Genomic DNA, 60,948 nt, shown 5'->3' with positions numbered 1-60,948 from the left:
AGCTGCATACAGCAGCCCAGCACCTGTAGAGCAGGAGCTCACATGGCACATGAGTCAATCACTCTGGCCAGGCGACTCACAAGGCAACTCTAGGTGCCTTTCTATTTCCATGCTTTTAGTGACAGGATTGGGCCACAGTTCCCCACCTCATTAGAGATTACCAGCAGACTGTTCCTTTATTTTTAAAATTGTTTAGTGTAGCAGCTGCTAATTCCCGCCACCCTGGGATGCCTCACTCTGCCCTGAGAGCATGCCTGCCTGCCCACCCTCTGGATTCCACCACTCTGGCTGAGTCCAGTCCCAGCGCTGAGCCCCCACCCGCCATCACCAGCCCTATAACACCAATCAGACAGGCAGCTCCTGCCAGGTGCATGAGTGTGCCTAAGTGCTTCCAGTTCACTAGTGTATTCCCTCATTGTTGTATACAATCTGTTGTGGTTTCAGCAAACCTACCTAGTGCTCAGGGGTTGCCTGGGTGAGTGCTTAATTCACAGGAACCATTCAGAGACCTCAGTCACCTTGCACCAGACCTGCTTTAGCGCTACACCGGTGACACCTGCTGGCTGAACAATGCTACTACACCCAAAAACCATCCTGTGGGTGGTAATACAAGGAAGCCAGTATTTCATTCTAGGTAAGAGTACTTGATACTTTTACACCTTAAAACTGATTAATAAATAAACAAATTAATAAAATTTTCTTTACAAATTTTGTCTATTTCTCAAAACATGGCAGAAAATATTAGTTCACAAGGATTTATAAACTTTTTTGCCTGTATAATGAATGTCATTTTACAGGAAATACACAACCTTCCTGGGACATACTTGGTATACACCATTTTGGCATTTACCACAATAATTCACATAGCATTGAAAAACTGGTTTAATAATAATAACAAAGATGAGTCATTATTGGGACTGATACAGGATTTACGAGGTAGCAAAAAAGACTTGAATAAACAGATCCTTTCTCTGGAATCTGCTACCCAGGATTTACAAGGTAGCTATGAAGGCTTACATAAAAAGATTCTTTCTCTGGAATCTGTTAACCAGGATTTACAAGGTAGTAATAAAGACTTACATAACAGGTTCCTTAGTTTGGAATCTGCTAACTTACTACAAGAACTTCAGTCCATTAATAATAAATGTACAAACAGATTTGATTTTATTAGTAGCAAATATGAATACTTAATGGGTAGAACAATAGCTCTTCAGGGTGAGGTTGTTGCTACTCAGACACTTTATAAGGAAGAAAGTTTATCGTTAACTGATAAAAGAAGATCTATGGAATCATGTGTTCCAAAAGAACATAAAAGGTTGCATGATTCCATGAAATCTCTGGAATCTCTTACAACAAAGGAGGTTCATTTGTTGGAACAGACCCTAGATGCTTGTCTGTAAGCCCTAGAAGAAACTGTCAAAAAAGATGACAAGGGACCTAATAGGTAGAAGGGCAAAACCATACAGGTCATAACATCTCCAGATGGCTCTCATACAATGGCTTATCTGGTCATCCTCCATGAGAGGCCAGCAGATGATAGACATCCTGAGCCTAATGTGGAATATATGTTACAACCTATTCCTATGAGAGATTTAACAAATTAAGGAAGTGGTAGTCACCTATGGTATACACTCAACATATATAAAACAGATGTTAAATATGTGGTCTACCTCACATAGAATCATACCAGATGATTGGAATCAGTTAATCTCAGCTGTTCTAGAATATAGCCAGCAGCTACAATGGAAAGGCTGGTTGAGAGAGGAAACAAGGGTCCTAGAACAACAGGGTAAGGCCAGAGGTTTTGAGATCTCCCAAGATCAAATTCTTGGTGAGGGATGTTTTGCTGATAGGAGCCACTTATGATGAGCATACAATATCTCTTTGCCATACAGCAGATTTAAATGCTTGGGAAAAATTACAGAGCCAACTGAGTTATACACAAAGATATTCCAAGGACCACAAGAACATTTTACTGATTTTTTACAAAGGCTGACCACAGCTATAAAGAAGGCTGTGTCAGATAAGGATTAAGACAAGTATTAACTGAGTCCTTGGCATTTAACAATGCTAAAATAGAATGCAAAAGAATACTTATGCCATTAAAGGTCAATCAGCTCCTTTGGAAGAATGGATTCAGTATACTAATGGTGTTGGATCTCTTAACTATAGTAATGAGGCTTGGATAGGAGAGGCAATTCCCAGAGGTGGAAGAAGGCCCTGTGGTACCAAATGTTTTAACTGGGGTACACCAGGTCATATAAGTAGAAACTGTACATGAGGTGCTCCTAGAAGCAATACTCCTTCTAGAAATAACCCAAATGGGAGAGCCTAACCTTCTGGATTATGTAAAAGATGTGGCAAAGGTCAACATTGAACCAATGAGTGCAGATCAACAATAGATATACAAGGTAATGCTTTACTGGCAGGAAACGCCTCAGGGGGCCTCTTGCAGGCCCTCAAATCAAACGTGGTCCAAACATTTCCAGCCAATGTGGAGGACAATTTGATAACCCAATGTCTAATGTAAAGAATGATACTGTACTGGATTATAGAACAGCCCTGATAGATGAATCAAAAGTTCCAAAGAACACAGTAAAATGAGTATTTTGGCAGACTTCCATAAATGAAAAAAGACCAAAACTTAGAATTCGAATTAATGGCATTGTTCTGGAGGGCCTGGTAGACACAGGTGTGGATGTGAATTTAATTAGACCAAAATCATGACATTGGAATTGGCCTCTTCAAGAGGTAGATGTCCAATTTCTAGGGATTGGAACCCAATCTCAGGTAAAACAAAGTTCGAGATGGGTTGAGGGCATAAGGACAGAGAGGAAGGCTGAAGCCATATGTGGCAAATGTAGCAGTGAATCATTGGGGATGAGATCTGTTGCAGCAGTGGAATACCCAGATGAAAATTCCTCCAATCTCACAAAGGGAATACAGACCAATGCATGTTTCTAGGAATAATATTATAACATACTATAAAAAACAGCCACCAACCATTCAGGCTGTGCATAAACAGAGTACAACTGCTGTTGAACTCTCAGAAGTACCTACAGCCCTACCTTTAAAATGGCTAACTGATAAACTTGTTTGGGTTGGACAATAGCCTTTGACAAAAGAGAAGCTACAAACTTTCAAACAGCTGGTTCAAGAGCAGTTGAATGCTCAACACATTGAAGAATCTACCAGCCCTTGGAATTCTCCTGTATTTGTTATTAGAAAAAAGTCTGGCAATTGGAGAATGCTGATGGATCTGAGAGCCATTAATAATTCAGTCTATGGGCACTCTACAGACTGGGATGCCCTTGCCCTCTCTGCTACCCAAAGAATGGTCTATAATAGTTATTGACTTAAGACTATTTCTTTACCATACCTTTATAAGAAAATGATAGAGAAAAATTTGCCTCCACAGTATCTATAACAATTCCCAGCCAGTTAAGAGATATTAATGGAAGGTGCTCCCACAGGGAATGTTAAACAGCCCTACCCTGTACCAATATTTTGTGCAAAAGCCATTGGAGATAATTCATGTGAAATTTCTATAATCTATAATTTATCAGTATATGGATAATGTATTATTAGATGATCCAAAGTTAGGTACCTTAGAAAGCATGTTTGAAGAAGTAAAGAAAATTTTGCCTTGCTGGGGACTACAAATTGCTCCTGAAAAAATACAAAGAGGAGATTCTATTAATTACTTAGGATATAAGATAGAGCTACAAAAAATTAGACCCAAAAAGGTACAACCCAGGAGAGATCGATTGCAGACTCTTGATGTTTTTCAAAAATTGTTAGGAAGCATTTCCAACTTATAGGCTATCATTGGAATACCTAAAGATGGACTAAAAAATTTGGCTAATACTCTAAAAGGGGACAAGGAGTTAAATAGTCCAAGAGAATTATCAGCTGAAGCTGAGAAAGAATTGGCTCTAGTAGAAAAGACTATTCAAGAAGCACATGTGGATTGTGTGAATCCAGAACTTAAATGCATTCTGGTCATACTACCCTCCAGACATTCCCCCACAGAATTTTGATGCAGTGGGAAGATATTATATTAGAATTGATATTTCTACCATGTAAACCAAGGAAGAAGTTAAAGACTTAAATAGAAAAGTTCTCTGATTCGATTCAAAAAGGAAAATTAAGACTTTGCCAGTTGACAGGAATGGGCCCAGCAGAAATTGTAGTACCTTTAACTAATGAGGAAATTTCCTCACTATGGAAAGATAATGAATACTGGCAAAGAGTCTGCAGTAACTTTTTGAGAGAGATTAACAACCATTATCCCAAAAGCACAAGAATAGAATTCATAAAGAGAACTGAATGGGTCCTTCCTCACATTGTACAACAAAAGCCAATTTTCTGGAGTCTTTCCATTCTATACTGATGCAAATAAATCAGGGAAAGCAGGATACAAATCAGAAGACTTAAGTAAAGTGGTTCAAAGTCCATACAGCTCTGTACAAAAAGCAGAACTGTATGACATTCTTTTTGTTGTTGTTGTTTTTTGTTTTTTGAGACAGGGTTTCTATGTGTAGCTTTGTGCCTTTCCTGGAACTCGCTTTGTAGACCAGGCTGGGCTTGAACTCACAGAGATCCTCCTGGCTCTGCCTTCCAAGTGCTGGAATTGAAGGAGTGTGCCACCACCGTCTGGCCTGTATGTCATTCTTATGGTACTGACAGACTTCACAGAACACCTCAATATAGTCACTGACTCCCAAAACACAGAGAGAGTTGTTTTATACATTGAAACTGCTGACTTTATTCCTGATAATACAGAATTAACTTCATTTTTCATACACTTGCAGGAAATCATCATAAATAGGGAACATCATATATATATATATATATATATATATATATATATATATATATATATATATGTGTGTGTGTGTGTGTGTGTGTGTGTGTGTGTGTGTGTGTGTGTGTGACACATCAGATCTCATACAGGTCTGCCAGGAACTCTAGCACAAGTTAAGGATGAGATTGATCAGTTACTAATAGGTTATGTGCTAGAAGCCTAAGAATTTAATAAGAAACACCAATAGCAAAGGTTTGAAGAAGGTTTTCTCCATCACTTGGCAACATGACAAGGATATTGTAAAAAAATGTCCTACTTGTTCCTTCTATAACCAAACTCCATTACATGCAGGAAGCAATCCAAAAGGTATACAAAGAAATAAAATTTGGCAGATGGATGTGTTTCATTTTGCAGAACTTGGAAGATTAAAGTATGTAAACCATAACATTGATGCTTATTCAGAATTTCAGTGGGCAACTCCTATGAGTTCTGAAAAGACTGATTCTGTGATTACACACCTATTAGAAGTTATAGCCATCATGGGAATACCTGTACAAATTAAAACTGACAGTGCCCCAGCATATATCTCCAATAAAATAAGTCAGTTTTGCATATTATATAAAGCATATTGCAGATACCACACAATCCCACAGGCCAAGCAGTCAGAAAGATCTAATCCAACTTTAAAGAATATGCTGAACAAGCAAGAAAGAGATAACAATGACTCATAGAAATAGATTGCATAATGCTTTAGTAACCTTGAATTTTCTCAATGCTGATGAGAAAGAGATAACAGCTGCTGAGAGACATTGGACAACAGAAAAAACTCCTGAGCTAAACCAAGCAGTTTACTTCAAAGATGTGTTAACCTCACAATGGAAACCAGGATATGTTCTACAATGGGGAAGAGGTTTTGCTTTTGTTTCTGAAGGAGGAAAAAAAAGTTTTGGATACCAACAAAATTAATAAAAATTCAATTTGACAGGGAGAAACCCCTTGATGAGGAGAAGTAAAAGTTCATCCACTGATGTGACATCTCTACAAGCTATAAGAATGTATGAATTTCTAAATTGTCTTATTAAATAAAAAAAAAACATGTAGCCAAATATAGGGGTGAAAGTCTTAGAGAGATCAGGGAAATAGGGTAAGCCACCAGCCAACTTTACCTCACCAACTCTGCAGCTTCCCAATGCGAGTTACTTCCTGTCTACCCGTGTCTATATGCCTTGCTGTTCTGCCATTTGATTTGCTGTCTGTCCAGGTATATCACTTCCTCTTCCTGCCCAGCTCTGTCACTTTCTGACTGTCTGTACACACCTCCGTGGTTAACTAGTGTTGGAATTCAGTTGTGTGCCACCACACCTGGCTCTGTTTCCAGTGTGGCCTTGAACACACAGAGATCCTGCCTGCCAAGTGATAGGATTAAGGGTGTGTCCTACCACTGCCTGACTTCTTTGTTTACTTATAATGGCTGGCCTTTTTCCTCTGATCTCTAGGCAAGCTTTATTTATTAAAGCACAAATAAAATATCACCACAGCAGGGTTCTGCTTTTTGTCTTTACAGGATAATAGAAATACCCATCTTCAAGAAATCATAAGGCCTTGGATATCCAGACATCTACGCAGAAGGAAAGAATCTATTGGTACCAATATACCCAGGGTAATGTCTCACTTCCTCACATCTATATCTCTTTAATTCTAGAAAAGTTGTGGTTCTGATTCAATTATATATCAAGTTGACTTTGGAGTTGGAATTTGTCTCCCTCCTCTAAACCCAAGCATGTTGCTAAAAGAAAAAGTTAAAAGACTCTGTCTCATATCAGAAGAGCCATCTGGTGTGGGACAGAAGAATACCAATAAAAAGGGATCATGGTTATCAAGATTCTATTTCTTTCCATGCTTGTCCTTGCTTTCAGAGAATCCTTTCTTACATGTCATGTCATCTTTAAATCCAAACTTTCCATTTTGGTATTAAGTTTTCCACAGTGAAAATAAGTCTTCCCAATAGCAATCTCTGAAGTCTCCAGAAGGAAGATGGGGCCCCACAACAACAACTCTACCCAGTCCAGAATGATGCCATGGTACCCATGAACATCACTCAATGATCAACTTTGGACTGAAAACTCTTCCAGACAGTTCTAAGATGAGATGGTCCAGCATACTACACTTCTAGCCAGAATCTTAATCTTACCCATTTCTGAGACTGGCTGCAGACTCTATGGCTAGCCCTATTGAGACCTAACTATCTGAGCTTTCTTACAGAACCCAACAGAGATACCATCGCCCCCTAAACAGCAGGAAGCAATTCTAAGAAAATGATGCCCTTTTTCCCAAAGTTTTCATGTTTCTCAGGGTTATGGATAATGGTTATAGGCTTGGGGGTGGAAGAAAATATTGGACTCTATTCTTTTTTAGAAAAGAAAAGGGGGAATGGATAGGTACAGGATATTAAGGTAGATTATTGTATTTACTAGTACACTAATTCAGTAAAATTCAGCCTTAGATAATTTGCACTGATATGGATTCTTATATATTGATACAAATGTAAACTATTCTTATATTTTTATTTATGATAATTTGTATATTGATACAAATACAAAACTATATTTGTTGTATTGTACACATATTCCTACTCTTGTTTGAAATATTTCATATATTGATACAAGTGTAATATTATACTTGTCATACTGTATGTATGTTCTACCTCTGTTTAGGATATATTGATACATATTTAGGATTATTGTCATATTACATGTTGCACTATACATTCCTACCTCTGTTTAAGCTATTTTGTGTATTATCACACTCTTGAGGTCATTGTCCTTATATGGTACATCTGCTTACAGACTGTTTATCTTGTTAGTGTGAAGCCTTAGTCCTTAAATTATTTTAGTAGAGAAGACTTACTGAGATATAGTCATTCATGCTTGTCATTTTTATAGTTATGTTAGGTTATCCAAACTTACAGAAATATACATCAGATGGATAGGCAATCTTCAAACACTTCATAGACCTAGAGAATATGACATCTAAATGTTTTGATAACTTAGAATTCTGTTGACATGAGGCATGATTGCTCCTGGCAGCACCAATCTGATCCCGAGAGAATGTTGGGTTTCTGAGACATTCCTGTTTGGAAGTTTGTCTTCTTGGCACAAAATGGCCTACTGGGCAAAGAACTGCCCTTGCTGACTGCTGACAGTACGAATACTGTCCCTTCTGAATGATCAGGACACAAGGAAAAGTGACTATTGAACTCTGCCAAGACAGGGTAAGATAGTCTTTCAAAATACCTACTTCTGAAAATGATCTGTCAGATACTCTAGGCCTGTAGCCAGTTTGAATGCACCAATGATGCTGAGAAACTTTAGGTCAATATTCAGGCTGCCAGCTGTCTCTGTCCACTCTTGCAAGACTCCTGAAAGTTGCTAGCATCCTTCTCCCATATCTCAGGTATTATTATATTTCTTCTCAGGTCTTTGATGGAATTGAAGACTAACAGTTATAGTTAAAATCTTCTTGTATCTTAGCTAGAACGTATTAAGTATTAGATTCAGTTTCTTCAGGATAAGACATTTTTAGAATGATCTTTGTAATGTGCCATTTACCTATACTCTAGACTTCTCTGGATTTTAGTATGTGTCTTTTGTTTGATGTTATTCTTGTTGGTTGTAGTTCCATTTTGTTTATGTTATTACCCTTTGTTTTCCTGGAAAATACTTGATAATCATTCTTATTGTATATAGTTTGCATTAAGATTAGAACGTTCCTATTTAGACAAAAAGGGGAAATGTAGTTGTGTTTGCTCTGCCCATGGCCTTGGGCTATAGTGTCCAAAAGAGGTGGTGCTTTCTGTTATTGTAAGTGACCTCTTATAAGGAAAGGGAGAAGGGTCACATGCCCTTTCTCTCTGCTCCTCCCTGCGAGGTGGATTTGCTCCCAGTCAGATCAGAGGACGAGTTATGCTGTCTACTCCATTCTGTATTCTGAGTATGTTTTCTCAGTTTATATCTTAATAAATTCTGTTACCCGTTTAATAGACTCATGTGGATTGATCATAATACAGAGCCTTAAAGAATGTGGCTGGGGGTACCTCTACCTCCAGGAGTAACAAAGGAGTGCTGGACACTCAACAGTCACTTCCTCAGATTCAGGGAAACATTTACACTGACCCAAGGAGAAACTCACCCAATTGCTGTTGGTGGATGGGGTACCAAGAGATTGGTGAGCCTGGAGATGAGTCTGTTGCCGGTGGACTGGAGATGAGGGATGGGGTCCCAGTGCAGCTTAGACCATGAGGGGAAATGCAGGAACTAGGAGAGGCTATCCCAGGTTTCAGAACCAAATGTAAGCATTACGTCTCGGATGGAAAGGTATCCTGGCATTCGGGCACCAAGGAATACCACAAAGTCACAGCACACAACAAACTTCACATTAGAAATTTATTTGGAGGGAAAAACCCAGAGGGTGATTGCCTCTGCTCAGGTGAGAAACAGCAGAGAATGAGCAGAAGGTAGGACTTACATAGAGTTTCCTGGGGGTGGTGTGGGGTGGAGCTTTCCAGGGTTGGGATTGGTGGGATTTCATGTCCAGAGCTTGGGCTTTTTACTCTGTAGGACGGGGGCTGGGTGTAGCTGTTAGGACAGAGTGTTCTGTGGGTGGAACCTGGAAGTTGGTGGTCCTTGGGGGAGGGCCCTGGCCACTCTGCCTCAAGGGGCCTACACAGTCCATATACCCTAAGAAGCCTTGTGAAGACAGCCAGTGAAAAAACTACCACTTGTAAGGCAAGGAGTGAGGACACCAAAGCTCCCAACACCTACAGCTTGGACTTTTGAGCTAGGACTGTGAGAACACACTTGGGTAAGTCACTCAGTTCATGGAGCTCCACTATGCCTGTTCTGGGTGCCTTAGAGCATACCAGCACTAGGCTTTTCACAACCACAGAGTAAGGATGGGCCCTGGACCTAGAACATGACCTGTCTCTTTATCTGCTCTCTGAACAAACTGACCCATTAAGTTGCATGGAGCAGAGTGGTCCGTGTCTGTAATCCTCATGCTCAGGATGGTGACTTCCAGGCCAGCCTGGCTAGAGAAAAAGCAAGGGCCTCAGAAGAACAAAAACAATAAATATTTAAACACATTGGTTGAAATTCACTTAGAAAGTAAAAAAAAATTGAAATATTAATTTATTGAAATAATATAATAATTAGATGTTAACAATGCTTTTTAAGAATATAAGATTTAGGAGTGGTAGTTCCTATTTTTAGCAAAGCTTTATGTCTGCCTTAAAAGACAGCTACATTCTTATCTGCTTGTACATCACTGCTCAGGGCATGTTTGGTGGCAGCATAAAGAAAATTGAGCCTCAGAAGTACATATTTGGAAAAGGAAGACTGTTATGCAGTTAGTGGGCATTTATGTTCTCCCAGACCTTTGGCAAGTGGCAATTTCTTAAGGGTAGTGGGAATGTGAAACAAAAATCATTACTATTAAAATATTTTATACGGTGTGTGTTTAGGTGTGCATGTGTCACGGGCGCTTGAGTGGAGCCTGAAGGACACGTTTGTGGAGTTGGTTCTCTCCCTTATTATCACTAGGGTTCCAGGGGTCAAACTCAGGTCAGGCTGTGTGGCAAGTGCTTTTACCTGATGAGCCATCTGACTGGCCCCTCAACTGACCCCAGACCAGCGTGTCAGGGTTTTGGACAGGGTCTCAAGGGAGAGCACTGGGGATGACAAATAAAGAGATAATGAAAGAGGCAAGAGTGGGGTCAGGACTGCTGCAGGGGTTGATGACCCTGGCCAGTGAGTATATTAACAGCAGTTTTGTTTTTTCATACCCTCAAATGGGGAAGCAGAGGACAAGTCAGGATTACAGGGAGCTCAGAATACCTAAGTTCCCCTTCAGCAAGCTACATTCTGGGATGGCAGACAAAGCATTTCACATCTCAGTGTCTGGAACGTTTAACTGCATGCATATGGGAGCCATGTCAAGTGGCAGTTCCCAGACTGCAGCCCCTGGAGGCCCTGGTACCAGTCCATGCTGGCCTTGCCTGGTATGACCCACACATCTGGGCAGACTCCTCTCCAGTGTATCCCCAATGCTCAATGCCTTTCTTAGAAAGGAGTTATTGTATCCTTTTGTGTCTTATGTGTGGGTATGTGCATACTAGTACAGAGGTGCTCAAGTGGCCAGAGGCATTGGATCTCCTGGAGCTGGAGTTACAGGAGGTTGTGGTCCTATCATTGTGGCTGGGAACTGAACTTGGGTCCTCTGCAAGAGCAGTACATGTTCTTAACCACTGAGCCATCTCTCCAGCCCCCCTCAACGACCCTTTTAAATAGCTACAATAAACCTTTTTAAAGAGCTGTGATGGCTGATCTGGACTGTCCACTTGACAACTGAAACACAAACTATTGGGCATTCCTGGGAGGGACTTTCTCAGTCAGTATTTGAAGCAGAAAGGCCTAAATTCCAGCTGTGCCTTCCGATGGCAGCCTCAAGGGAGAAAGAAACTTTCCTTTTTGCCTGCTTCACCCACTCTGGCTGCTAAGTGCATTTGTTCTTTTGCTGGTTATTCCTTCACCGATATTAGAAGCAACTTCTTCAGAATTCCACTGTAAACCAGCAGCTCTCCAGGAGTCCTGCAGGCCTTCAGCATCAGACTCTGACTGCAGCTGAGACAGGCACTGGCAGACTGCAGCTCACATCCTGGAAGCCGGCGATGTGTTCTCATCCTGCCAGTTCTGTCCCTGCAGAGGACCCTGACCACAGGAGCAGCTTCAGGTGCGATGCAGAATGAAGTGGGAAGTGACGGTTTTTTAGCGGCACTCTTACCTTGAGAGGAAAAGTCACGAAACACAACAGAATCCACTAACAAGAGTTTTATTAAGACAAGGAGAAGGGGATAGATGTGATCAGGCCTGCTGAAAGGACACGTGAGGGAAGGAGAAGAGCAGGGTGGGGGGGACATGGAGCCTGCTTTTTAAGGACCACCCCGAGCATGTGCACACAGGGCATGTGATTACATGACCATGCAGTGCATGGGTTACATAGGCTATATGACCCAGAAATAACTAGGCGGAAGTGTCCCACTGGGGCATGCATGACCATGGGGGCATGGCTGGAATTCCTATCATCCCGGACTCTTTGTTTTTATAAAAGATGGTGGATGAGTGGGTATGGGCATCGTTTCTCCCCAAAACTGCTTCCAGCTGACTTGGTAGGCATTGGTTGGCTCTTGGGGGGCTAGGGAAGAGGGCTTCTGAGGTAGACAGGTGTCCTGGGATGGTGGGCTGTCGTCTGCTGCCCTGGAGTTGTCCATCTTTTCTTCCTTGGAACTCTTTGGCTGACAGGATACTGGTGAGACAGAAAAAGCTTAGGAAAAAAGGATCATTATTATTTTTATTTTCTTTGGAGTGTTCCCAGACCAGGAAAGTTTGGATTTGGCACTTATCTGAAGTAGATCCAAACTGTCCAGATGGATTTAAACTGGCTTCTGGAGCTTGGGAAAATTTTTGAACATTGAGAAAATTAGTGACCATTGTAGTGTTTAGTACTCTGCTTAATTTTTTTTTTTTTTTGGTTTTTCGAGACAGGGTTTCTCTGTGTAGCTTTGCGCCTTTCCTGGAACTCACTTGGTAGCCCAGGCTGGCCTCGAACTCACAGAGATCCGCCTGGCTCTGCCTCCCGAGTGCTGGGATTAAAGGCGTGCGCCACCACCGCCCGGCCCTCTGCTTAATTTTTACCCGAGATAAGCTTTATCAGAGACAGATTATTTAAGGCACCTGTTTCCTTTATTAGTTTAGCATTCAGGAGACACAGGTGATCAATTGCTGAGAGCATTTAACAGTCAGAGATTGTTATATTAGAGTCTGTTTTTGCAAAGACCAGACACCTTTGGGTCTGGGGGTTGTAAATACCTTTTGATTATTACTGTTTTTTTTCCTTACTGCCTGGATATGTCTGAGGTCCTTTTGCTGTGGTGGCCCTCTAACAATTAGCTGAGTGGTTAATTAGGAAAGGAAGAGCTTATGGGGTGATACCTCATTCCTCTGGAATTGATGACAAGGAAGTGAATCCTGGTGTCCTCTGTGTCACTCTGAATGAAGAGAGATTTTTCTGTGGAGGTGAGATAAAAGGTTTCAGATGAGACAGGTGGACCCATTGAGGAAAGACCTCATGTTTAGCAGCTGTGGGGGTTACAAGAATTACCTTGAAGGGTCCTTGCCATTTAGGGGGAAGGGGTGAAGGTTGCTGGCCTGGAGGGGAAAGAAGAACCTGATCCCCAATGTGGATTGGGGGTGGGCAAGGACTGTCACATGGCTGAGGTAAGGAATGGTCTTCGAAGTTCCACAGGATAGACCTTAGGTGACATAGCAGGGGAGTTAACAGGCTGTCTGGAATGGTTGAAGGGTTGGATAGAAGACCTGGTGTTAGAACTGGCCTTCCATACATTAGTTCAAATGGAGAAATTGAAAGAGGCTTTTTAGGAAGGGCCCTGAGCCTGAGAAGAGCTAATAAGAAGCAATAATCTTACCCAGTCGAGATGAAGTTCCTGTGACATCTTAGTAAGAATAGATTTTAAAGACTGGTTGGTGTGCTCCACCTTTCCTGAGGACTGAGGATAGTATGGGATATGAAAATGTCAAGGAATGTTAAGAACCTTAGCTGGTGTCTGGGAAACCTGGGAGGTGAACTCCGGGCCATTGTCAGACTGGAGAGAAGCAGGAATCCCAAACCAAGGAGTAATTTCTCAGAGAAGGAGATCTGCAACTGTCTGAGCCTGCTTATTAGAAGCAGGGTATGCCTCCACCCAATTTGAAAATGAGTCCACCATCATGAGGAGATATTTAATTTTCCTGATGGTGGCATATGGGTAAAATCGAGCTGCCAGTCAGTCCCTGGAAGGGAACCTCTGGCCTGGTGGGTGGGAAAAGGCTGACTCCTATACTTGGTATTGGGATCTGTTTTTTGGCAAATCTCACAAGAGGCAGTAATAGTTCTTAAGAACTCTAAATCCTCAGAGGTGAGCTGCAGGTGGGCTTTAACGAATTGAGACAGAGCAAGATTATTAGAATGAAAGAGCTGGTATAGATAAGAATTTGCACCAGGCAGTGGTGGCGCACGCCTTTAATCCCAGCACTTGGGAGGCAGAGGCAGGCAGGTCTCTGTGAGTTCGAGGCCAGCCTGGTCTCCAAAGTGATTTCCAGGAAAGGCACAAAGCTACACAGAGAAACCTTGTCTCGAAAAACCAAAAACCAAAAACCAAAAACCAAAACAAAAACAAAAAAACAAAAGAATTTGCCTAGTGTCAAGAGTTCCCTGTGAGGGGTGAGCTGCACTGTATGGATTCCCTGCAGTGGGTGGGGTGAGATTTGGCCCTGGAGCATCCTGACTGCCTGGTCAGCCCAGTTATTTCCCTTAGAGATGATGGAGCTATTGGTCTGATGAGACCGGCAGTGGACAATTCCTATAGCCTTGGGGAGGTAAGTGGGAAGCCTCCAGCATGGCCATTATTTGGCCTGAGTTAGATATGGATCCCCCTTTTGCTGTAAGAAGGCCATGCTCCCTCCAAATAGCAGCGTGGGACAGGAGGATATGAAAAACGTATTTGGAGTCTGTGTAAACATTTAGAGATTGTCCCCGTGCCAATTGGAAGGCACGGATGAGAGCTATCAGCTCAGCCTGTTGGTTGGTGGTGTGTGTGGGGATAATGCCTGTGCTTCTATTATCTCAGTATCTGACACTATGGCATAACCCACTTTACGGGTCCCTTCATATAAGAAGGAGCTGCCATCTGTGTACCAGGTATAAGTGGCCTGAGGCAATGTGCCCTCCTGTATGTGTGAAGGGTAAGGTAACAGTTCCTCCAAGATTTCAGTGCAGGAATGAGAAGGAGAATAGTTAGCATTAGGTTGAGGGAGGAGGCTTGAAATATTAAGGGGTGGACAGGTCTGGAAAGTAAGTGTGGCATTTTCTAGTAATGCCACCTGGAGAGAAATAACCTGGGAAGGAGGTAAAATTTGTAAGCCTTTATAAGTTAAGAGATGGGACATGTTGTGGTGAGAGAAGACAGTAACAGGTGACCCAAAAGTTAGCTTCTTTGATTCCTGAATAAGGAACTCAGCAGCTGCTAAAGCATGAATACAGGGTGCCCAGCCCTGACTGGTAAGGTCTAGCTTCTTTGACAGATAGGCTACAGGTGCAAAGGAGGGTCCCAGCTGATGCCCTAGAGTTCCCAGGGCAAATCCCTCTTTCTCTGCTACACAGAGGGAGAAGGGATGGGTTAGGTCTGAGAGATGAAGCACTGGAGCCTGGAGAAGAGCCTGTTGGAGCTTCTGGAAAGGTTTAATAATGGGGTGGAGAAGGGTCTCATGTGGGGAGCCCTGAGCTGCCTTGTATAAGGGGCGAGCAAAAAGAGAAAAAGGTGGAACCCAAGACTGTAGGAAGCCAGCTATTCCTAGGAAAGAGAGAATCTCCTGTTTAGTAGAAGGGACTGTAAGAGACTGGATTAGATGCTTTTTATCTACAGTAATAGCCTTGTGGGTTGGAGCAATGGTTAGACCCAAATAGGTGACCTGGGGAGTTGACAGCTGAACTTTAGAAGGAGATACCCTGTAACCTTGGCTGGATAAGAAATTTAGGAGAGCAGAGGTGTTAGTTTGACTAACCTGTAAGGATGGGCTACAGAGTAAAATATCATCTACATACTGTATTAGTTTAGAGCCAGGGAGAGACAGAGAAAGCAGGTCAGAGGCCAGAGCCTGACCAAAGAGGTCTGGACTGTCTCTGAATCCCTGTGGCAGAACAATCCAGGTCAGCTGTGTGGACCGGTGGGTGTCAGGGTCAGTCCAGGTGAAAGCAAAGATATTTTGAGACTGAGGACTGAGAGGAATAGAAAAGAAGGCGTCCTCGAGGTCTAGAACTGAGAAGTGAGAGATTTCTGAAGGGACCCATGGACAGGAGAGTATAAGGGTTAGGCACTACAGGATGGAGAGGGACCACTGCAGAGTTAATGAGCCGGAGGTCTTGAACCAGGTGGTAGGTTCCATTTTTAACTGCCAGTATGGGGGTGTTAAAAGGTGAAGAGGTTGGGCAGAGCAGCTTTTTCCTGAGAGGGTCAGAAATAATAGGCTTAAGTCCTCTTAGGCTCTGGAGTGAGAGAGGGTACTGAGCTGGTAGGGTCCTGTAACTGGATAGTAATAGGCTGATGGTGTCTAGCGATAGAAATGTTCTGGGTATCCCAGACTTTTGGGTCTACCTGAGAGGCTGGCAAGGGAAAGGAACTGTTAGAGTTAGTAGGGTGGGTGGCTAGGAGAAGAAGAAGAGGAGCTGCTGGCGAGTCTGGGGTGAGGAGAATGTGGGGAGCAAAAGAACTGGATGCTCCTACCTTAGCTAGAAAACCCCTTCCCATTAGAGGCACAGGGCAGGTTGGCACCACTAAGAATGTAAGAGGGATGCCTCTGAAAATACAATTAAGTGGTGGGGTCTGATGAGGTAGGTAAGGCTGTCCCCCCACCTCGACAATAGGGAGACAAGAAGTCGGGCCCCAATACTCCCTCAGGACAGAGTAGGTAGCTCCGGTGTCCAGAAGGAAGGAGATGGGTTGCCCAGATATTATTACTGCTACCCTGGGTTCCCTGTATGGGAGTGGCTGAGGTGGGACCCAGGCAGCATCAGTTGTCGCTGATAGCCAAGCCTAGGAAGTCAGCTGGAGGGTGGTCCTGATCTGGCATTCCCATGCTACTAGGTGCATTAGGACAGTCACCTGACTGCTGTGGAATGTTCTGTATGCTCTGAATGTGTTGCTCTGATTGGTTAATAAATAAAGTGCTGATTGGCCAGTAGCCAGGCAGGAAGTATAGGCAGGACAAAGAGAGAGGAGAAGGCTGGGAAGTGGAAGGCTGAGTTAGGAGATACTGCCAGCCACTGCTCTAATGAGAAGCAACATGTATGGTACCAGTAAGCCACAAGTCATGTGGCAACTTATAGATTAATAGAAATGGGTTAATTTATGATACAAGAACTAGATAGCAAGAAGCCTGAGCCATTAGGCCAAACAGTTTAAATAATATAAGCATCTGTGTGCTTATTTGGGTGTGAGGGGCTGCAGGTCTGAGCGGGACTGGAGAAAACTCCAACTACACCTGACCAGTGACCCTATTGGCAGCATTTTGGGCAAGGCCCTATCAGTGCCCCCCTGTGGGGCGGTGGTGCAAGCCTGGGCCCAATGGTTGTCTTTCCCGCACTTGAAACAGGGACCTGGCGGCTTCCGGGGAGCCAGTCAGACAGCATGTGCCAGCATCTGGCACATTCCTTTTTTGGGCTTTTTCATCTCTTCCATGGTACACCTTAAATGCCACCACCAACACTCTGCCTGTGGAGTCAGAGGGCCTTTCTCCAAGTGTTTAAGTTTTGCCCTTATGTTGGGGAAGCTCTGTGAGACAAAGTGGGTCATAAGGAGCTGCCTGCCCTCTGGGCTTTCAGGATCTAGGCTAGTATATTCAAGAAGGGCCTTAGTAAGCCGTTCTAAGAAATGAGATGGATTTTTGTCCTTTGAATTATCATTTTTAGTCTTTCATAGTTTACTGGTTTTAGAGAAGCCTGCCAGGAGGCAGGTAATAAACCTGAGTATTGTTTTTTAAATCTATTCAATGGTGTGTGTTCATCTGCACATGTATGCTGTCAGAAGTTAACTTTAGGATGTATCCTCCACTACTTTATATATATTTTTTGAGACAGGGTCTCTCACTGAACCTAGAGCCCACTTTTTTTGGGTGGCTGGCCAGCAGGCCCCAGGGGTCTTTCAGTGTCTCTGCTCCCCAGCACAGGGTTATGGGTGTGTACTGCCACTCCTTTCCCTTATGTGGGTGCTGGGAATCCAAACTCGGCCCTGGTGCTCACACAAAGACCAGTGTACCCACTGAGCATCTCCCAGTTCAGTCAATGATTTTGGTTAGAGGTTTTAGTTCATTTATATTTATTTACTAAACATATTCAAAGTTGATCATCCTTACTCTTTTGTATTTTTGTTTTTTGAGACAGGGTTTCTGTGTAGCCTTGGATGTCTTAGAACTTGCTCTGTAGGCCATGTTGGCCTCAAACTCATGGATCTGCCTGCCTTTGTCTCCTGAATACTGGCATTAGAAGCGCATGCTACCACCACCCTGCTATCGTCCCTACTCTTAACACCTGAAATGCTTCAAAATCAGAAACTCCTGAACATTGAACTGATGACATGAGGAAATTTCCATACCTGACTCCGTGATGTTCAGTCAAAATGAAGGCACACTAAGAATACCACACAAGCTACCTTTCGGCTAGTGTTTAAGGCATACGCATACACACACACACACACACACACACACACACACACACACACACACAAATGATTAGACAGGTTCTATCCTTAAGATACCTCATTTGCTTATGTAAATATCCCAATGTCCAGAATCTGAGACACATTTGCTCTCTAGCATCTCAGGTTAGAGATACTGAACCTGGACATACAGGCAAGAATTGTGTTATTATTTAGGTCCTGCAAATCCTCTGGCTGTCTTCCTGCGCCTGGGTAATCTTCTGTACCAGCAGTGGTAATGTGCTTTATTATTTATCTTCTATGTACCCATTGGCTGTTACATAGCCCAGTGGTTATTTCTTTTAGGAACTAACAACTTTGTGTAAACTGCTCTCTACTTTTACCGTCCCACCTTCCATTTTTATTACTCATGTCATAACGTGTCCTTTTTTGTCATATACCGCTAACAGTGCAGCTGTCACCGGAAATGCTTATCCTTCTAATGCCCATTCTAAAGCCCGATGGCTCCCACAACCATTCTGGAAGGCTCCCTCCTTGAGTAGTGTGATAGTGGAACACCACCCACATTTTTGTGGCAAGCCTGAAGGACAGCTTTGCCATTTAGTCGGGTTTTTGTTTTTCCCCTTAGAACGTTGACTAGATCATTCCACCCCATTCTTTTAGCATGTCAGGTTTCCACTGAAGTCTTGATGGTAAAATTGGAGCCTTTGTGTGGGGTTGCACATCTTTTTCTTGTTGCCTTCAGGATCCTGTCCTGTCTGGCAATTTGATTGCAATGTCACAGTGTAATCCATTCTGAATCAAATATGAGTTGGGACTTTGGATCTTTCTGTACCTGGATTTTTTAAAATAATTTCTTCCCCCAGATTTGGGGCATTTCTAGTTATTATTTCTTTAAGTAATTTTTCCTCCTTTAATACTGTATTCAGTATTTTCACTTGTGATGCTGGCTCATAAACTGTGTAGGGTCTCATTTCTTCACATCTTTTTCCCTCTGATGACTGTATACTTCATCGTCTATTAGTGTTTGCACTGCACTAGGTAGGTACAGTAAGTACTCCAGTGATGAGTTTAAGCAGATTTTGGTAGCTTTCGGAGTCCTGGATCCAGTCGCCCACAGATAGCATGGAAACAGTTTCCTCTGTTACATGTTCCCATGATGCTCTGCCCCACCATGGGCCTAATAGCAAGCAAGTAGCCATCAATCATGGATGAACAGCCCTCCCCCCACTTAGGCAAGAAATATTTTTTATAGGCTGAGTACCAAGTTATTTTATTACAGGAACGTAAAGCCGATTTAACACTTCATTATATTACAATTTTCACTTTGTCACTTGTTTAATTTTCCTTAAAATGATTATCCCGAATTATTTTTATATGTTAATAGTGTGGAGCTCTCTAGCTGCTGGGAAGTGGTTGGTTGATATTCCCGTCTTCTTGACGTCACATTTCCTGTTGAACTCTGTACTTGGTGGCACTGTCACTTTTAGGGTGGCTTTGGGACAAAGGACTTACACTTGGGATGGAGGGCGCTGGCGAGAGGTACAATCACCCGGCACAGGCAAGGACAGCCAGCAGCTGAGGTGGTTGTGGCAGACACTGCAGGGCCCGCCCTCGGAGCTCCGTACGTGAGTAGCTCAGGGTTTTGTGGGTCCACTTGTGACGTCTGCTGGAGTCATTCTGCACCACAGAGGTCATCGCTAAGGCTTTTCCAGGCACCGAGTCCAGCTGCAGGCACACTGTGACATCACTATGTTCTGAAGAGCGGTGCCTGTGGAGAGGGTGCGGCTCCAGGGACTGGAGCATGGGTTCTCAGGTTTGAGGCCCTGCTGATAAGTTCATGACAGTGTCTAGGTTCCACCTGTGAAGCAGCCAAGAACCGGGAACAAGGGCATGTGGCATGCACACGGTTATGGTGGCTGCAGGGTGAGGTGAGGTCTGTGTTCTCTCTGGTGACCGCATGGGCTAGCACTAGTAAACAGGCACACCATGCAGTGGCCCTGGGCCCCAAGCATGAGACCACTGATGTTGGATGTCTAGGCCTGAGCATCCCTGACAGCCGAGCTGGCACTTTAAATGTGCACACGGCTTGAGGGTCCATGTGAAAGCAAGCTGGTTCTGGGGATGTCTACCGGTCAGAAGCACAGGCAGGTTCTATGCAGCCTCAGGGCTTAGGTCTGGAGTGTTTCGAGTTTGTTCAGGGTCGGCAGGAGAGATGGCATCTCTGATTTCTGGAGTGAAATAAGTGGCTGCTTTGTGGTGTGTGATGTGTTTGTGGGGGTGGCAGCCTCTGGTGGAAATGGATGGCTGATAATCTGTTGCAAAAGAAACTGAACTCAAGAATACTGAAGAAATGAGAGACCCCAATGGCAAACTTTCAAAGCTTGTGCCAAGGAATGGACGTTTTTATTGTGAGACTAAATTATCCAAGGTCTGGCCTAGGTGTAAAAGCAGGCCTTTACTGTACATGCGTCAAGATTATATACTGGAAGCCGGGTGGTGGTGGTGGTGGTGGTGGTGGTGGTGGTGGTGGTGGTGGTGGCGGTGGCGGCGGCTGCGGCGGCGGCGGCACATGCCTTTAATCCCAGCACTCGGGAGGCAGAGGCAGGCGGATCTCTGTGAGTTTAAGGCCAGCCTGCCTGTTATACAGAGTGAGTTCCAGGAAAGGCACAAAGCTACACAGAGAAACCCTGTCTTGAAAAACCAAAAAAAAAAAATTATATACTGGAGAAATAAAATAGGAACCACTGTGCACATTCAACAAAACACTAAAGCCTTTGAATGGAGAACAAATTTTATTCTAAAAATAGATCTTAGTAACAATGAAATACCAAAATTGGTCATTATAGAAAAAAGGGTAACAAGAGTTTGCTAGTCTTTCCCCTAAAGATACAAAATTATCACACCATAAAATATGTTGCCAACTCTCATTTCTCTACCTTTGAATTATTCTTTTTATGGAATTACTGAAGTGAAATTTAAAGCCAGAATAGCTCTACTGTCCACACGTACATCTAGGATTGCTTTATCTTAACAAACACATTCTCTAGGAAAGCTAGGAAAGGTGAGCGTTCGCTTAAGCCAGTCTCGGAAGACAAACTTACGCTTCGAAAATGTGGTCAATTTTGGTAGATTAAAAAGAAATCCCTTCAACAAAAGTCCTGGTATTTGAAAGTAACAAATTAGAAAAGACATAACAACATTACTTTTAACCCCCAAATCAGTGGAGACTAAGAGGCAAAGAAGGTACTTCAGGAAGAGGTTTAGCTCTTCCAAGTTCTAAGGAAACAAGCATCCAAGAACACCGCTGGCTGGTACTGAAGTATCAAGAGTGCAGCAAACAGAAACAAGTTAAACTTAAAGGCCCTCACCACCTGCAGGAGCCTAAACTAGATTCTGAAAAAAGGAAAGTAGCCAATGAGAAAGCACTCATTTCCCATCAGCCCACACTTGAAACTAATCTACCCCATGTTCCATTTCCTAGCATTTCCTCCATTCTCCCTGTTAATAGATCTGAGCATTCCACATTTACCATATCAGTTGGCCCTAATGCACAGCAAGTAGAAATAAATTTATTTATATAAAAAATTCTTGGTAGTTTGCATTTTCTGAAACCCAGCAGTAGATTACAAAAGTTATACTTAATTTTAACTGTAACAAGTATGCACTCATTAGGACATTTGTGGCTTATTTCTACACTTTCAGAAATTGCTGTAATTTTTTTTGCCCTCTACAATAGAAATATTATATTAGTATTTTGTAACTAACACCTCCTTTGTTAACCTTGACCCTGAGTTTGACCTGGAATCTAAACTATAGAACTAAATGCCGCAGAGAGCCTGGGCTTCTGGGGTGACGGGCTGCTGGGGTGACGGGCCACTGGGGGACAGGGTGCTGATTTCCCTGGAAACACAAAGGGTAAGAAGTGGGCCCGGGGATAAGGAAGCTGGAATTTACTCGAAAATACAGCCTAGAATAAAAACACCATTTTCTCAAATCTGAGTGAGTTGACAGTGTAAAAAATGCAGCATCTCCACTCTGTAGGTTTAGCGGCCTGGGGGTGCTTCACAGTCCCTGGTTCAGAAAGCACAGCATTTTGCTGTCAATGTAGACTTCTAAACACTGATTTGGAAATCATATAATGGGGACTTTAAAAAAAAGGAATTTTACATTCCATTACAAAGTTCTACATAGGAAAGCAGCTCTACATTGCCTAAAAATTGTTCACTGAAATTCAAACTGTCAAGTGCCTGTGAACAGCGTTCCCAGTGGTGCGACAGGCTCCCAGGCAGCGCTGTGGCTTGCCTACATCACGTAGAAAGGAAGAGAGAGCAACACGGAGAGCTGAAAAGAGGTGGCTGGTATAGTCCACACTCCGCAGCACTCCAGGGCCTTTAATACAAGCATGTGCTGTGAGGGCTGCATCGGAGTGCAAGTTCTCTCTAGATCAAGCCTGACTTTAAACCCTAAAATGTTGACGCCTCCTTAAGGTGAGCTGTGGAACCCGAGGCATGAATTAGGGCACACCCAGCTCTGAATGGCATTCAGGTTCTTTACACGATCACTGTTTAGTGAAAGTCGAGTGTTGCGGCAGACTCCTCCCTGTATGCTACATGGGATCCTGCCCCCAGTGACAACCAGTGCCATCTGCATACTCCGAAAGACAGGGCTTGTCTTGCTAGGACTTGTCTTGCTAGGACTTTCTAAAGTAAATGTAATCACTGGATAAATTACCTGTTTGCTCCAATTATTCATTGAACTGCCCAGACCACACCCTTTACCTTCAGTAATGAGGGATTTCTGGATATCATGGAACACACTGTTCATTTTATGCATGCTTCTTATACTACTTCCAAGAAAATAATATTTTAAGCTAATATAAACAAACTAATTGATAGGGTTGAAGTCTCTCTTCTTTCCTTGCTCAGTAGAGTGCTTTAAATGATGGCATCATGTTCATCACTGTAATAGAAAATTTAAATTACTGTCAAATTAGTATTTGTAAGGAAGACGTTAGAACGGTCTCTATTTTCACAATCAAAATTAATTACTGTTGCTCAGCATTAAGTTATGTGCATACCCAGTATACTGCAGTGGTTAAGATTGCCAAATAGGCCGGGCGGTGGTGGTGCACGCCTTTAATCCCAGCACTCGGGAGGCAGAGCCAGGCGGATCTCTGTGAGTTTGAGGCCAGCCTGGGCTACCAAGTGAGTTCCAGGAAAGGCGCAAAGCTACACAGAGAAACCCTGTCTCGAAAAACCAAAAAAAAAAAAAAAAAAAGATTGCCAAACAGGCCCACAGTCAAATCCCTGTGACTTTTCATAGGGCATAAGCCATTATCTGGTCATGTACACATGAGGGAAAAATTAGCCCATAAAGGGTAAAGTTAGGAAGTTAGGCAACTTTAAAGGCTAGGATTACAAGTCATGGACCACCACACCTGGCTTATGGAGTCTGTACTCACAATAACTACTATTACCAGGGAAAACTAAGCAGAGCAATTTCCTTTTGTGTCTGTATCTTTGTCATTAAAGCAAAAACCATGCTTTTACCAAAAATACTCTTTGACACCACTGACATATATATAACATATATGGCATGTGGACAAGTCACGAGGATGACGAGACCAGGCATGTCATTTATGACGTGTGGTAAACACCAACAAAGGAGTTGGTTAAAAGTCGCGAAAGCAATGTCTGGTCCCAGGGGTGTTTTCATCTGAGCACAGGTCTGACCCAAGCGTAGCGGAAGTCTGTCCTGGAGAGAACACTGGTCATGATAAAGCTATGTAGAGTGGCCAGACTTACATGCTTCGATACCGGATGCCTCTCCTTGAGTAATACATTTTGCATCCAATGTAGAGCACAGCCAGAACTCCCAGTGTTAACACTATTCCTCCAACAAAGCTGCCGGTGTCAAACCTGGATCCTTTGCTTTTGTCAGAATGAATAGTCGCTGTTACTAAAAGGAGACAAAACAGATGTCCGTGCTGTAGTCTGAAACAGTGCATGCGCTGAAGTCTGAATTTCTCTTAAGAGTGCTGAAGTGGGGATGAGGGAAAATATAGGCACATAAAGGTTCTGTATTTTTGCACAATGGAAAGCTGGCTTTAACGTGGCATTTGACAACTAATTTACAGCACAGAGAATGTAAGTCATTTTAATACATACTTGTTATCGATGTCTTTAAACTACTGGGGCCTGTGGTCGTCACCGATGCTGAGGTGTGGGTTGAGTTTGGGGAAGCACTTGCTTTGGGTGTAGACTTGGAGGCAGTGGAATTCGAGTGTGGCGAGACCCCTGGTGTTGATGTTTTAGCAATAGTTGTAGGTTTCAAAGTGACAGCTGTGACAGTTTTTGGCAGTCTTGAAGTTACTACTGGCTTCACGGTGCTGCTGTTAAATTCCTTGGTCTGGTTGGAAGTCATGTGCACAGTGATATTCTCTGAAAAAAAAAAAAATGCCAAGAATAAAAGCCGTTAGGATCTAGAGTGAAAGATCCCACACACTGCCACTTGTCATGGCCTCACACAGAGCGGGTCTAACCAGGCAGCGGCAGGAGAGCTGTGTGACAACAGCACCCAAGCTGTCAACAAAACCAGGCCCACATTCACAGAGCTAAAAACCTGTAAGACTGAGTCATCTGCGAATATGAATGCCGCACCACACTTCCTATCACATTTTAGGTTGGTTGTTTTTGTTTTTGGAGACAGGGTTTCTCTGTGTAACAGCTCTGGCTGTCGTGGGTCCGTTTAGACTAGGCTGGCCTCAAACTCACAGATATCTGCCTGCCTCTGTCTCCTGAGTGCTGGGATTAAAGGTGTGCACTACCACCACCCACACATTTTTGATTTTTATAAGATACTTTTTTGTTTTTAGAGTCAGGGTCTTGCTATGTAGCCCAGGCTGGCCCCAGGCTTGCAGCAATCACACGGCAGCCTACCTGAGTGTTGGGATTACAGGCCCCGCATAACCTGTAACAAATCAGTTCTTGTCTAGAGGAATAAACCCTGAATGTGAAAGTGAAAAGGTTTTTAAGTTTAAGGTTCTCTGCCACATTGTTTCAAGAACTCTGCCGACAGCCAGCAGCTACAGATTTCCAAGACACAGTAGGATATGAGCAGGCAGGTATTCTTCCCTGGGGTGACTCTGGGGATGAAATGCTACCAGTTAGGTGGTCATTTTGTGATGGTGATGGGGTCCACAGGTGGAAGGCTGTGATTCTGAACACCTCAAATCTCAAAGTCAGTTTCACTGTGGCTTACAGTGCTGGTGCCTCAGCCCATGCCCAGCTCCTATTTTTTGGTATGAAATATTGTGTGCATGAAAAAGGGACAGAAACATTTAGTCTTCTTAAGTAAAACTCCCAACAACAAAATGTCTTCTTTATGTCTTATTCAGTAGGTATTTCCCTTGAGGGAGTATAAAACACTCCATGTAACCAAAACCAAGTCCTACATCAATGGTCCAAACGGCACCACTCTGACGTTCTACAGCTGCTTACAGTGTACACACGTGTGTGGGAGATGTATAATGCACGTCTGACTCTGGAAGATGGTGGTGTTTATTTCTGGGTTGACTTTCCATCTCAGAAATGGAACAGCTTACTGGTTTTCCTTGTTGCCCATTTTTCTCCTCATATAGAGAAGATGAGTCACTGGGTCCATCTTCTTGCTCCATCTTCATCAGCCCTTCTGTTGTGTTACAGAGCGAAATGATGACTCCACATGTCACCATCCTGTCCTCTACAGCTAGTCTTAAGACTCGAGCATTTCAAGCTTAACTGTCCAGGCTGGTTTTACGGGCACTGTTTCTCCACACCCAGACACTTAACTCCCGGTGCGCCTCACGACCTCGCTCCTCCACTGTGTTCTCCCCCATGGGGTATTAGCTATTTTTTTTTTTTAAGATTAAGAGAACACTTATCATTATCCTAGGAGGTGCCACACTTGAACTAACCTTTTATTAGTCAATCCTGAATACTATAACATCTAATCACATTTTAAATGCTGACAGATTCTATGGTGGTGAAACTAAACACAGTGAAGAGCAGTAAACAACACAGCTTCCCACCCATAAAGCCACACGGGCAAAAGCAGGACGGGAGGATATATTAGTGTCCTACTTGGAAAATCAAACGTGCTAGAGAAACAACTAATTGGCTAGAAATTTCTAAAAATTGGTAAAATACTCCAAAGGGTAAACTGGTGTTAAGGTTCAGATGTAAGAGCTGGGATGTAAGGATGCTCTTTTTAAGGTCAGAGCTCATGTCTGGTGACTCAACTCCCTTGTTCTAAAGTATAATAAAATGTCATGTGTTCCCTCTGTGAATGACCATATCAGTCTGGGCACAGAGGCACCCAGCTACAAAAGCAGCTCTCAGGAGGCTGAAGCAGGGGATTGCAAGTTTGGGGCCAGCCAGGGTTACAAGGCAAGATCCTGTTTCAAAGAACAAAAACAATGGGCTAGGCAGATGGCTCAGTGGGTAAGGTGGTAGCTGCCAGGCCTGAGAGCTGCGTTTGACCCTTAGAACCCTCATGATAAAAGGAGGACACTCTCAAGTTGTCCCCAACCTCCGCACGCGTGCTATGGCACACACACACACATGCATGTTCATACACTCACAATGAATGCATTTAATAAAATATTTTATATAAATGATAACCATGTTAAGCCTGGTCTTCTCCCTCTTTTCACTGTCCAGGGAATGATGAGTACCTAAATGTACCATTAACAAAACTGTCATGTGTACAGTAGTGTCAGGACACCTGGCCAGGCAGGCAGCTGGCCCTGTTAGGGAGAAACCCTGTCATCCACCCAGCTCAGCGCCTCGCTCTCCTCTAGTCTCTTAGACCAGTGGTTCTCCACCTCCCTAATGCTGTGAGCCTTTAATATAGTTCCTCATGCTGTGGTGACCCCAACCTTGAAATTATTTCATTCTACTTCGTAACTATAATTTTACTGTTATGAATTATAATGTAAATATCTGATATGCAGGATATCTGATATGCAATCCCTGTGAAAGGGTCGTCCGACCCCCAAAGGGGTCCCAACCCCCAGGCTGAAAACTGCTGCTCTAAGCAGAGGTTGAAAAGGCAGGCTTGGGAAGGGTGTTGGCTCCCACCCTCGGCCCATGGAGAGAAACTAAGAGAACAACGGAATGTATCTGAAAAGTCAGACAGCTTTCTGCCCTGAGACTGGCCAAGGTAAGAGGCTGTTCCAGGCAAGCTTTGTTTGTTAGATAGTTTATCTATCTACCAGCAGAATTTAGGATGCCACCTTACCTGATACCGAAGTGGTTCACATGAGTCAATCACAGAACCTAAGAGGAGAGCTGCCATGGGGCAGCCTGCAGGGTGCTTCGGGGTGGGGTGAGGCCAGCAAAGGAAATGCTGCTGCATGGATGGAGCAAGGGGCCTCAGCAGGACAATCTGCAGAACCTCCCAGAGAATCAGGAGGGTCTTCCAGAGGGTGCCAACTGTCAAGCAGCTAACTGGCTTTTCTCCTTAAGCCCATTGGGCCTGGCCCGATAAGGGAAGCAAGCCGAGGGAGAGGTGGCCAACAGTGTCGGCTTCTTCCGGTAGACTACGTGTAACTGCGGAGCTGGCTGTGTTGGCAAATCTAAGGTCCAGTGTGGAATCGCTGTAGCATTTCAGCATTTTGAAATCATGCTCTACAGAAACAGTACCCATTATTTTTATTCAGTAATTCGCACATATCACCTATGACACCAGAGCTAGTGTGGGGTGGGGTGGCACCAGGAAAGCACTGCCCACACTCAATGTTAACGCTTGAGCTGCGGCTGAAATTCATATGTGGTCCAAACTCAGTGTCAGACTCAACCCTGATATTCAGGGTCTTTACAGAGATCATCACATTAAGAGAAGTTGTTGGGGTCAGCTACAATCCACTGTGGTATCTTCTGAAAAAGGATGAAGGTAAAGGCACTAGGCTGCTGCGGAGGGAGGCTCCAGCCACCGGCCGCATCACTCCACGGAGTCTTCCTCCCTGGCTCTTCATTTGCCTCTTGAACCTTTCCTCATGGCGGCTGTTCAACCCCCCCCCCCCCCCCCCCCCCATCTCAGATTCCGGGAAAGGATTCATCTGTAAACACTGTGACAAGGGACTATAACCCACAGCAGCCCTGAGCCTAGCAGGGCAGGAGAAACTGTGCCCAGAGGCCATTAGCTCTCATGGCAAGGCTGTACCCCAGCAGACGTGATCATCTCATGAGACTTTCTCTTGGGATGACGGCAGTAGCAACTTCTTTGAACCACTTTGATCAAAGATCAACCAGACCTCAATCTTGACCAAGACTGTTTAGTTATGAATTTCTTGTTGTTCTCCCCACCCCAGTTCCCTCTGTAATAAGGCGTGAAGCACATGGCTGTACTCTGAAGACAAGGCTGGGGTCACCAGACCTGTCTGCTCCTCCTCGTGCAGTAAGCAAACCCCTCTCACTCACATTATTACTTATCACTTTAAACATTACGTTCGGATGGGTGGCCCACCCTTATCCTTTGTGACTCCCAGAGAAGGCACTTTTGCCCACTGCTTACATTTCTGACCACAGAGCGCCCAGGGACGCTATCTCTCAGTGTTGACATGTGCATCTCCCTACATTCTCGATGCTGCTTCAGGCAGTCCTGGCAAGCTCTGTGCTTGGCTCCAGGGTCCCACGCACTGGCATGAAAGTGCCCCGCAGCTGGACAGCTGGCACAGTGTCTGTGCTCAGCCCATTGCTTCTACACATTTCCAGGGTCACGGGGAGATGAATTTAGTCAAAATGTGAGATCCAAGGTCTTCTGTCTTCACGGAACATAATCATAGGAAAGGGAAGGAAGGAAGCTGTCCAGTACCAGCCCATGTACCTCCCAACAGCTGCAGTGAAAAAGAGAAAGGCAGACACGCATGTGCACACGCGCATGTTTGGGGCCTCCACCAGTCTGATCAGATTTCACTCTTCTATCCCACTTAGTTCCAGTCACAGGGAGCAGAGCTCGGAGCCTCTTAACATCTCTGGGGGCCACTGTCCTGTGCCTGTAAAGTGCTCCCAGGGCTGGGAGCATTAGCTGAGGTAATGTTAGCTCATCAAGCCTATGGGAGACGGCACTGCAAAGTTCCCTCCATGAAGAAAAGGGGGGCACCGGCCAGCCTCCCATTCCGACGGTGGCTGTTAGCAGCCACGACATGTTTCAGCTATGGAAGAGGCAATGGCCACTGCCTGACAGCCAGTGGTGCCCTGTGAAGCAGCCTCCCCGTGACCCGAACACCTGGAGAGCTCCAGCTGCCTCAGTGCGGGGTAGCTGCTGTGAGGAGCAACCACCCTTCCCAGTAACCAAGTCCCCAAAACAGAAGGGAAACTATTTGTTTTCCTCAGGGCATCAACGCACACTTAAATCCGTATCCAGTTTTAAAACTCAATTATTTTAAGTGTAGTTGCAGCTCCCTGTCCAGCACAGTTGCTGAAAACAAGGCGCCGTTTCCAGACAACCAGACGTTCTGGTGCCCAAGTGTGATTTTGAGGAGCTGATTCTAAGCATGGTTTGTAGCTTGAAAACTTGAATAAAATTAAAATGAGTTCCTAAAATTAAAAAAATAAATAAATAAACCCCTGAGAACCCCTCTTCAGAGTGCACCTTACCCTTACCCTGGCAAGAAGTGTTGAGCAAACTCAGAGACACTGTTAAAAGCCAAAGGCCTTCTTACTGCGAGTCCACAGACTTGTTCTAGAAATTCTTCTAAATTCAAATTACTTGACAGTGAGAATACAGAACTGAAAATCTGATTAAAAAAAAAATCAGTCTAAAAACAAAAAACAAAACAAAACAAAACAAAACCCTAGACAAATATGTACCAAAATGGGTCTAAGTGAAAACTGGGCCTTTTAAGAGGCGCCCCATCATAAGGGAGTGTCTTTTTGTGAATATCGAATGTCTTATGGGTCCTATTAGTACAAACGGTTTGTTTCATCTAAAGCCCCAGGACAAACCTGGCTTTGTCTAGTCTGTTGAGGAGTTGAGTCTATAGCAGGAGCGCTGCTCACCCCCACAGCTGGATGGGAAAGGCAGGGTAGTTGGTGGCCTGGCTGCTCAGGGCAACGAGGCTGCCCACAAGACTCATTTAGCCAGGTCCCTTCGTCAAGGGCCTGCCCACTCCAGTCCACCACCACATCCTACACCCACAGGGAGAAAGTCTCGCCAGCTCCAGAAGATCCAATTCCTGAAAAGAAGGAAGCACGCTTGGCATTACTATCCTGTGTCCCTGCTCAAGATCCTCCAAACCCCTCAGCATCCCTCTCTCTCCTCTCCCCCTCTCTCTGTGTTTTGAGACAGGGTTTCTCTGTGTAGCCCTGGCTGTCCTGGAATTCCCTGTGTAGACCAGGCTGGCCTTGAACTCAGAGATCCATGTGCCTCTGCCTCTCAAGTGCTAGAATTAAAGGCGTGCGGCACCACACCAGGTCCATCCTATACTCTCTTAACCCCGAAACCCCGAGTTACAAGCAGATGGGTCTTCAGTCACATCTTCCTGACTGTACGAGTGCTACTTCCACACTGACCATGATGCCTGGAGGCCCCACTGGTGCAGATGGGCCTTACTGTGAGGGGTTCACGGTGACTGGACAGACAAGGGCCAATACAGTTACAACCTGGGCAAGCCTTTCTCTCCATCTTGGGCATCGCTGTCTCCCTTTTAATCAAATACCTGGTTTAGTTTTTATAGTTCTTAATTATATTTCTATTACTTTAGAAATTAATGATTCTTGGGATCAGCATGAGGATGCATGTACCTAACACACACACACACACACACACACACACACACACACACACGACATAACTAAACATTTGTTTTTCTATCATGCTAGCAATGGCTTTTCTAGATCAGATAGAAAGGAAATGCTTTCTCCCTTTCTTCAGACACTGGCATTCTAATGCTGGAAGTACATTTTAAGCAGTTTTTACCTTTCATTTTACAAGCTGAATCCAAATTTCTTTCTGTAGAAAATTAGAAAACATACAAGGCAATGGGGAAGATTCTTACATAGAAATTGGCACAAATATGTATACTATATGTAAATGTGACCAAGGCCCGCCCTGTTCCAGCTGCTCTGGCCCCAAGAAGTAGTCCTTGGGGCCGCACTGCAGGCCTCCGCGCGCCCCTGGGCTCTCATTTGAGGGAGTGTCTCACTGCCACACTTTCTACCCCTCCTGAGGTGTCAGGTTGGCTAACATAACTGAAAGGCCAGTGTCTTCTGCTGAGCTGAGTCCATGTCCTCTGTATCTTCTGCTGCTGGCCCCATATTACCTTGGTTCCCATTCTATGCCAAAGATTGTTTTACAGAGTTTCTGAGGCAGATATCAGCCCCACTTACAGAAAAAACAAAGGCACACAGAAGGTCACAAGTGTGGAGGCCATGACGAGAAGTTAGTCAGAAGGGACAGCAGTGCCACAGAGTCAGAAAGCCTGGCTGGAATGGGCCAGGAGGTACACCACTGCCCAGTGCTACCCTTTAACACGCTCCTGGCTGGAATGATAAAACCATGAATAGAACTTAGATTGAGGGGGTTGGAGACATGGGCTCAGTGGTTAAGAGCACTGACTGCTCTTCGAGAGGATCTGGGTTCAATCCCCAGCACCCACATGGTGGCTCACAACTATAACTCCAGTTTCAGGGGTTCCAACACCCTCATACACGCAGGCGAAAGACCAGTTTATATAAAATAAAAAAATTTAAAAAGAATTTAGGTTGAAAAAGTTACAACGCAAACATGCTCAGAATTACTTCAAGTATCAATTTCAGCACAAAACACTTTGATGTTCCCTGAATCTGCATATAAGAAACACTATGGGCTCGTCTCCATCAGGGGGCCCACACAGGGCACTGACAGTGACCTCTCACATACCCCTGTGTCTTTGCACTGTCTCTGAAGGGCTGAGATGAGGGAGAAATCATGCCTGAGATAACACTATTAAAGCTGTACTAGCAATTTTATAGGCTATGCAGATGGTACTGCCACTCGGTTACAGAAGATTTATGGCCTAAACACAGAATAGGCATGTGCAATACGCAGCTGCCACAAAAGAATGTGGTTATCCACAAGCTCAGAGCACCACAACAAAGAGAGAGCCAGTCAGCAAAACAGCAGCTGCTCAATGTCAGCAGAGAAGCCCCTAGAGGCAACAACTGCTGCAATGGAGCACGTGGCAACCATCTCAGGTCCCCGTGGAAAGGTACCAGTTTTCTGGTTGTTGTTGTTTGGTTTTTGAGACAGGGTTCTTCCTATGTAGCTAAGGTTGGCCTGGAACTTGCTGTGTAGCTCAGGTTGGCCTCAAACTTACAGTCCTCTGGCTTCGTTCTCCTGAGTACCCACATTACAGGCATGGTTCCCACACCCAGCTTTGATGATAGTAATTGTTTTAGAGACAAGAGCCTCAATCCATAGCCCAGACTGTCCTGAAACACTATGTAAAGGGTAGCATCAGACTCTTGGCAATCCTCTTGCCTCAGCCTTGTGAAGGCTGGGTTACAGGTATAAGCTACCTGGGCTGACTCTGCACAACCAAGTTTAATACTTAATGCCCAATATGTTCCCTGAAAGACAAAGGAACAGCAAAACCTTGAGACACTAAAGTATACACATGCTTAATGTTTTCTAAAAATCCTGGATTTCAGACAGCAGCAGCCTATGTGCGCCCGTGCTGGGTGCGCCAGACAATCGAGGCCATGGAAGTCTTGGATCAGGACTTATTTATTAAAGGATGAATTGATATAACACATTCATGAATACAGAATGAAGAGGCGCCATCCACCTGGGAGGGATGAGGAAAGGTCTGGACCAGGTCACTGAGCTTTGGCATCAGGAAGCCTTCCATGTCCAAGAGGGCACGCATCTCTCCCACCTTGATTTTTAAAAGGTCACGGATCCTCACAGAAAACCATGCCCATCAGGTCAATCTGCTCTATCCCATTGGTCATTAGATTGAAAGGCCAAATTCCCACATGATGCCAGGCCAGGTGGTTTTCCCGTTTTCAAGTTTGTGTGATCTCTTGGACTGGAGGAGGGCTAACAGGACTTCTTTTGCAAGCCTAGTGCCCATGCCACAGTGGTGCCATTTGAACATCTTGTTCGGCAGCGAAGGCCCAGCTGATAGCGCTCTGCCACGCAAAGTGCTCACTCAGACACGGGTTCCCCTTTGACAGTCCTCACAGCACTACAGACAGCATCAGAAGACACACACGGATACTTGTCACAAAGACCAGAAGCAGAAAGCTCGCTTTTAAAGCATTTAAGATCATAGTGTCTCACAACTTTGATTTCTGTTGTGTTTTCCTGCTGGGGTTGAACCTGCCAGTTGGCTGTACCCACAGCCCCTCCCCACTTGCCAATACTGACCGGTACAAGAAAGGTGCCAATAACAGAAACATCTGTGTTCTCATCAGTCTGTGTACTGGCTAGTTTTATGTCAACTTGACACAAGCTAGAGCCATCTGAGAGGAGGGAGCCTCAATTGAGAGAATGCTTTCATAATATGGGCTATAGACAAGCCTGTAGGACATTTTTTAAATCAGTGATTCATGGGGGAGGCCCAGCCCATTGTGAATGGCACCATCCCTGGGCTGGTGGTCCTGTGTTCTATAAGAAAGCAGGCTGAGCAAGCCATGAGGAGCAAGTCAGTAAGCAGCCCCCCTCCATGGCCTGTGCATCAGCTCCCGCCTCTAGGTTCCTGCTCTGTTTGAGTTCCTGTCCTGACTTCCTTCAGTGACGGACACACAAACCCTTTCCTCCCCAAGTTATTTTGTTCATGGAGTTTTATCACAGCAATACGACCCTAACTTAGGCAGTCTTCAGTAACGAAGCCCCCAAGGTGCAAGTGTTCCCTTATCTGCTTCCCTCTTAGGAAGTCACTGTCCCAACGGAGGGTTTCTTTACACTATCTCAGTTGGCAGGGTTTCTACACCATATAGTGCTACTACTCTCCATGGTTTAAATTTTATTAACTACTCTATGTACAATATGTCTTTTGACATCTGCTCTTTGCATTCGACGTAACTGGTTTTAGAAAGTGTTTAAAACCTTTCCTAAGAGCTGTACTGTCAGGTAGGTTTGTACATATTTAGGTTTTCTTGTTACATGAGATCCATTCCTTATGGTCCTTAGAATCTCACAACTACTGATGCCCCAAATCCCACATCTAGGAATCGAGTTAAGTCCTAGCTCAAGCTGCTAATGATGTACATGCAAGATCACTGCAAAACTGCTTAGAAGAATAAAATATGCACTGATGGGGTATGGCTAAGGAAACTATACGAATCTACACCATGGTACACAATGAAATAGGACAAAATAGGGAACATTTCAAACAGAGTCAACAATGTGTCTCAGTGGGTACAGGTGCTTGCTGTCAAGTCTGACGCCCTGGTTCCATCCCTGAAACTCACATTTTACAAGGTGAGACCTGAGTCCTGCCATTTGTTCTCCGACCTCCGCACATGTACTGTGTGATAGGTCCCTAACCCCCAAGAAAACATGTCTACAAACTCTTTGCTACGCATGCTCCCTTCCAAAAGTTGAGGTCTGATTTTACATTCCTTGTCTTGAGGTTTTTCTTCCGAGAAAGAGAATCTGGTGCAGGTGATGCCTCCTGACCTCTGAGGCTAGCTTCCACAGCCCTCTTCAGGAGAAGAGGGAAGCTAACCACGTGAGGCCTATGGACACCGGTAATGACTGCAATATAAAGTGAGCCCTACTGAGTTACTGCCCAGCTCCTGACGACACTACATAATAGGAATACTTTAAAACTCCACTAAGCTTGGGGCTCTGAACCTGCAGTTGATACAAGAGTCCAAACCAACAATGCTAATGTAGGCATGTCTCCGTTACTCACAGTAGCAAACAATGCGGGCATGTCTCCGTTACAGTAGCAAACAATGCGGGCATGTCTCCGTTACTCACAGTAGCAAACAATGCGGGCATGTCTCCGTTACTCACAGTAGCAAACAATGCGGGCATGTCTCGCTGTGACTGTCTAGGAGTTACTGGAAGGAGTGGCAAGAGGCCAGGACCCTTTCAAGTTTTTGCTTTACATGCTAAAGCATCACCTCAAAGGCTAAAGCACGAGTGTTAACAGCCACAATTGTCCAGAGGTCTGTAAATATTTTAAATAAGACACACCCTGCAGGGAGCAAAGGAAGCCTGAATGAGTGCAGGTCCTGAGGGAATGCGTGTTGACATAAAGCTCAGCCATGTCAATGACCTCACAGCCTCAGACTCAGAAGGATGGCAAAGCCTTTTTGGGGACCAAGTGTTGACAGTATGTGCAGAAAATGTCCACCATAGCTTTTTCCCTCTACCCCCATTTCCAGCCTAAAGATGCCCCCCACAACCCTGGAGACTACGACTACTAAGATTGGCTACCCTGCCTAGTGTCCAGTGGTATGCAATGACCCATCTCTCTATTGGACTCTGTCACAAACACCCGAGCTGCCAGGGCTGCAGTTTCTCCAGCTAAGAACCCCCAGACCACTGACCCCAGCTTCCTGTGTCATCTGCCTGTCTTTTCTTCATTCCACCCCAGCCAGGTCTGTCCCTGGGGCTGTGTATTCCTAAAACAACTGAATCTCAACTCTTGGACAAGAAAAGAACAAAATGACTTTAATTTTAGACACACTGTGAACAAGTTCCTGGCTGACTGCTGATTAAAAGAGGCCAACTGAGGGTGGAGTGGGCAATTAAAGGGAGGCATAATGCTGGTACAGGACAGACAGATGACCGTCTGTCGGAGACAGAAGACAAAGCAAACCTAACCCAAGCTATCTGAAGCTTCTAGAATGTGGGGACAAAGAACCTTGAGAATCTGGAGGCCTCTGAGGCTGGAACTGCCTCATGAGCATGTGTCTAAGGAGATGACTGGCTGAGGAGGCACTCCACATGCAGAGCTCATGGAGAAGGATTTTTACTGGCATCCCACAGACTGGAAGTGAAGGTGGGAAGTGGGTGGAGCAGGGCACAAAAGACTGAATTCCTTCCTTGACAGTTAAAACTTGATTTATGGAGACATTACTAGTTTCCTGACTTTGTAAAATTCGGGTTTGAAGTGGGTCCTCAAGATATGAGTCAGAAGGAGGTTTACCTGAACATCCAACACCATGCTCACCAGGTGGCTTTCTCAGAAACACAACTGAGAAACACTGAGAAGGCATAACACCTATCTTTGTAAAAACGTAGAAGAGGAAATGAAGAATGTCCCTGGTTTGTGTAGAGAAAGGGGCTGGCTAAGGAAACCCACCTTGACCCTGGACCCCAGAACTAGGGAAAGATGGCTCAGACCAGGGCGGAAAGAAACAGTTTGGCTCAGTCAGATCAGAGCCATCGCTGCCCCTGGCCAACTGACTTGTGAAACCAACCAGTCACAAAGCAGGACAATAGAACCCTGGGCCCCAAGTCAACCCCTGGTTGACTCCACCCCCAAGACATCCTATGTAAACAGCCCTGCCTGGTCAGTTAAAAAAAAGAGCTGTTCTCTCCACCTGGACTCCTCCTTTCCAAATAAATCTCTTTCTCAAGAGTTTGGGGTGTGAAGATCTTCATTTACTGGCATAGAGAAGACCCTTATTGAGACGTCCCTCAGTGGACAGAGCAAGGAGGAGCTGAAAGAGCTGAAAAAGTAACACTTTTCTCATGAGTCGGAGGAGATTGCTACATTTTTGCAATTTCTTAGGCTGGAGAAGCAGAGCTGTGCTAGAAAGCCCCCTTAAGTGGGGGCTGAGCAAAAGCTCAGCTGTAGTCGCTCTCCAGGAGAGGAGCAGGATTGAAATATCCTGCGGGGCAACCATCCCCCATCACACCAGGTATACTCTGACTGTCCCAAACAGTCGGGATACTCTTCCCTGCTGAAGCAGTTCCAGGCCTGACTTTTCTAAGAAGTCAGAAAAACTTCCCCTCCAGGGTTGGGCTGCATTTTTGCAGCCCCAGCCATCAGAGCTGCACAGCTCCAGGTTGCTGTGGGATGTTCTGTATGGCAAATGTGTTGCTGATTAGTCAATAAATAAAACACTGATTGGCCATTGGCTAGGCAGGAAGTGTAGGTGGGACAAGGAGGAGAATAAAGCTGGGAAGTGGAAGGCTGAGGCAGAGAGACACTGCCAGCCGCCATGATGACAAACAGCATGTGAAGATGCCGGTAAGCCACGAGCCATGTGGCAAGGTATAGATTTATAGAAATGGATTAATTTAAGCTGTAAGAACAGTTAGCAAGAAGCCTCCCATAGCCATACAGTTTGTAACCAATATAAGTCTCTGTGTTTACTTGGTCGGAGTGGCTGTGGGACTGGCGGGTGATAGAGATTTGTCCTGACTGTGGGCCAGGCAGGAAAACTCTAGCTACACCAGGTGTCTGGGATACCTCCAGGGCAGAGCTATCCTGAGCAGCTCAAGATGTTGCCTGACTCCCCAGGTAGTCAGGACACCTTTCCCCAGAGTTGCAAAAGAGTTGCAACAAATTTACTTACAGTTTGTATCAGTTTTCATGCTCAAGAATGGCAGGACAGAGAGTCCTTATGTATCTGTCAACCAGGCATGTTAGAAACATGCTGAGCCTCAAATAGATGGAGCTACAAAAAAAATGTCCTACGTGAGGTACCCCAGACTGATAAAGACAAACATGGTATGTACTCTTAAGTAGATATTAGCTGTAAAATAAAGGATAATTATATGCTACAATCCACAGACCCACAGAGACTAGTTAATAAGGAGGGTTCATGGGGGTGGGGAGACATCCAGATCTCCCTGGTATGAGGAAATAGATTTTATGAGTGGACTGAGGGCAGGTGGGGATGGGAACATGAGTGATCAGGTTGGGGGCATACGGAAGGGGAGAGTGTTGAAGGGGACTGCTGAGTGGCATTTCGGGGTTGGGTGGAAGCCTGGCACAGGGGAATCTCCCAGGTATCTATAAGGAGGACCACAGCTTAGACTCCTAGCAATAGTGGATAAGTAGCCTGAACTGGCCATCTCCTGTGACCAAACTGGTACCTGGCCTAATTATCATCATAGAGGCGACATTCAGCAACTTAAGGAGACAGATGCAGAGACCCATAGCCAAACATTAGGTGCAGCTTGGGAATCCTTTGGAGGAGGAGAAAGGCGTGGAGGAGGAGCCAGAGGGGTCAAGGACACCATGGGAAGGTTCACCCAATCAACTAACCTGGCCTCATAGGGGCTCAGAGAGACTGTACTGACAACCAGGGAGCCTTCATTGGGCTGATCTAGGTACTTTGCATATATGTTACAGTTGTGTAGCTTGGTCCTCTTATAGGACTCCAAACAGAGGGAAGAGAGGCTGTCTCTGACTCTCCTACTGGCTTTTGGGACCCTACTCCTCATACTGGGTCACCTTGCCCAGCCTCAATACATGAGGAAGTGCTTTGTTTTGAACCAGGCCCTCACAGTTCAAATCATCTCAGCACCACTGTCTTCCATGATCCTACTAGTACTGCCCTTTAAGGTCCACTTAAAAGTATTCAGCTGCTTTTCTAATCCAAAGTCCCAAAGTCCACATTCCAGCAACAAGAACATGGCCTGGCCTATCAGAGCAGTACCCCAGCTCCTGGTACCAACTCTGTCTTAGAGTTTCTGTTGCTTGAAGAGACATCATGACCACACAATTCTTATTAAGGAAAACATTTAATTGGAGCTGGCTTACAATTCAGAGATCTAAGGTTTAGTCTATTATCGTTATGGCAGGAAGCATGGCAACAAGGCTACACCTCCTAATGGATCTGTGGGGGCCATTTTTATTCAAATCACCACCACCATCACCACAGGGGGTCAAGGATTCAGCCCAAGTGCTCTGTCCCTGAGCATTGTGCCCAGCCATCTTGTTTTTAAAATAACTTATTACTTAGCTTTGGCAGTCAACCAGTGAGCTGAAAAGCCTGAGGCAGGGAGTGACCTGGGCTTAGCCAGTGACAGTGGACCCGGAGGCTTTTTCTGGTCTTGTTAGAGGTAACTAAAGCTTGAAAGTTCAGGTAATTGAAGTTGCTCATAGACAATTGCTGTGATGCAATACCCTGGCAAATGCTCCTAAAGGGAGTGGAGTAAAGTGATCTGAATAAAAATGGCTCCCATAGGCCCAAAGGGGGCAGCACCATTAGGAGGTATGGCCTTGTTGGAGGAAGTATGTCACTGGGGATGGGCTTTGAGGTTGTAGAAGCTCAAGCCAGGCCTAGTGACTCACTGTCTTTTCCTGCTGCTTGAAGATCCAGATGTAGAACTCTCAGCTACCTCTCCAGCACCATGTCTGCCTGTGTGCTGCCATGCTTCCTGCCATGACAATAATGGACTGAACCTCTGAATGTAAGCCAGCTCCAATTAAATGTTTTCCTTTATAAGAGTTGCTGTGGTCATGGTGTCTCTTTACAGCATTAGAAACCCTAAATACCCCTAAGATCAAGAGCCTCCTGTCTGGCAAACCTGATTCTTTATAGGCTTGGCTGGTAAATTCTTACAGGTGCTGGTGGCAAATGCCTGTAATCCCAGCACTAGGGAGGTTGAGAAGCAGGAAGGAACCAAAACAGAACAAAGACTCTCACAAGTAAGCAATCTAACTCAAGCATCAACAGAAACGGATCAGAATAAATTTCTTTATCACAACCATTCCACACTTAAAGCATTTAAATGTGTAAGACATACAGTTAATAATTTCATTATTTATTTACTTAATTACAGTGCCAGGCATAGAACTTGGGACCTCCTGCATGCTAGGCAAGTGTTCTACAATGGAGCTACATAACCTACAATCAACCTTAAGTTTTCAACTTCATTAAGGAATTACTAAAACCACCTTGACTCTATACCATGAAAAGGGAAGTTTATAATCACCATGTGCAAATGTTGGTGCTGTGCTTTTTGTTGCTATACAACACTGAAAGCCCCCCTCCCTTTTCACTAGAAAAGGAAGATAAAGAGAACCTGTTGCATAACGTTTAAAAACATGTTCTTCCCAGGAAGATGGCAGCTGAGTAAGAGCCTTGGTGACAGTCTCCCACTGGCACACCAGGGCACAGTGATTCTCGTGCCTGAGTGCTAAGGAAATCAGTGGACTAGTTTTGAAACAGCTACTTACAATCAAGGCTTGTTTCTTTCAAGTTTCATGGAAAAACAAAACAAAACAAAACCACAAATCAAGACTAGCAGATAAGACCCAAAAGTAGTAAGCAAGGAACCAAACCATCAGTCACTTAACCACAAAGACTGCAAGAGAAGAGGAAACACAGCAAAACTAGAAAACGGGTTGTAAAAATAAGATAGACTCGGACCCAACCGATCAACAGGAACCTTGAAGTATATGCATTAAATCCCCAATTAAAAGACAATGAGTAAATGTGGGCAGAACCCCATATTTCTATCAAACTAAATGATCTTTACAAAACTAAGTTCAACTGTTTGAGCACATGCAAACTGAAAGTAAAGAAAGAAGACAGAATCCCATGAAAACAGGAATTTAAAAGAGAGGGTAGCCTCACAGGTAAAATATGTGTTAAAACAAAAGCAGTACAAATAAATATGACCATTATACAATGATGGGAGATTCGGTCCAGCAAGAGGAAGTGGAGATAAAATTTCAACAACATTAGCTGACAACTTTAGTATTCCACTGTCAGCAGCAGACAGGTGTCTGGGTCTCAATCCAGAGGAAAACAAGCAAGCATGTCAAAGAGGTAGCTGCATGCCCATCTTGACTGCAGCTTTCAATCACCAGAAATGCAAACAACCTAACTGCACCCGCTGATGACAAAGACAATGTGGTGGGTACACACAACAGAATGCCACTGATGATAAAAAGACATCCCGACCATCCTGTGACACAGATGGACTGAGGATCATGTCAGGTGAAATAAATCAGAAACTGAAAAAGCAGCACTGTACACACATGCACGCATGCACGCACGCACGCACGCACGCACGGAATCTAAAGTTTGGTCCTGGCTATGGTATGTAGACCATATGAGACAATTTGGAAAAACAGGCAGACTTTGTAACAAAAAGAAAAAAAGGAAAACCAGGGCTGGTTTTCTGTTCTGAGCACCGACTGCCATAGCTCACAACCACCTACAACCCCAGCTCAGGGGGATCCAACGCCCCCTTCTGGCCTCCAAGGGCATCTGCATTTGCAGTGAACACATCATTAAAAAGAAATATTTTTTAAAATGTTGATACTGTGGTTGTTGACATGAGGATGGAAGGGTTCTGGGAAAGTGGAGGGTACTAAGACCCCATTAGAGGAGCCAGAAGCTTGCTGGTTTCACTGGAGCTTGACCATGGAGAGCAATGAAATGGAAAAATGGTCAGTAGGTTGACTCAGTGGGTAGGGGTTTGTCAAATTTTTCTTTTTCTTTTTTCAGAGTTAGTTTATGAAAAATTATTCAAAGGGCAATGATTGGACAGCCACCTAAAACATGACTTGAGTTTTTTCTAAAGTGTGAAAATGACATTAGGGTTATGGTTTTGAAAAGTCTTCATGTATATTCACAAAATCCACAAAAATCAAAGTGCCCACCTTCACAGGAGTCTCTCAAAGGGCAAAGTTTCAAGGCATAAATGAGTAAAAAAATTCACATTTGTCGTCTCCTTCTCTCTCATTACACTGCCACAAAAGGACTAATGGGGATGACGGCTTTGCCAAGGTTAGCTTTGATGTTTCAGGACATTTCATGGCTAACCCTGGACAGGTGCCTAGAACACAGGTGTCATGCTGACCTACGCAGAGTCTGCCATGGGACGGGACCTCTCCGCTATTCTCTGTAACATCTCAGTTTCAGTTCTGAAACTTGAGGGAAGCTCAAAGTCTCCTACGGACTTTCCCCTTACTCTCTTGACAGCTAATGGACTGACTATCAGATCAAACAGGTCAGCCAGTAGAGTAAAATCCCCACCACACCAAGGGTCTAGCTGCTGTAACCGCCCTCATGCCTGTACAGGTGGGGTGTCAGGTCTGTTTTCAGAAGGCCTCCACGCAGTGACCATCACCAGGCAACATATTCTAAACCCCAGCAAGGAAACAAATATCTTACTTGCCAAATGCCATCAACTGTTCTTTCTTCACATCTGTTATGACCGCCATGCTGAGCATGTACCTATGCAAAGACCACTGAGGAGGAGATGGCCCCTCAGCCACTGTGGGAGCGGGGGTGGGGCAGTGCTTCTCTACTTCAGACACAGTGGAGCGTTTCAATGCTCTGCTTTTCCCCACTCAGATTTAATTTGTCTCAACAGGCACCAGGGTTGGTATTTCTAATAACTTAGGGCTCCGTTTGAGCGCTGCTGCTCTGGAGATGGGAATGGAATCTGGGCTGATGAGAAGGCTCAGGAGTCAAGCCTGCTGGAGTGGTCTGAGTAAGAATGGCCCCCAAAGGCTCAAATATTTGAATACTGAGTCATCAGGAAGTAGCACTATTTAAGAAGGACTAGGAGGCGTGGCCTTGATGAAGGAAGTGTGTCACTGGGGGTGGGCTTGGAGTTTTCAAAAGCTCACACCTGGCTCAGCATGGATCTCCCTCTCCCTCTGCTTTTGGATCAGGATATAGCTCTCAGCTACTTCTCCAGCACCACACTTGCCTACTGCCACGCTCTCTGCCATGATGATAATGGACTAAGCCTCTGAGACTGTAAGCAAGCCCTCAATAAATTTTCTTTTATAAGAGTTGCCTTGGTGTATCTTCATAGCAATAAAGTGGTGACTAAGACAAGAGCTTACTGCTCTTTCCGAGGACTCAAGTTCAGTTCCTAAATCCCACACTGGGTGGCTCAAAAACCACCTGTAACTCCAGGTCTCCCTTTCTGGCCTCCATGGGTATCTGCATACATGTGGCACAGAATACAGACACACAAGTAAGTAAGTAAGTAAGTAAGTAAATAAAGACCGATGCAAGTTGTAAAGTTATGTTAAAAGTTAAAAAGCAATGGGTAACCTAACCATTTCCAGGACTGAAGGAGCCATTGATCCACAAGCACAAGAACCCTTTTTAGTAAGTGGCTCACTGAAGTGAAAACTGCCTATCTTCAGTGCTGCCACGGCCCAGTCACCGCTGCCTTGCACAGACAATGAGCACAATAAGAGGGAGTCTCCTTCTCTAGCCCGGTTCCCTTTCCTCTCTCACATGTCTCTGCCTGTCGGGCCTCTCCAGTCTGCTGTGAACTCACAGTGCTCAATCTTAATTTCTCCCTTTGAAATGATCTCCAAAGGTGGGGGTGAAGTGTCTGCTCACTGACCCAAACAATGAAACATCTGAGCTCAAAACACCAGCTTGCAGTCCCTACTCCCACCTGCTATACCCAGTCAATCAGCAGAAGGCCTGTGCAGACTTCTCACCACTGCCCTGGCCTACAGCCATCTACACTCACTCAACAGGTTCCTAATCATGAACCTTGCTCTTTGAAATCAAATCATGGGATTGCCCACCTTTGAGTTTTCCATGGCTTTTGACTGCATTATAATCAATTTCAAACTCCAGGGAGACAGTTGTCCTCCTTAGGAGAGCTGCAGGACCAGCCTTTTTCCTCTTGCCTTTTCTACCTTCTTACAAAGCAGAGATGTTGTCCTGCCAAGAAGCTGCTAGGTGTGCAGCCTGATTTCACCTGGGAAGAAGCAAGATTCAGGGTTGCTTCTACACAGAACCTAATCATGGCAACTCCCATAAACACAAGAGCTCTGACTACACCTTGGTGACTCCTGGCACCCGGGCGAGGACAGCCTGTACACTTCTTCTGTGCAGAACGCTTGGTTATCACTTACTGTTCCAACAGAACTTCGTGCCAGGTCCTGCACTGGGCCCTGGGATGTGGTGGCTGAAATCAGCACTGCCCCTTCAGGCACTGGCTGTACAGTTGGAGTAACAGGAAGAAAGCATCATGTGGACATAGAAATCTGTGAGATCAAGGTCTGCTCACTAAGGAGGGAGGCCTGAGCATTCAGAGTCCAGCACTCTGACGTACGGATAACAGGCAGGCAAAGGCGGACACAGGAAGGACAGTGCTTTAGTATCAAGACCAGTCTGGTGCAAAGGCCCTGAGGCAGGGGAGCCAGGGGAGCCTGGAGAAGCAGGAGGAACAGAACCATATGAGTTCTTGGTCAGTGCTGAGTGCTGGGGTCCTTACATGCCACCTCACCTACTCTGTGAGGCCTGTGCTGCCGAATGGAAGGAGAGACTCAGAGAGACTACATATCCTCCATGTCCAACCAACAACAAAATGATTCTTTTTCTCTTTTTATTTTCTCTGAAGAACAACATGAAATACATACCATGGGTAGACACTAAAAACTAGTGAGGAGAGCAAGCAACCAAACCAGTTTCCCAGAGCCCGCAGGCCAGTCTCAGAGCACCCAACACAGTGTTTTTTCCTTTTTTCACCCCCCCCTTCCCCTCTCTCCTCTTCTTGGGAAAGTAGCAAGGAAACTCTATTTGAAGCAAAGGTTATAAAATACAGTGTCCAGTAAGAGTTGCGGAGGGGAATGTGTGATCTGAGTGTAGTGTATGAAAAAATTTTCAGCAACAAGAAAAAACCAAAAAAAAAAAAAAAAAAAAAACCCGACAAAACAAAAAGAACTGCTCACACTACCCGCTTGGCGAGCAGCGCCTGCATCCTGACCTGCTAAAAGGAGGCCTCACACACTGCCCGGGGTTCTGGGGACTCTCGCTCATGTGGCCCGCCACCAGTCTGGACTGTGCAGCCCTCCCTCCCTGACCTGAACTCTTTTTTTGCTCTGGATAAAGTAATTTTGCTTCTTCTATAAAAAGAAACAAAACAAAACAAAAAAGAAAGAAAGAAAGAGGGACAATGGGCCACATGGGTGAGCAAGTATGTTATAAGCACAGGCCATGAGGGTCTCAGTTCCCATTTTTCAAATACTGTGCTCACAAATTTAAGCTGAAAAACAAACAAACAAAAAACCCAAACCTAAAATAGAGTACTTTTAAAACTGTGTATATATTTACGGTGTACTACATGTTTTGAGCCACCGTGGATTGGCTAAATCACGCCCCACCTCACACATTTACTTTTTTATGGTGAGACCTCAGTCTATTCTTTCAGCAGTTTTCAAGTATGAAACATTGTTATTGGGCTGGCAAGATGGCTCAGCTGGTTAAAGTGCTTGCTGCCAAGCCTGACAGTCTTGTTCCATCCCCAGGACATGCAGGACAGAGAAGTCACTCCTATAAGGTGTTCCCTGACCTCCACACAACCCATGGACACACACATGAAACAAACTACCTCAAGTAATGATGTTAGCTAGTTACTGTATCTTACAAAATTTCCACATGAACCATGAATTACCTTTACAACCAGAAAAGGGGCACCTAAACCAGCCACAACAACAACAAAGGAACTCACAACAAGCTTACAGTGGTGATGTGCACAGCAGTCCTGGTCGAGTCATCAACATGCCAGGTACAGTTCAGGTTCCTAATCACAATGCCGGTGTATTACAGACAGACGTGGAAGGAAAGCCTGGGCATTGCATCATCCTAGCTGCGGAGTATGAGAGAGTGCAGTGGGCTAGACTCACTGACAGACACTACAGAAAAAAGAGCCCTCATCTTCTGAGGAAAAGAGACCCTGAAAAGTTAACTGAGCTGCCATGACCCGTTTCTAGCCTCCTATGTTTTGACAGCTAATCCGTAATTGTTTTGTCCCCTATTTCCTGTAAATGACAACATAACCAAAAAGCAGACACCCTTCCACGTCACTGCCAATACTCCTTGGAGGAAGACGGTCGCTCCTGCCTCAGAGTGCCTGTAACACAGTGCCTACGCCAGCTGTTTCCCCTGCCTGGAGGGTTCTTTCCTCTGTTGTGGATAGCGCTGGCTCTCTCCAGTCTTCAAGTCTCAGCTTAAGCCAGCCCACCTTGTACAGGTCTACCCACATCAAAGAACCTGAAGCAGACCCGTGGTCAGTCTCCACCCAACCCAACACCTATTTAGGTATGGATTTTACCTGTTTACCTCTTATCACCATCTCAAACCATCTGCAGTTCATTTCTTCCTTATACTCCCTCCCCTCCCTTGATGGAACACTCAAGAGGAAACTCAGATCTATTTTATTTACTAAATGCCTTGTGCCTGAAATAGCACCAAGTCAAGTGGGTAATCCAAACATCCATCTGGTTCAGTAGGTGGGCATGCAGTGTATGATTATTCCACTCTACAATCTGAGGGAAAATCTACGGACATTCCACGTTACCAGCAATCTTCAAATGCAAGCACACAAACATGAATGTCATTAATAGCAGGAAAAATCAAACAGGTTGAGTCTGAACTGGCTTTTCAGAGCAGTGAGGGAAACTCTTTCCCAGATCAAATCTCTTTCTATAACCCCACCACCACGTTTAAAGTTCTGCTGTTTTACTTTAAAAAAAAAAATCATTTTAGTTGTGTGTGTGTGTGTGTGTGTGTGTGTGTGTGTGTGTGTGTTTGTGTGTGTGTGTATGCACTCTAGTGCAGGTGCCTGCTGAAGCCAAAAGCATTGTATTCCCTGGACTTGATATATAGGTGGGTGTGAGTCACCTGATGTAGGTACTAAACACTGAAATCAGGTTCTCCCTTGATAAGAGCAACAAAAGCTCTTAATTGCTAAGTCATCTCCTATAAACATAATAAATAAAACAATAAACAAAAGTAGTACAGATGGAAAGTGACAAGGGAAGAGACCTGAGGCCAATCATTGGCCTTCACCACACGCAGGTGAATTGTGAATACACCTGTACACACACACACACAAACACACACGTTTTCCTTCCCCCTAAAATAAGCTAACAGGAAGAGACATTCACCTAACAGCCTAGTAATATATGTAAAACACTCACTACCCAGTGGTAATTACCATTATACTTGCTGACAATAATTGATCAACCCAGTTGATAAATATTACTATACTTGGGGGCATCTTTCTAGTCCTTTTCTCTCCCATGAAGTTTTCTGTAATTCTGTCACATATACTGGAATTCAGCACAGTCATTACTATGATCATACAGAAGCATAGCTATGTTTCACTAGACATCAGTAGGAAAGGCAGACCTAATGAGAACAAGGCACAGGGTGTGAGGATGAACCACACAGGACTCTGGGACCAGCTGGGTGGGCTAAGTCTCTAATCCCAGTACCCACAGGGTTGAGGCAGGAGGATATCAAGTTCAAGACCAGTCTGCATCACACAGTGAACTTGAGCAAAGCCTAACCTACATTGTATGACATGGTTAAACAAAGAAATAAATAACAACACAACTCCATGAAGTTGCACAATAACGTGAATGCACGTAATAGCAGGAACTGTAAATGTAAAGTGGCAAAAATCAGAAATTTCATCTCATCCATATTTTATCATGAGAATATTAAATATAAAACATTTTAGGGAATCAAGATGTGGTCTACTTTGTGCCCTGAGCACTCAGACTATGTGCAACCTTTCTAGTTTCTGACTCTGTCAGTGTCATGGGCCACAAGAATATGAAATAAGAGTCCAGCTGTATATAATAAGCTATACCTTGATCGACCAAGCAGTCCTTCAAGAGGGAAGCCATTTATCATGGAATATTTGGTGTTATTCAGCTTTCAATATATATCAGGTCATATGGCAAACAGTTTAGCTTCTCAGACCTACTACTGATCCACTAGGTAACTAATACCCCTGCAGGGCCTAGGAGACAGGCGGGCTGTAGATGCATAGCTTCGTTTCTTGTGCAAATGAAGCTCAGACCACCCCTTGCCTTCAGGCCTAGTACACCCCCCCCACCCCCCCCAGCCCCCCACCCCGCCCCAGAGCTATTGCCTCAGGACAATAGGGCTTTTGGCATAACCAGGTGCAGTAAAGACTAGAGCAGAATTCCTGGTCAGAGCAGAGTGGCATGGCTGGGGGGGAGAAGAGAACAAGGCAGAGTTTCTGTAGATGGTAAGGCAGGCTGGCTCAGGCCGAGGAGTAAGGAGAGGGAGGAAAGATGGAGGATGAAGGAACAGGGGACGAAGAGGAGATCAAAAACATAAGGGCTTAGTTACTATTAGACTATGAGAGGACAGAAAAAGAAGGGACAGAGAGAAACTGAGTGTCAGGACGGAACTGAAGCTATGTAGACAGAATTTTGTCTTAGAGAAATAAAGGACAAAAGAGCATGGTGTACATAGATTATTTTCCCTCAGATGACCAACCCCCCCCCCCCCCCCCCCCAGGAATTTCTCTCTTTAGTCCTGGACTGGATAAGAAAGAAGTGTCTTCCCCAGGAATCTGGGAAAGATTTTCTCAGGGCAGGCCCCTGGGAAAGTTCTGATAAGTCAGCACTGGAAATGAAGGCAGTGGGCAGGTGCCCTATCGTGTGATAGTACCTGCAAGCTAGTGAGCACAGAGCCCCAAGAAGGGGCTCATGTGTCCCAAACTAAAAGTGTGAGTGAAGGAAGGGCCTCATTAGTGGTCTCTCTGGAAAAGGAAGATGGCAGGTCGAAGTCTGATGGCTCAAACGGTGGCATTCAGAGCCAGCCATGACAGCTCAGGGGACTTTGTTCATTAGTGGACCTGCAGACTCATGACTTCACAAGCCACATGCAGGTTGAAATCCCAGTATGTTTTTGCTTTGTTTGAGACACGGACTGTACTGGTTAGGATTCTGTCAACTTGACTAAGCACCAGCCATCTGGGAGGAGTGAACCTCAACTGAGAAAGGTCTCAATCAGACTGGCCTACAGGCAGGGTTGTGGGGAACCTTCTTGATCAATGAATGATGTGGAGGGCACAGCCCACTGTGGGTAGTGCCATCCCCGGGCAGGTGGTCCTGTGTAGTGGTATTTGCTCTGCCCATGACCTCGGGCTGTAAGGCCCGAAGGAGGTGTGCTTCTTGCCGTCCTATGTGTCCTCTTAAAAGGGAGAGGGGTCACGAGTCCCTTCTTCCTGGTGTGATGGGATGGCCAGGTGGATTCACTCGCAGCCAGAACAGAGGACGACTTCTGCTGTTTACTAAGTTCTGTATTCATGAGTGTATTTCCTCAATTCATGTCCTAATAAATTCCCTAATACTCCTTAGCAGAATCCCGTGGATTTCTCTCTTTAGTCCTGGACTGGATAAGAAAGCAGGCTGAACAAGCCTGAGGGGCAAGCCAGTGAAGAGCATTCCCCCATGGGCTCTGCTTCAGTTCTTAACTCTGAGTTCCTGCCCTGAGTGATGGAGTGTGACCTGAGAGTTGTATGATGAAATAAACTGTCTTCTCCTCATGTTGATTTTGCTCATGGAATTTTATCACAGCAACTGAAAGCAAGCTCGCACAGGGTTCCCATGCATTCCAGGCTGCCTTGAAGTCCCTATGTGGCTGAGGACCACCTCGAAGTCCTAATCTTCCTGCATACACCTCTCAAGTGCTAGGATTACAGGCACCCAGCTTCCCATACTTTTTCTTCAGTTACTCAATCTTTGCTGGACTAACACCAACCATCTAGTGAACCACCACCTGTTAATGGCTACAATGGGCAATCCTTTACACAGGCTATGGGGTTCACTTGAGACAAACTTGTGGTTCAGCCAGGCCCTGGAGCAGCTTGAATATACTCCCTGGCTAGTAGGGTTATAGCCTAGATGGAAGGAAACTCTGAATTTTTAAGATTTACCTGTCACATTAACACTGGAGGTCAGTAGAGGCACAGAGATGTTTCCACCTGGAGAGCCTATAAAAATAAAGAGAAGCATTAGTAAAGCGTACTGAAGATTCAACTTGGTATGAGCCCTCTGCCCTTCAGTGAAAGGTTTGGGGCTCCAAAGGGTATGCACACTGAAGCCAGCTTCTGACTGTTTTTGTGTGAGAGGTCAGAAAAGACACTACACCATGCAAAGACAGCATGGCCAGGGCTCTGAGGGAGAGTGCAGAATGTGTCCCGTACAGATGCCACCAGGTTGATGAGCAGTCCATTGTACATGCTTATAGTCAGGCTGTCTCCACTTCCTGGGCTGCAGGGGGGCGGGGGGGGGGGGGAAGAGGGTCTTGCATTTTGAAGGAACTGTGAGCTTGAAGAAAATGAGAGGCCCATTTAGTGCATGTATATCCATCATGCATATACTCCATGCCTAGTCAGAAACAGTGAGTCCTTAAGCCTGGGGCCTGTATGCAGATGAGGGGGAGGGGAACTCACAGCTGCAGATGGGCAAGGCCTGAGGATGGCAGTGGTATGGGGGAGGGGAGGTAATGCCACAGGAAGTTCTGCTTGTGCCACTGTTGCTATGAAACGTCCTGGAGCTGTCAGTGGGTTTGAGGTTGCATTGTTAGATCTTCCACACAGAACACAGCAAGCTTCCGTAACAAGCACTTGCAGTGCTCACTATGTGCAACCCGCTGGTGACGTCAGCTCTGTTCTGGGTGTTGTGGACCATCTTGGAAAGGCCCTCTTGTTCATGGGTTCCTCCTGGTCTTCTCATCACCAGCACCCCTAGTTTCACTCAGTGGAGAGATGATATTTGTAGCTCTCTCATTTTTCAGTGAAAATCTCAGTAGGACTTTTCATTTTTAAGCTAGTACCTTAAGATTTGGAGGGAAGGGGAGAAGAGAATCCTGTGCTCCAGGTGAGCAACTTTCAGTGGTTTACTTTGGAACTGGTAGAAAGACAACCCACGAGGGGAGTTCAGGTAATACTACTACTGTTCCGGTCACAGAGACCAGTCCTATTAAGGTCAGGCTGAGCCCTGCTCTAAGTCACTCCCAATGTAAAGAGACACAAAGGTGTTTTATGTTTCTGACATAACTCACTCCCAACAAACTCCCTCACTCAAAACAGAAATCCAAAACAAACCAAAGAACCTTTAAAACACAAAGACAGCAACAACAACTTTGAAATATTGACCAACTGACAAATCTATTTCTTATATGCAAATATCTTCCTCTGGATGGGACTATCATCCAGTGTGAGACGGAACTCAGACAGGACCTGATCAGTCCAGATGTACCAGTCCAGGCATCAAGCAGTGGCCAACAATATTAAATGCTTCCTCTCAGCCTCCTGGAAAGTCTATGGCAGGAGCCCTGTTCTGCAGTGACAGGAACTGAGGCCCAGACAAAGCTGCTCTGCTCATTAGTGAGTCTGGATGTGGATGGGGCTGATGAATTCCAAAGCCTGCAATACATCTATGTTCTCCTCTCCATCTTCTTGGTGTGACATCACCAACTGCTCCTTTCTCAACCAAGCCATCCTTCGGTTCCTCCCTCTTCTGGCTTCACTGTCCCATCTATTAGCAAGTGGTCTGTCCAAGACCCCACAACAAAGATCAACCTGTCTCAACTGCTGCATAAGCATCAATCACTGTCACTCCTGAGACAGTATTTAGTGGCAAAATACTTGAATGTTTAAACAGACATTCCATGCTTTCAGTTATAAGTTAATAAAAGTTATTTCATTCCCCCAAGGTTGTTGAAAGTCTATTTGTCATCTATCAAAAAATATTAACAGCCTGCCATCCTGCCTCCTGAGTGCTGGGATTAAAGACGTGTGCCACCAACCCAGCATCAGTATCATCATGATAAATTACTATTTTGGTATTTTGAGACAGGGGTGCTCTATACAGCCCTGGCTGTCCTGGTACTATGTAGACCAAGCTGGCCTGGAACTCACAGAGATCAACTTGCTTTTGTCTCTCAAGTGCTAGGATTAAAGGCGTGTGCCACCATGCCAGGCAGAATAATATTTGAAAACCAGAAGTTCAATGACATTATCTTCTGTTTTTCACAATATTCTGGACAGCATTGTGGAATGAGAACAGTAAGAGCTAACATCAGCTGATGTGGCCTGCTGATGAAATGGTAGAGTCTGGGCTCCGATCTGAAGTCAAACGTGTTACTTGTACTGTAAGTAAGTTAGCTTACCTGGAAGTCTCAGATTCTCAGCTATAAAATGGAGATGGTATATGAGTATCCTAGGGGTGATTTACAGTGCAGAACATGGCAGAAGATGTACCTAGCCAATATTAGCCACATCTCAGTATGACTGCTAAAAATCTCCATGTATTGTAATGCTGCTTATACCAATTACATGTTGCATGCAAAGACTAGACGAGTTATTTGGTTTTGTTGTATAGTTTTTAGAGATACGGTCTCCCTATGTAGCCCAATCTGGCCTTAAACTTCCTTTGAAGTGCAGGGATTACCAGGGGGCCTGGTCCTGTTGATTACTCACTTAACAAAACCTCCTTTTAGCACAGTTTGAAGGTGACTAGTCTATAGAACTAAATTCATTGGCTCTACTAGTTCATGACATCAGGGCATCAGAGCATTTCAAGTTTTCCAAATAGCACTAACCTCTCTAGTGAGACATTTATAAACAGAACGCAGTATCGAACAACAACAAAAATGTGTTCTGACAGCAAAAGCTAGAAGAGGGCACTCCACTCTCCTCTACTAACTCAGAGTAAACAGACTTATTTGTGCACACAAGGCAAGCAGGTGGAGAAAATGAACGAAAATTTCTCCATAAATGAAACTAAAAGCACACACAACACATGGACAGAACTGAAAACCACAAGCCTCTGGTCACTTAAAGCTACTCATCCTAGTTTACTATTTCCCTAGCGACTGGACTCTAGTAGGTAATAAGGGAAAACAGAATTCTCACAAACTCAGAGTTCTCAAAGGGTCCAAAAGGTCAAGGCCCCGAAGGGAAACAAAAAATCCCCTGCACAGAAGGCTGCCAACACATTTTGTTACGGCCTTAATGACGTCGTGGGCTCAGACCTGAAGGTTGCTGCGCAGGTGACTCGCAGCCCTCCCTAGTGGCCTCGGCCCCGGCATAAGCCTCACCTGCGCGGGGGGAACAAGGCGCGCACACCCAAGCAAGGCTCCCAGCCAGCAGCACTGGCCCTGGAATCCAACTTGTAGCGTCTTGGGGGACCTTCTGCTGGAAGCTGTGTGGGTATTCGAAAATCAGATCTGTTTCTGCAGCAGTCAGTGGACATATTTCAGTCTACAGGTCTTTCTACCAGCCACAGAACTCCAGGGAAAGGCTGAGTCCTCGGCAGAAGGGCCATCCCAGGAAAACTCAACAGGTTACCGGCACCACGCCGGCCGGCTGCCCCCAAGCCCGGAAAAGCCAGGCGGCCCCAGGACAAGCGGGAAACCCGCCCCAACCTCAGTTCCCCTCGGCCCGCGGAGTCTACGGCAGATGCGTGGAACTTTCCACGAGGACGCCGGACATGGAGACGCAGGCCGCCCCAGCGCGCTTCCTCTCCGCGGACCTACCGTCGGCCGCCGCCCCCGGCAGCGCCAGCACCTGCAGCGCGCCCAGCAGCAGCAGCAGCAGCGCGGCCCGCGCGCACAGCGCCATTGTTCCCAGGGCCCCTGAGCGCCCGCAGCGACCGCACGGCGCCCGAGCTGCCCTCCACGCACGCGACCGCTCCGCGTCCCTTCCGCCGCGTCCCGCTCCCCGGCAGCGCCGCCGGCCTCGCTGGTCCCCCCAATGACCAAATAGGGCGCGGGCCGGGCTGGGGCGGGGCCGGGGCGTGGTCCGCAATGTCAGGAGGGGCGTGGCCCACAGGAGGCGGGGCCGGGGAAAACTGCCGAACCAGAGGGGGCGTGGCTCTGAGAAGAGGGGCGAGGCTGAGAGGGCGTGGCCGAAGGAGGCGGGGTGGGGGCGTGGCTCTTCGAACCGAATGAGGCCTAGCCGAGAAGGGGCGGGGCGCTCGGAGGCGGGTGAGGGCGTGGCCTTTCGTGCGGGGCGTGGTCGGAGCTGGGTGCAGGGACCACGGCGCCCCTTTTCTCTGCCACTGGCTGGCAATGGTCTTGCCCGACGTCCGGAAGACAGGCTTTGTACAGAAGTTTTCCGGTGAGGATTGGGGCGTGTGCGGCTAGTAGCGAGAAAGGAAGTCGCAGGCTGGATGACTGCAGAGGGAGCCCCTCAGAGGAGTGTAGGAAGGTCGGACTCTTCCTAAGAGCTGACAAACTCAAGTTCCAAAGTAAATATCACGATCTTCATACTCCAGTTGCGCCCCCCTTTTTCCGCATATGTGCGGAAACAACTAGAGTGGGCGATGCGGCTCGCAGAACTGTTGGAAACTTTGCATCTATAACCTCGGACCCTCTCTGCATGGAGTCCGCTGACCTGTCTCAGGACAGGCTGTTGTGATCCAGTTTTTTGACAAAAATCTCTCTTAAGCCCCTAGAGCCAATGCTCCCAAAGACGGTATTTTGACTCCACTCAGAACTCTAAAATGGTATGTGACTGGTGTAGACTCCTCAACTAATGTCAAAGACAGATCCAGGGCAATGCAGCTCTCTCACACCTGATCCAGGACACTTTGAAGATAAGCTAAAAACATGGTTATGAGAAATACTTTTTTACCTCCAGCAAAGCTTATCGGTTATAGATGTGTCCTGATCATGGATTAACTGGTTGATCTGTTCTACATTTACAAGACTTATATCCGAGGTTGCAATCAGCCAACCCGAAAATACCGGCATCTACCACAGGCTTAAAAAAAAAAAAAAAGTTGTACGTTTAGGATTTGGTGGTTCTGTTTCTGAAGAACCTGGTCATGGGACTAACAAGTGCTTCCAGACATGGACTAGGAAGGAACGTTCTGTAGAATGGATGTTTGCCCTGACTCCGAATGTTGAAATGCAATGCCCCGCCCGGGTGGTGATATAAAGGTGTTGGGCATTGGGGAAGTGATTGGGTCAGAAGAACAGAGCTCTGAACAATGAAATTAGTGCCTCATGAAAGTGGCCTGAGGGAAATTTCCACACACACACCCCATCCCCATCCCTGCTACTACAAAGAAACAGTAAAAAATAGTCTATGAGACCAAGGGTCCTGAACAGACACCGAATCAGTTGCTGGCATTGCCTTGGACTTCCCAGCCTCCAAAACTGTGCCAAGTTTCTGTTATGTATAAATTATCAGTCTAAGGTACTTTGTTACAGCAACAAGAATGGATAGAGACAATGTGAAGACAAGATGTCTACTTGACAATTATTCCCGGGACTGACCTTGATGGAGGCTCCCCCAGAATGTCTGCTGCCTGATCCCCATACCATGATATGAATGGATGATTTGTTTCATTTTCAGGCAGGGTCTCACTATATAGTCCACAATGTCTTCCAATGCATGGCAATCCTCCTGCCTCAGCCTCCCAGGTGATGGGATCACAGGTGTGCACCACCGTGCTAGGTGCTTGCTTTGTTTAGTGATAGCTCATTGTGACCAAATCAGCAAAAGTTCTCGACATACCAGGGTGTCGACGACTCTGTCTTTGCTCATCTTCCCATAACAGAAATGTGAAGAGTGTCAGAATCAAAATGGAGTCATGTTAACCCTACCAAAAAATAAATCTGAAAAGTTACAAAGGAAAAGTACTTATACTAAGGAATACTTGATAGAAATCATCACAGAAGATTGCCAGGACCACAAGCTTGCACAGAAGCCACCAGAATCTTATCCAAAAAGTACTTTCGGCAAGCGTGTCTGTCCAGCAGTTTCACCTCAGACTGATGCCACTCTTGTTATTGTGGCAGAGGAAATGTTTCAAGATACTGATGCAGTCTACCCTATGTCTTTAAACAGGCCCCTAACTGGTGTAGCAGCACAGGCCTGTAATCCCAGCCCTTAGCAGTTAGAGACAGGAGGATTACTGCAAGTTCAAGGCAATCTGAGCTATATAGTGAGTTCTAGGTCAGACTGAGCTGGATCTATAGTGAGACCCTGTCTCAACCAAACCAGCAGCCAGGAATGGAGGCACAGTCCTGTGATCCCATCACTTGGGAGGCTGAAGGAGGATTGGGAATACATGGTCTTCTTCAGCTTTTAGCAAGTTTGAGGCCAGCCTGGACTACATCAGACCCTAACTCTATAAACCTGTCCCACATTGATCTGCCTGGTCCAAGATCTCAGCATCTAAAACCACGAGGTAGCAAAGCGATAGAGCATACGTGCACCTCAGGTCTTAAGGGTCCCAGGCGGCCATACCCCAGGAGTATGTACCTGAAGGTCATAGGCAGATGTAACAGCTACCTGCTACCTCACTAGGGGTGGTGCTTCAGGGCATGGCTCAGACAGCTCTCACTACATCTCCCCCTTTTGTCTAAACAAGAAGGTTCTAACCGAACACAAAACTACATACAATAGGAATGATTATTAAATATTGTCCAGGAGAAATAAAAGGTAATGACATAAACAAATGGAATTACAACCAACAAGTTCTTTGCCCAGCAGGCCGTTATGCCAGGAGGAAGACATGACATTACATCAAACAAGAGACACATACTAAATAAAATACAGAGATGTCCAGAGCATAAGTAAATGATATGTTAGAGAGATTATTCCAAAAGCTGTCCTATCCTGAAGAATCTGAATCTAGTACTTTATATGTTCTAGCTAAGATACAAGAAGATTGTAACTGTATCAAAGACCTGAGAAGGAATATAATAATACCTGAGAAACAGGAAATGCACGCAAGCAATTTTCAAAAATCTTTCAAGAGTAGACAAAGGCAACTGGCAGCCTGGACAGTCACCTAAAGATTCTCAGCACCTTTGGGGCATTCATTTTGGCTACAGGCCTAGAGTATCTAACAGACCATTTTCAGAAGCAGGAATTTTGAAAGACTATCTTACCCCGTCTTGGCAGAGTTCAGAAGTCACTTTCCCCTGTGTCCTGCTCATCCAGAAAGGACAGTGTTCGTACTGTCAGCAGTCGAGGCAAGGGCAGTTCTTTGCCCAGCAGGCCGTTATGCCAGGAGGAAGACAAACTTCCAAACCAAGTGTCTTAAAAGCCCGAATTCTCCTGGGATTAGATGGTGCTGCTAGAAGCAATCATGTCTCATGTCAACAGAATTATTTAAATGCCATACTCTCTAGGTCTATGAAGTGTTTGAAGATTACCTGTCCATCCGACCTCTGTATCTGTAAATCTGGACAATCTAACTAATATAACTATAGAGATGACAAGCATGGGTGACTATAAATCTCTAAGTCTTATCTACCTAAATAACCTAAGGACTAAGGCTTCATATAAATAAGGTGAACAGTCTGTAAACAAATGTACAGTAAAAGGACAATGACCTCAAAATTGTGACAATACATGAAATATCTTAAACAGAGATAGAAATGTATAGTGCAATATGCAATATGACAACAATATCCTTGATATGTATCAATATGCAAAATATCCTAAACATAGGTAGAACATACATACAGTATGATAAACATAATATTACATTCATATCAATATACAAGGTATTTCAAATCGGAGTAAAAATATATGTACAATACAAGAAACATAGTTTTGTATTTGTATCAATATACTAATTATCTTTTTTTGTTTTTGTTTTTGTTTTTTGTTTTTTGTTTTTTGTTTTGTTTTTCAAGACAGGGATTTTCTGTGTAGTTTTGGTGCCTGTCCTGGATTTCACTCTGTAGACCAGGCTGGCCTCGAACTCACAGAGATCTGCCTGACTCTGCCTCCCGTGTGCTGGGATTAAAGGCATGCACTACCACTGCCTGGCTATACTAATTATCTTAAATAGGAATATAAAAATAGTTTACATTTGTATCAATATACAAGAATCCATAACCATGCAAATTATTTAAGGCTGATAGTTTACTAAATTAGTTTACTAGTAAAACAGCAGGAAGCAATTCTAAGACGACGACACCCCTCTCCCAAAGGTTTCGTGTTTCTCAGGATTGTGGACGATGGTTATAGGGTTGGGGGTGGAACAAAAAATTAGATTGTTATTCTCCTTAAGAAAAGAAAAAGGGGAATGGATAGGTGCAGGATTTTAAGGTAGATTATTGTATATACTAGTAAGCTAATTTAGTAAACTAACTTTAGTCCAGTGGCATGATAGACACTGATGGGCCCCAATGAGGAGGTTAAAAGTGACTTGGGGTTAGAGAGATGTCTCCGTCATCGAGTGTCTACTGTGCAAGCATGAGGACCTGAATTCCAATGCTCAGCACTCATGTAAAAACTGGGCGTAGTGACAGATGCCTGTAACCCTAGTGCCAGCAGGGGCAGAGACAGGTGGCTCCCACAGCTTGCTGGCTAGACACCCGGTATGTTTCTGGTTCAGAGGGACACCATCTCAAAATAACTAAGTAACTAGATAGTAGAAATCCGTAGAGGAAGATACACAACATCTGGTCTCCACAACATGTGCACACAACTTTCACATGCACACGTACACTATACATACATACATACATACATACATACATACATACATACATACATGCAAAGTACTTGGTTTCTAGTTATAAAGAAGGTGGAAAGGGAACCTGGCAAATTCATGTCCATCACACCTACATTATGATTTACTTTATAACCATGAAAGTCTAGTATTTTAATCATTAATAAATGTAAAAATATAGGCTGTAGTTACAGGAAATTCTCAAAAATAATGATTTCATATACATTACTTTCTTGATTTTTGTTTTTGTTTTTGTTCCAAGACAGGGTTTCTCTGTGTAGTTTTTGGTGCCTGTCCTGGATCTCGCTCTGTAGACCAGGCTGGCCTCAAACTTACAGAGATCCACCTGGCTCTGCCTCCCGAGTGCTGGGATTAAAGTCCTGCACCACCACTGCCCAGCTCACTTTCTTGATATCTTTTTAATTAATGAAACATTTCATTGTTTTCAATAAGCATGCGAACTTGTTCTATTTAAATATAAAAGGGAGTCAGAGCAGTGGTGGCACATGCCTTTAATCTCAGCACTCAGGAGACAGAGGCAGGCGGATCTCTGTGAGTTCGAGGCCAGCCTGGTCTACAGAGCTGGTTCCAGGACAGCCAGAGCTACACAGAGAAACCCTGTCTTGAAAGAACAAAAAACAAAGAGAGAGTGAGAGAGTGGGGGGCATTTTATTATTCAAATTATATATTAGGTTATACTATTATACTATGGTAGTAGTATATATATATAATCATATATATTATACTATAATAGTAGTGAATCTTTGTTTTCTGACACTGCTAATTCTAATAAATATTTGTACAAGTATCCAAGATGATTTTGATTAACAACATCCCTTATAAAAAAGTGGAAGGAAAGAACCAGGTCTACAAAGTTGTCCTGTGACCTGCATATTCATACTCCAATCATAAAGAAAAAATGTAAAAATCACAATAAACACTAAAATATTCCTGAAGGACCAGATGTGAATTGCTTTCCATGCAGGAACAGCAGAGATTGCTCTTGTGATGATCATACAAAAGACACAAAGATTTTGTGTTTTCCCAGCAGAACTTGCTGTCTCAGTGCTTGTCTCAGTGACAAAGCAAACGTAGGAAGGCTATACTTTGGCCCACAGCTCTCAGGGCACGGTCTAGAGCGTAGGGAGGCCACATGTCCTCAGTCAGGAGGCAGAACCCATGTTCTCGCCCCTTTTAACTTTGATTCAGTCTAGGATCTCAGCCCAAGGGATGGTGCCACTCTTCAGGATGGGTCTGCCCTCCTTCTTTAAACCTCTCAGGAAACACTCTCAGTAGACATGCCTAGAGGTGTACCTCCTAAGTGGTTCTAAGTCCAGTTGGCAATGAAGACTAACCATCATACTTGCTTAAAAATTCACCACGGCAAGTTTTTATTTAAAAAGAAACAGGTGCTGGGTTTGAGGTCTGCAGGCCTGTAATCACAGCACTCAGGAGGTGTAGACGTTCAAAGCTACCCTTGGCTACATAGTTTGAAGCTAGCCAGGCTACATGAGAGATAGATAAATAACAGAGCAGATGCTAGAGGAGGACCCATCTGATCTGCATTCTATGGATAATTACCTCATAGCTACAAGCCAATAAGACTTTTTTGATAAATTAATATTTGCATGATGAAGGAATCAGAATTCATCAGGCTTTGAGACTGTGATGGCTATACATTAGGCAAAGCTGTGGAAAGATTTAACAAAAGGCTGTAAATTGGCCTGTGTCCATTTCCATGTCTCTGCCAAGTGCCTGTCAGTTTCCATTTTAGCGGACGGACAGCCACGATAAACTCTGATTGAGTCTTACAATGGAAGCCCACTTACCCATTTCTTCCCTCTGCATTCTAGAATCCCTGTTTTCCTTATACCTTCTCATCTTTTAGTTCAGTCTTCCTCAGAGTGGAAATTGCAGCCAATGTGCATATAGTTAATCAACCAAAAAGAATTGCATATTTTTTTTGTGTTTGACATTGTATAAGACTCTAGAGGGACAGGAGTAAAAGGGAAAATAAAATGAGCTAAAAACAAAGACAAATCAAAAATAAGCAAAAAATAAAAGCCTTCGCATTTAGACTTTCCACTTCTAATCTGGAAGCCTCACATAGTGTCACTGACTGCTGTTCCAGGGCAGTGAGGACAGATGCAAGAAGATGGCTGCAAGTTTGAGGCCAGTTTGATCTACACAGTAAGTCCCAGGCCAGGCAGGGAGACTCAGCAAGACCCTGTTTCAAACACACAAAAATAAGTGAGGGAAAACAAAGTTCTGAGTGGATTGAAGTTCCAAAGGGATGACTTCTTAAAAAGGGAGGACTATGGAGCTCTGCTCAGGGGTAGTGTTATAGGGGATCTTAGATCACTACCCCACCACTTCTTAAAAGAAGCTGGGAAGCATATGGATGAAGGAAAATGGAAGGGCTCTCTAGAGACTCAGCGGTTAAGAGCACTTGCTGTACAATCCTAAGGACTCGGGTTGGGATCCTGGAACCTGCATTGGCAGCCACACACAATCTGAGTGGAGCATGCATCCCTGTGGACGGACACACACACACACACACACACACACACACACACACACACACACACGGACACACACACGGACACACACGGGCACACATGA

The 60,948-nt window shown here is 44.9% G+C and overlaps 1 protein-coding gene across 1 annotated transcript; it reads right to left on the bottom strand.

Annotated features, from left to right (window-relative positions):
• Window positions 1–19,385: 19,385 nt before the first annotated feature.
• Window positions 19,386–54,598, bottom strand: Tmem123 (transmembrane protein 123). Its single transcript, XM_052726069.1, has 6 exons — window positions 54,480–54,598; window positions 53,381–53,985; window positions 49,773–49,829; window positions 24,299–24,571; window positions 23,936–24,089; window positions 19,386–23,090 (listed from the first exon to the last, which is right to left on the bottom strand). The coding sequence occupies exons 1-6, from the start codon at window positions 54,596–54,598 to the stop codon at window positions 23,066–23,068; spliced, it is 1,233 nt and encodes a 410-aa protein (XP_052582029.1). The 3' UTR covers window positions 19,386–23,065.
• Between the last annotated feature and the right edge of the window lie 6,350 nt (window positions 54,599–60,948).

Source organism: Peromyscus californicus, unplaced genomic scaffold (assembly GCF_007827085.1).
Source record: "Peromyscus californicus insignis strain IS unplaced genomic scaffold, ASM782708v3 Scaffold_11__1_contigs__length_118956290, whole genome shotgun sequence".
Taxonomy (NCBI): domain Eukaryota; kingdom Metazoa; phylum Chordata; class Mammalia; order Rodentia; family Cricetidae; genus Peromyscus; species Peromyscus californicus.
This window is presented reverse-complemented; position numbering and strand designations above follow the sequence as displayed.

What these genes read in the sequence shown, in the direction of transcription:
- Tmem123 (XM_052726069.1), bottom strand. Translation starts at nt 54,598, where the DNA reads ATGCCGGTATTTTCGGGTTGGCTGATTGCAACCTCGGATATAAGTCTT. An exon ending in GCCGGGGGCGGCGGCCGACG is followed by an intron (nt 49,830 to 53,380) that starts GTAGGTCCGCGG and finishes TTATTTTTATAG; the next exon opens with GCTCTCCAGGTGGAAACATC. An exon ending in GGCATCCGGTATCGAAGCAT is followed by an intron (nt 23,091 to 23,935) that starts GTAAGTCTGGCC and finishes TTTCTATTACAG; the next exon opens with TGATGAACATGATGCCATCA.